The sequence below is a fragment of the Centrocercus urophasianus genome, unplaced genomic scaffold, assembly GCF_019232065.1.
Source record: "Centrocercus urophasianus isolate 14NV4802_14NV808 unplaced genomic scaffold, USGS_Curo_1.0 seq_43, whole genome shotgun sequence".
Taxonomy (NCBI): domain Eukaryota; kingdom Metazoa; phylum Chordata; class Aves; order Galliformes; family Phasianidae; genus Centrocercus; species Centrocercus urophasianus.
The window spans coordinates 2957669-3023923 of NW_024885011.1; the positions used below are offsets into that span (position 1 = coordinate 2957669).

At 52.4% G+C, this 66255-nt stretch overlaps 1 protein-coding gene across 4 annotated transcripts; it reads right to left on the reverse strand.

Moving 5' to 3' along the window:
• Nucleotides 1–14668: 14668 nt before the first annotated feature.
• Nucleotides 14669–60687, reverse strand: PTPRU (protein tyrosine phosphatase receptor type U). 4 transcript variants are annotated; one of them, XM_042833873.1, is made up of 30 exons: nucleotides 60615–60687; nucleotides 51291–51419; nucleotides 46314–46585; nucleotides 46070–46151; nucleotides 45528–45643; nucleotides 45250–45424; nucleotides 44510–44803; nucleotides 42286–42594; nucleotides 39171–39280; nucleotides 38658–38859; nucleotides 38196–38298; nucleotides 37828–38101; nucleotides 36339–36375; nucleotides 35483–35621; nucleotides 32597–32754; nucleotides 30795–30985; nucleotides 29540–29612; nucleotides 29234–29310; nucleotides 27806–27842; nucleotides 27502–27599; nucleotides 27293–27409; nucleotides 26404–26558; nucleotides 25191–25326; nucleotides 24740–24889; nucleotides 24442–24615; nucleotides 21970–22110; nucleotides 20138–20263; nucleotides 19343–19500; nucleotides 18211–18346; nucleotides 14669–17010 (listed from the first exon to the last, which is right to left on the reverse strand). In XM_042833873.1, exons 1-30 carry the CDS (start codon nucleotides 60685–60687, stop codon nucleotides 16948–16950), a joined length of 4305 nt encoding a protein of 1434 aa, XP_042689807.1. In that variant the 3' UTR covers nucleotides 14669–16947. The 4 variants fall into 4 exon arrangements, with proteins under 4 accessions (XP_042689807.1, XP_042689810.1, XP_042689809.1 ...); XM_042833876.1 differs by lacking the exon at nucleotides 60615–60687 and adding an exon at nucleotides 59450–59469; XM_042833875.1 differs by lacking the exon at nucleotides 60615–60687 and adding an exon at nucleotides 57443–57505.
• Between the last annotated feature and the right edge of the window lie 5568 nt (nucleotides 60688–66255).

The following is a 66255-nucleotide window of genomic DNA, read 5'->3' on the forward strand; positions in this document are numbered from 1 at the left end:
GTGGCATCGTGCCCACACTCAGAGGACCCAGCAGCATCTCTGAGGGCTTCCACACAAGAAGCTGAGGTGGTGGCCATTGCTGCTCATGTTCTCCCATTCCCAGACACACGTGCATAGATCCACAAACATCTATCTTAGGCCGCCCAGCAGCTTTTGTAACACAAGTCACATCGAGGATGTGAGTCCTGATTCACAGCAGCATAGATTGAAATGTGAGCCTGTGGTGTTTTCAGAAGAACAAATCCTTGTAAAGCAGAAGGGAACAAAATTCATTATCAGAATCAAGGGAAACGAGGAACATTTGTTCTCTTTTATGAAGGTCACTAAAAAAGGAAGCCCTACATGGGGTCCCTGAAAAGCCAGTAGTGTATGTAGTCAGCAGACAGAGGGCATCTTCTATTAATGAAGGCGCCTCACCAAAAACACAGGCATCATATAAATTATCAGATAATGAAATTCCAGTTAATTTGCTGCCTGGTCAGCCACAGCCCTCCTGCCATGCTCCTGAGCCCAGCCAATAACATTAAGAAAGAATTACCTTGCTACCAGGGCAGCTGGTGGAAAACCACATCCTGATCACTCTATTCAGAAAACAGTACCTTCTCCAGGACAAGGGGGTGGATGCTGCAGCCCCATGGCCCCCTGCATTGGATTGACTATGCAGGGACATGTTCCCAGATGATTCTTGCAGCCCTTACCTGTCAGCAGCTTTGCTACCAGGACCCCTTGATGGGATCCTTTTGCCCATGGGCATCTCACCTCACCCTCAGCTCCCTACTCTCTCCTGGGTTTGTCTCTCCTTAACAGGGCCCAGAAGAGCAGCCAGAGAACAAAGAGATGGCATCCACCCCCTTTGCTCAAGTGAGCCCTTGATCCCATAGGTAGAAAGAGACTTAAGAAGGGGAAGTTTGGGGGAACCTTCCCCTTCCAAATAGGCTGCAGTGGTTGAAAGACAAGGCTCAGGAAGAGGTCTTACATCTGCAACATGGAGTGGGTTTCAAGTACAAACTGCATTATAACTCCTTCCATTCCCTTTTTCCATCTGCTGCTCCAAACTATCAGAGCCTCAGAGCACCAAGTATTCAGCATGCGCCATGTAATTTTAAAGCCATTATGTAAGCTGCTCTCCCCTCCCCACCTCTCAATGTCTCCAATTGGTGTGTCAGAATGTAATTAGCTTTTGATGGGATGTTAAGATTTCTTGAGCTCCCGTGGAGAGGCAGCATGGGGAGAGGCGAGGCAGCGGATTGTGATTGTCACTCCCCACGTAAGTGCTCGAAGACCCTGGAAGACTCATTTACAAAAATGTAAAATAAATAAATAAATAAGCCTAAAAGCAGCAGACCCAGTAGGCTTCAGTTTAATTGAACTGAATTTGTGGGTTATTTATTTATTTTTACCTCCACTTGGTGAGAAATGAGAATTAACTCTCTCGTAGCCAACGAAGGAGTGCCACGCTGTGGCAACGGTCAGGGCTCTCCCGCACATCCAGTTGGAGAGGCTGGAAGCACTGAGCTGTTGGTTCCTGCCTTTCCAAGCAGTGCCTTGTTGTCAGCTTTGCTGCTACCACCAAATGCACGAGCATTCCTCCACCAGATTCATTACCGAGTCCTCCAGCAGCTCACCACAAACACACCAGCTCTCCTGCCAGGGCACCTGAGAAGCAGAAAGGTCAGAGCATGGCCAAGTGTGCTCCCAGAGCCCAAAGGTAACACTTGGAATCCAGACCCTTGGGTGTCTTGGGGCTTATAGACCCAACTTCAGATGCTTGCAATCAGTAATCACTTGTAATCACGGTGCTTTTACAAAAACAAGCTCCTTTTGGTGTCTTGTTGCCAGCCTCCCAGTGCCCCCCATGCCACAGTCCAGTGCTCCAATGGTCCTCGCAGGAAATACCACATTTTTCAGAACTTACTTCACACCCTTTCCCCAATAGCTGACCCACCTGGAAATACAGAATGAGGCAGGCAAATCCCCCAGAACAAGTTTTCCACCATCTGGCTGGGCCTGAACTTTCACAAGAGCATCTGCCCCAGCCAACAAGCAGTTACGTGCCTACAGATGGTGCTCATATCACCGAGCAGAATGTTTGTCTACACATTGACCCTGGCCCAAAGCCCACTGGAGTCATCAGATGCTTTTCATTAACTTCAGCAGGCTGTGGATGGCAGTTTGGTCAGTGTCCACTGGTGCAGACAGAGGCACTCAGATGAATCCTGCAGGATGCTCAAACGTGTGTGCCTCCAGGTCAGCCCATAGCAGCTTTCCCAAACACAAGCCCGCCACAAACTCCTTCCCAATGCACGTGGCAGGATATAAATACACCTCTGTCTCTGAATTAGGTGATGATGTGAAACACAGGCACATCCGAAACAATAATGAGCCATTCCCATCAAATGCCAATTCAACTGGATAATGGGTCATATTGATTGCTTCAAGGACCAGACCAATTTCACTTGTCCTTTTAATGATTATTATGACATTATCTATATTATTTCTGCTCAGAAAGATTAATTCTCCCTTCCCCACCCCAGTCACTCTGGAAGCGAGGCCATTCAAGTCTCCATTCTGAACATAAGCTGAGGAGACCTTTGCAAGGACTGGACTTAATTCACTTCTGAAGTGTTATCAGGCAGTTGGAGCTTTTTTCTCTAATACTGCCACTGGCATTAATGGAAAGAAAACAATAAATGTATCTGGTCACTAAGCAGTCAGCCTCCCCTTTCGTAGCTCTACTGCCATTTCTGTTTCCAGCCCAGACAGTAATGCATTCCATTTTAATTTTAGCAAATGCTTTCTTTACAATCAGAGACATTATTCATTTGTACTTGTTTGCATCTCCCTTAAAATTCAATATTTCATCTGGGGATGCAGGGTTATTGTCTACTTCTCAAAATAAAGCACATGTGGCACAAGGATATTTCAAATGATTTCCTCGAGTCTCTGCTTCCCAAGAGCAGTGATTGCCTTGCTGGCAGCTGGCCGAGAGGAGCCAGCCCCCATACCCTGCCACGGTGCAGCCATCTGCTGGGGCTCTATGGGGCTACTCTACAGACCCCTCAGTTTTGGGGCCCAAGGCTGCATCAGATCCCCAAAAAGCACCCACCGTTTTGCAGCTACCCGGAGAAAAGGCGATGCTGGATCCTCTCTGCTGTGCCTTTCCACGTGTGTGCTCTGAGCTCCGTGCAGCAGCACCTGTGCCAGCCCCTCTCACAGTATCTGTTCCTCTCAAGGCTGCCTTTGGGACCCAGGTATCTTTGAGGGTAATTGCCAGATGCTCCTACCTGAGCATCCCTCTGATCTCTGGCACTAAATCAGAACTGACAAGAGAAGTGGGTTGGATATATACATAGCAATTTTCTAATTTTCTGAGCAAATTTGGTTAAAGCTGCTGAACGAGAAAGCTTGAAACTTCAATAATAGAGCATCAGCCAGGCACGGGAATGACAAGAGCTCTGAACTCAAACAGGGGCCACTGGAAAGGCTGGAGGCAGTGTTTGTCCTCCCTTTGCTGCAAAGAAAGGCCTCCCAAACAGGATGGTGCAATGCAACAGAATTCCCACCAGACCTAAGGCTCCTGAAGCAGTCTGAGCTCACCCTCTGAGTGCCTTGAGTCAACAGAAGACAGGGGAAGGTTCTGTGTGCTGGAGACGGGGCCTCTCTGTGCATACACACGGTAATAATTACAGCCAAACGAGGAGCCCTTCTGGCAAACTGTGCTTGCAGAGGAGGATGGGAGGAGCCCTGAGCCAGCACCGAAGTTATTCTGAGAGGAATCAGAGCAAGAGCTTCGCTGTGATCTCCCGTAACAACAGAGCAGAACAAAAGGTTTTGTCTCTGCACAGAAGGGAGATGTCCCAGTTTGTGCAGACCTGGGACACGCTGCTCTGCCTCGGTCAGCAGGAGCCATTGGTGGAACAGGCTGAGGGATGGACGGGGGGTTCTTGGGGAATCAGCTGCCTTAGTGCATGGAGCAGGGGAGCTGCTGAAGAACAGGGCTCTGTCATAGCAGCAGCACCTGCCCAGAAGCAATCTGACCCTGCTTATCCACAGATTTATGGTGATATGCAATGCTTGGCTGTTTGCTCAAGCAGCCATCAGAGCCCCCAGCCCACACAGCACGTGTCTGCAGGCCAGGTTCACCCATGCTACGTGTCCACGGCTGCAGCACTGTCAGTTCCATTGGATCCCACTGTCAGCTTGGGAAAGATCTGGCAAAGCTCCCACTGTGCTCCCATGTCTTTATGGCTGTGAGTTTGCTTAACTCATTTCTGGTACCTTTCCAGGACAAATCATCATCTTAGTCATGGGTTTAGGGATCATTTAAAACGTTAGGATTTGTCACCTCCTTTCTTCCTCTCCTTGCTTTCTCCCAAGCCTGGTTCTCACACCCACAAATAGATTATTTCGGTTTCTGGCACCAGAAATTTCACTTTTATCACTTATCTTCAGACACAACAGAAGACGTAATGCAGTCGTTTAGCATTCAAAGATCTGGTAGCCAAAAAACTCATCACAAGCATCCTGGGAATGCAGTGCCTGGTGGGAGTCCCTCTGGAGCACATGTTGCAGAGCATCTCTTCCTGATCAATAAGAAAAGCCCTGCAATAGCAATCCATAAAACTAAACTGCACTAAGAAAGCCCCTAGACTCATCTTCCCATATCTAATTAATTAAATGCTACTAACTAGCCCTATGGTCCAGACCTTTTAGTTTCCATTACGAGCTTTTTTAATGGAGTTAGAAGGAAAATCGGCTCTCCCTTGGTGGGGATGGCATTAAATACTGGTCCCAAGGAAAGCAAGAGACTCAGTATCAAGAAAGCAAAAGGAATTGGAAAAAGAGGAAAGACCAAAAGAGCAGGTGAAGCCTGTATGGAGGAGAACATTTTCTGTGCCCTCACTGCCAGATAAACTTGATTTGAATTCCTGATTTGTTCAGAGCCTGACAAGAAGAGGCTAAGAGATGAGCTGCCTCTTAATCAAATCAGCTGGCTCTCCTCCAAGCCTGATGACACCAGGACATGAGAACTGTAGAGATAACAGAGGGCTCCTCAGGGTGTGGAGATGACGGCAGTATTTCCTTGCTGTCTTCAGAGCACACCGAGTGGCCACCATTTGTTCAGAGAGGTTGGTGCCTCCTGGCTTTCATCGCTGCATTCTGCTCTCACCTCCATCATCTCCTGCACACTGAGGTCCTTCAGTCTTGGCCTGGTCGTGAGGAGCAGGAGCTTGATTGCACTTTAAAATGTCCATTCCTCATTGCTTTCAAGTGCTCACAAGCTGCCCCCTAAGAATATTGATGGATTTTTCCAATCCTAAGCCTAGGCATCTCTGGAAAGTTACCCAAGCTCCATTTCACCACCTTTTTTCAGCTCAAAGCACTCTCCCCTACCCAAATTGGCCTTGCATCAGCTTTCTTGTTAATGCAGCTTTCACTGCCACTTCTCCAAAGAACACACTTACCTGCTCTATTAATCTCCGAGTGTTGCATTCACCTTCTGCAGGCAGCTGGTTAAAAATGGATCTGGTGGTGCTTCTATCGATTTCAGGTGCTATTAACACTCCTTGCTTTTCCTGGAAGTGGGTTTCACACTGCTGCTACTGAATCCCAGCATCCGCTGGGTCGGCACAGGGCTCTCCTTGTGCTGTGTGTGTGCTGCAGAAGCAGTTTTTTGCTCCAAGGAATGCAGTGGGGCAGAGAATGGGCTGGTGTGAGCATCACCATAGGCATCTGAGAAGCAGTTCTTACACTGCTGTCCCCAGAGCATCCCAGCATGGCAGTCACAGAAGCCTGAAGTCCTTTTATGTAAAGCAATAGGAGATGTGTTTGGAGGAGAGAGGGAGAGCAATTGGAAACTTGGAGATAGAAGCAGAGCTTCTCCCAGGTGCCACAGCCTGGGCAGAGGACCCTTAGGTGCTCATAGGTGCACAATGAACCCCACAGCCCCACACCCATCCCTGGGGTCAGAGCTGGGATCCAACCCGGCAGCTCTGCATGGATCTGGGTGCCCAGATGAAGGAGCTGTTCTTGCATGGCTTGAGAACGAGAGGCTGAGAGTGACTATACATTACAGCAGCAATAAACATCAGCCACTGAAAACAGCCTTCCATTTCTAACTGTTGATTTGCCACAAACATAAAGGCTGAATCCTACCAAGCCTAGTTAACTTGCAGGAAAGCTGACAGACCTCATCACTTTGGTTCTCTTTAAACACTGCAGCACCTGAGCATCCAGATCAGATCTCATTGCAGAGAAGCCCCTTGGTAGAAGTGGCTTACCCACAGGGTCAGGGCCAACAGCCCTACATCAGAGCAGCTCCAGGGCCAAAACTCCCTGTCTTCCATCAGGTGCACACCTATTTGCAGCACTTTTCCCCAGTATGTTTTTTCCTAGTGTTTATGTCCAACCTAGATGTAAGTGGCTGGAGTAATGCAGCTCCTACTGTTTCCCCTAGAAGATTATTCCATAATCTAGCAGACGTGGCCATTAACAGCTGGATAGGAAAGACAAACCCACAGCATTTCACATGACATCTCAATCTGTTGAGAACTCCAGGGGGAAAAGTTCAGCTGTACTCTTCCCCTAATCAGGGTGTTATTGGGGAACAATTAAGAACAAGTCAAGAGCAATTAGAGGTAATTAAGAGCTCTCAACAGGGAGGAGGTACTCAGGGGATGCTCGCAGAGCTGTCTGCCTGCGGGAAGGATATGGCTGAGTGCAGGATGGGGGCAATGCAGCCCAGGCTCTGCAGTGGGGCACCCACCAGCCCTGCAGGAACCTCCAGGCCCACTCTCTGTGATTATCATTGCTTTGTCTGCAAACAGATGCTTGCCATTGGACCAGCCTGAGCTGCTGCCATGAAGATGACTCCAGTGCAGTTAGAAAAAGGCAGCAAAACCAACACAACTACAACAAGTTCTTATTTGCAGAGCTGTTTCCAGGGACCCGTCTGCTCTGGGATCTGTGGGCACAGCCGAGGCTGTGATGGCTGCTGGAAGCTGCCTGCATGCAGTGCAGGGGGAAGCACTTCTCCTTGTGAGATGCACTCAGCAATCCCAGCTTCCCAAGAAGATAATTAAGTTCCACTCAACAGTGAGACTGCTACAATTTAAAGCACGTACGTGCACACACATAGAATGAATAAAGGTGTTTTCTTTCTTTTCCCTAATAAAAATAATTGGCTTTTAGTCACTGAAGGTGTTTCTCCCCTGTGAGCTCAGCCCACAATGCTGGGGCTGTCCTTCCTGTGGCAGAACCCCTTTGCAGAACCCAAGGGATGCATGTAAACACGCAGACCTCATCGTGCCACCCAAACACAAGGCGTGTGTTGTTTAACCACAGCAGAGCAATCTGCCTTTAGGAGCATGACACAAAACCAGAATGATTGGAACGATGTCCTTATGCTACCTCCATTTCTGCAACATATTTCATCTGCCCGTGGGAACAAATCCCCCAGTGTGCCAGCCCTGCTGCCGCCTGCACCGTGACAACAGAAGCACAGCAGCAACAACGGCAGTGCCCCAGGGATGCAGGGCTGTGCAGCACAGACCCATCCTTGGGCCCATCTCCATGCAGCCATACAGCTCCCAGAGCCCCATATGGCGTGCTGATGGCACCCACGGGGTGTGAGGGCTGATGGCACCCATTGGGTGCGAGGCCTGCTGGGTCCAAATCTGTCCCAAACCCCTTTGCCCTGCAGAGCCACTCTGCTCTTTGCAGCTGGGCATCTCAAAGAGGATGGGATCCAAACCCTGAACGTCGCATCTCCAAGCTATGGGCAAGGTTACTGTCTTGAACACTGAGGTTTTCACCTGCAGATCTCAAAGCATTCTGTAAAACACTTAACAGCTGTCCAACTGCAGCAGTAACATATCTCCAACACAGAGGCACCACAGGACCTACCCAGCAGCCAAAGCTGGGCTCTTCCTACTCAGCTGCAGGCCCAGCCCTGCAGTCCCACATGGAAACCAACCTAGGCATGTGAGCACCAAGACATCGCTAAGTTCCTAAGTGAGCCAGTAATTACATTTTTACTGTAGTTTAAAAGGCCTTTTGAGGCCTCACAGAGCAAACGTTTTCCCTTTTAATGACATCGTAAGAGATTAAGAGGGACCAGTCTCGCAGCAAACATTAAACAAAGGAGGTGGATTCCCTCGACAGCTCCAAACCCATCTCCACCACTCGGATGGGCACGGAGGCAATGGAAAAGCAGTGGCCACTGCTTTGTCCTCACCCTCAAACAGTTGCCAGGGAAGCAGAGCAGTGTCAAGAAAAGGGCTTTCGGTGTAGGGGTGGTGGTGGTGCTTCAGTTATTGCAGATGTTTTACTTGTTGCAAGATGTTGGCCAGGAGGAGCAAAAGGGAGAAACAGCAGGGGAAAGGAAATATTTATCAAGCTTCAAAAGAAGCAGATGGCTGCAATGGAAGGGAGAGTGCACATGGGGCAGGAGCAGGATTGGCCCTGAACCTGCAAAGGATTTCCACTCCATGGCAATGCTGAATCCCCAGGGTGTTCTATGCAAAGTGAGATGTTCCAGAGGCCTGGGGGTCACCTGCCAGACCATGCATCACCACTGCTTTGCTTCAGGGCATGCACCCAGCTGGGACCCATCTCTGTGTGCCCTGTCCCCACCCAGGATGTTGGTACAGCCCAGCACTGCAGCATCTCCAGCTGTCCCTGAGCCGCTGGGAGCAGCTTCTGTGCCTGGCAAGATGGAAAGCTGCCTAATTAGTGCCAGGAAAAGCAGCAGCAGCAGCAGGGGCCCAGGCAGCCCCTGCCAAGCAAACATGTTCAAATCAAACTGGAGCTTTCTCGCTCCAAAGTTTACAAGATGTTTCTTTCAAACCCTCATTAAACCCTTCTGTCAGCCCTGGCATTGCCCGGTCCCACACGGGGCTGAGAGATGCCACCGTGCTCAGGCACTGCTGCCTCCCAGATCAGGGGCTTCTCCTGGGAGTGCTAACCCATGATAAGACCAAGCTGGCCAGCTAACATGCTGTAATGCATGCAGAGAAGCAGTCCTCCTGCTGGAGCACTGCCCCATGGGCACTGCAGTGCCTTAAATCTGGACATTTCAGGCTCTGCATTGGGTCACTCCATCACTTGGGATGAATAGGCAGTAAAAACAGGGAGAAGGGCTGCAGCTCTGTTGGGGCTTTTCCTGCCTTCCTCCCACCACTCATCACCCCCCAATGCACAGAGCCCGTGCACAGCATGCAGCACACTGCACCTGCCCTCTTCCTCCCAGCAGTGCATGAGGATCCAAGGCAGCACAAGCCAGGGCGAAACTGAGCAGCTGGGGACACGTTGGTGGTGAAACACGGCCATGAGGGATCAGCATAGCTTGCAAAACCTGGAAATGCACCCCGAGCTCAGCCAAAGGGAGCTGGAGTTTCTAAGGGTATTTTTTGGGTGGAGAAAGGCCAAGGAAAAGCGATGGAAAATATCAAGTTTCAACACTCCTGCAGCGTTCTGTGCTTTGCCTTTTGATGTTACTTTTTATTTTTTTTTATTGAAAAATATTTTGTGGTCTGATTCAAAGCTTGCTCCTGCCTGAAAAGCCAATGTCAACACCGAGTGCTGCAAATGCCTCAAAGGGAAACATTTAGAACTACATAATGAAAAAGGTAAATAAAAAGAAGCTGCCTTCTCTTTTCCTTTTCCCTCCTGGTGATTTTCAGCATTTTTTTGCTCCTTCCCTCATGAAACAAAGTCACATTTTGGGTCTTAGATTTGAGCCCAGTGCAGCACCCAGGCCTGCTCTGCTCCAGGACAGCAACCCAGGATGAGACCTCAGCACATTTGCCTGTGAAACTTGTGCTGCTGCAGCAGTGTTCATCCCCATCCCCATCCCCAACCTGAAACTTTTCCTTGGCCAGCAGCGTTTTGCCCACCCCCTTGTACTGTCAATAGCATTGCACAGAACAAAGAAGCCCATAAAAGGCACAGCATTGGGCAAGGACAGGCTAGTTACCAACTGCAGCTTTGCATTTTGGCAACATATAGACTGGAGAAATCCAACCCAAGGTGATGCCAAGCAATGCATCTAGAGGACCGTGCACGTTTAAGACATTTGTGCCCCACTTCTGTGCATGCAGCTGCAGGGAAAGGGAGAACCCATGCATCCATGTGTGCACATGCACATCTCTGCACACTTTTGCTAACACCTGTGCATGTGCCTGTGCTTAAGGCTGGCTGGGATTGAGCCTGTTGATCTGTGTCTGTTTGTGTCTGCACTCTGTTGGTGCGGGCTGCCTTTCCCTCTGCATATGTCTCTGTGGCGATGTGCCTGATCACATAGGAAAACTCCTGTGGCTTTTTGGTGCCATTCCCAGACAGCTCTGACAGCAAAATGCACACATTGCACCGGGAAGTTATTAAACAGCAATGGAAGAGGAGGCAGGGTGCTGGGAAATGGTTGCTTTTCAACCTGCGTCTCATCGCCTTGGGGTTTAATGACGGTGTTTCCCACTTGGTTTTTCTGGCTTCTAAGCCAAGATGTACTGAAGTGACACTTTCCTCACTCAGGAACTCAGGAGCTGGGGTCGAACCCCTGTCAGTGCGTGAGTTGTGCCCAGCTCTCCATCACACCCATCTCCTCCAACCAGTCCCCCAGCCCAGCACCTGTACAAGTGGTTTTCCTGCTGGTTTTGAAGGGAAAGGAAAAAAAGGGAATCTTTCCTGGACCTGCACTAATAGCTCAGAAGAGTTGTCCCAGCAAGGGATGAGAGGCAGGCGGTGATCATGGAACACTGCAATGGTGCTCCAGGGCAGAAACTGGGATCTCTCCAGTAGATTAATGCCAGTTTAACGAGCAGAAGCCAACAGTCCCTCAGATCTCAACCATGCCAACACTGCCTGCCTTTCTGTAATGCTGGGGCATGCTAGGGCATGTGCCTGCATTCAAGACGAGGGATTTATTGTAAGAGCTGATGTTAGCACTGCAATACAGGCAGCAAACCTGCCCTCAACATGCAACCAAATTCCCTTTTCCTGGAAACTCTTTGTGTATGAGCACGCAGCCCACGGCCACGATTTCCTGCTCCCCCAGACCAAAGCCATAGGAGCCTCCAGCTCTCCCAGCCCCATTGCAGGCAGCAGATTCCTCCTTCCTGAAGGGCCTTGGCCCTTCCTGCCTAAACAAGATCTCAGGCGGTCGTGTGATTGCATCCCATAGTTTGCCTCTGTACCAAAGATCTCTGGGTTTCCCATCTGTAACTTATCAGAGCCCCTCTTTGGCTCATTCCTTTAACAAATCTTCCCCCATGCACCACACTGGGAGCAGCCCAGAGATAACAACAGCAGATATGGGCTGACCTACGGGATTCGTGGAGTGATCAAACTGTCAGATAACAGAATAAATCTTTCTCATGGGCTGAGGATTAAATCAGAGAGTGTTAGCTGCTGCAGCTCCTTATTTATTTCTGTTCTCTTAAATTGCATTTCCCTTCCCCCCACAAAGAGTGCTTGCTGCCTACAGCTGTAAATTACTGCAAACCTTTACAGTACGCTTAGACACTGACTCTCTTAACCTTGCAAACACCTCTTGTTTTCCATGACGGCCTCCAAAAGCTCTTGGGAAAGAGAAAGCAAAAAAAAAAAGAGGGATATGATATGATAGCAGGTGTGTATCATGATATCATGGCCTGGCCTGAAGATTACCATGGGCTGGGTGTGCAGCTCCTGGCTTTTGCAGTCAGCAGCCGTATGACCTTGGATGCAGCGCCTCACCCCTGCTTCAGCCCAGCCTTCCTCCATCCCCATGTCCTGCAGGCTCACAGGGCTGAGGATGCAAACAGGGCTGCGGGGAGCTGTGGTGCTGCTCTCAGACACGTGGCTGCCTCAAAAAGTAGCACTTCCCCATTGGCTTTGGTGGCATTGAGCAGCTCCTCTGAGATCTGGGTGGAAGAAAACCAGAACAGATACAGAGCACTGAGATTGTCCATAAAGCTCCATAACAGTGGATGGCAAAGTACCCAGAGATGGTTTGGCTGAATGAACAAAGGAACAAACCAATGAATGAATAAATGAAGAATGTGCTATTCAGGTGTAGCAGAAGTGCTGCGTCACAGCCTGAGCAGTGATGGAGCACCTGGTGGGAAGGCAGGGCCAACCCAGGTGTGAGCAACACAGCTGAGTGACCACAAGAGGTGGAGTCAGGATCCAGCCCTTCCCAGCCCTCATTTAAAGGCTGGCACTGGAAATAAGAGTATTTCACTGGAAATCCCTGCCTACCAGAGATCTTTTGAAGGTAAGAATTTTTTCTTCCTTTGTTTCTGCCTCCCCAGCTGCTCTGTTTGGGCTTGGCTTGATGAGTTACTTATCTCAGCCAGAAGAGTAGTCTGTCTTCATCACCTCTGAAAGAACTCCAGAAGATCCTAGACTTGATTACGTATCATAGTGATGCACTAGAAGAGACGATGGTCACTCCACCAGAAAAGAGTCCCATTCAGGAAGAGGAATACCCCATTCCTGAAGATGTCTGGTATACAGATGGGTTCAACAAGGGTAACCTGAGCAAGTGGAGAGCAGTGGCATACCATCCCACCACTGAAAGAATCTGGTTTGAAGAGGGGATGGTCAGAGTAGCCCATGTGCAGAACTGTGAGCCGTGTGGATGGTTGTAACCAAGGAACTCGGTGATGGTACCCTGAATGCCTGCACAGTTGGGCTGTGTACTGGGGCTCACTCTTTAGATCCTGTGCTGGGCCATCCAGGAATGGATTATCCACGCATTGACCTTGTAGCAGCAACCTGCAGGCTTGCAGTAGAGTATAGCATCCTAAATTGCAGGGATGACTGCATCGTGCTGCTGACCTTGCTTCAGCCCCGTGTGCCTCTGCAGGACTGCTTCAGGGTGTCATCTTCCAAAGTCCCTGCTAATTTCAGGTGCATTCATCTCTGGCTGTCCCTTAGGAGGCCCAGAGTTCTGATATGGTTGAGTGCTCCTCTCGCAAACCTGGCAGCCTCCCCAACCAGCTGAGCCCTGAGCAAGCCCTGCTTTGCTAAGCATTGTGCAGAGCAGCGAAGGACAGCAGGGGTGTCATCCCTAAGGGGACAGTGAGATGCCAGCACAGGCCCTGTGCTGCAGAGCACACCCTGAGCCCTTTCCCTGCAATGCTGTGTGTTTGCTTTCAGCCCAGTTCTGTCTCTGCCTCCATCTGAAACTCCAAACTTCCTAAGCAGGATTTTCATGCCTAACCATTTGTATTTGATAGCCGTGCTGAATTACTGCTTTATAAATAGCGAGAGCTTTATCTTGACTCTAACCAGCAACCTCAACTTAAAGCTAAATGCATAATTTACTGCAAATTAAACTTAATGGGACTAGAATAATTATGTTGACTTTTGGAAGTACTTAAGGATAAATACATGATTAGATATTTTTGCACACCGCGAGGAAATATTTATTTCGAAATACGAGTTCTTCCCATTGAGCCTTCTGATGGCACATTTAGAGGTGACACCATTGGCATATAGATTACAGTACCATTAAAGCAACTTAAATCACCAGCACTGGGGGCGTGTTGGTCCCTGCTCCCCATCCCTCCACAGCCCCATTCCAAAAAATGAATATCAGCATCACTGCTAACTCCTATCTTCTCCCCTGAGGATCTGTTTCATTTTTTTTAAATAGAAATGGCTCAATTTGAGATTATTATTATTATTATTATTATTTGTCCTACGAGTCAAAATGTAGAGATATTTCAACAGATCTCATAGAATCTTCATCAGCAGCTCGTGCAGTAACAGCAGGCATGATTGCAACGTGCTCCTGCATTTTGCTTGTGGCTAAACCTCCAGTTTCCCCAAGCTGAGCAAAGCATCTTCCTCCTTCTCTGGGCTCTGTCTCCCACAACCCCCGGAGGTGCAAAGTAGGACACAGGGCACTGTTCCTGGTTGCTGATAGACACTGGGGGCATGCAGTCAAGGACAGATCCCCCCCCCGGGCCAGGGGGACACACAATCCTTACCAGCAGTGCTTCCAGGTTTCATTTTGCATCAGCCCCCTTTTTATTATTTATTGATCAAATCTAATTACTGCATCCTTCATGAACCTTAATTAAAGATGAAAAACAGTCCTGACAAGTCAATTAGATTTTTTTTTTCTTTTTTTTTTTTTTTTTTTTTTCTTTCCCCCTTGGTCTCCATTAAATTCAGACTCAAGTGTTACTGGAAGCATTTAATATCACAATACATTAAACCAAAGGCTGCTCTGTAATAGATAAATCACCCAGGACAATGCAGAAGCTTTCTTTTCCAGAAAGGTTTCCTTCCAACAGGTGTTCAGCTGGGAAAGGCCCTGGAAGTCCCTCCTTGCTTTTGTGCACCTTTCCCAGCCTTGACTCCATTCCAGCTGGGGCTCTGTGGAGCAGTGCTGATGCTCCATGCCAGGAAGGCTCTGCTGTCCCAGCACCTGGCCTTGTATCTGGTCCCCAGAAACATCCTTGCACAAACCAAGGTATGACTATACCTCTTTTTTTTGTTTGTTTTTTCCTCTTCTCCCCACTGAATCATATGATGATTTGGGGTAGAAGAGACCTTTATCATCTAGTTCTCCCCTCCCCTTGCCCCCTTCCCAGCTATAGGGCAGGGACGCCTCCCTCTGCACCAGGTTCCTCAAAGTCCCATCCCAATGCCAGCATGAGAAAGCCAGAGGCCATCACAAATTTGGAACATTTATTTATGCAACTGATTTTCTTAAAAGGAAAGAAAGCCAAAAATAATAATAATTAAAAAATAATAATAATAATAATCCAAACCAAAGAAACAGTCAGCAACAGCTGGATGTGTGTGGTACAACCCACATCAAACATGTCCCTCCTGTGCCCCCCCTGGGTCCTTCATGTCCCCTCCATGGAGACACTATAAAGGGAAAAAATAAAAGCACCACTCGAACCTGTAATACCAATAAACATTATCCATCTTAAGAGCAGTATTTATATTTATATATATATATATATATTTCTTTATATATATTCCTATATACAGGCTGCCCTCGCCTCTTGTCACGTAAGCATCTCAGTAGGGGCTGGAGATGCGTTCATTTCTACAGCATTTTGATTCCAAAGTCTGTCCTAAAAACCCAGAGACATCCAGCAAGGAAATATTAAAAAGAAAACAAACAAACAAACCCTAAGGTCTGAAACACATCAGCAATTCCTCCATTCTCTGCTCTCTCTCCCCAGGACTAAATGGGGTTTTGAACTTTTTTTTCCTTTCCACTACTTTTTGTTTTTTTTCTGGCCAAACTTCATCTGCAAGCAGCAATCCCATACAGCACCTGCATTCCCTGGGCAGCATGGACATGGTGCTGGAGAGAAGGGGATGCTGACCAACCCCACACAGCAGCTGCAATGAAAGCACCAGCATCACCCAAAGCACTTGTGTTACCAACCCCCAACTGGAGCAATGAGACTGCGTGGTCACAAGGCAACAGTGGCACACAGCAAGGATGGAAACAAAGGGGGATGTGTTGCATAGCCCTTGGATAAAGTGTTGTTAAGCTGTGCAAGTTACTCAGCAAGGACGTGGGTGAGCCAAGTATTCAGGCAAATTCTCTCCAAAGGGAGAGATTTATCTTGTGGCCTTTCACCTTCCACCCTTGGAGAGCAGCTGGAAGTTTCTCAGGGGTTTGCTCATCCTTGGAGAAGCCACTTTGGCTCCGAAATCTTCATGCTGCAGACTGGTGCAACCAAACAGCATCTGCTGGGCTTTGGATCATGATGCAGGTATGAAGGCAGCAAGGGTGGAAAGGTTCTGCTGCCCGGGGCAGATGGCAATGAAAGATGTGGATCCCACGTGCAATTTCCAGCATGAGGATGCTGGTTCTCATCTGTTTTCCTCTACTTCACCAAAAAATGACTGACAAAGGGTTGCACTCAGCCTCCGAGATAAGCAGCATCCCCAACTCCTGAAGACAAACCTGCATCCCTTCACTGTGCATTTATGGAGCTGTTTGGAGAGAGAAAGCCCTCACCACAGCTTGCTCCCATTGCCTGATGACAACCTGGCTTTTCCAGATAAAACAGCAAACACTGCACCTGATGTCTGCCTGCAACAGGATGAAAGCAGAAGGCATTAGATGCCTTCAAACATCAGCCCTGTGATTTTGCCTTTAGGGTCCAGGCTTCTGGGTGGGCATCAGGAATATGTGACCAGCTCTTAGAGCCCCCCAGGAAGGAATAATTACTATGGATGGAGAAAACTGCATGGAGACAGACATGCCATAGGGGAAACATCACTGCTGCAGCTTGGAAAGGACATAGAGAGAGCTCTGGGCTGGTCCCCATCAGGGACATCACACATCCCCTGCCTCCCATCCCAGGGTCCCCCTCTGCCCAGGGCTGAATGCATGAAGGACACAATTCACAGAAACACAACAGTGGAAACCAAGCTTGTGTTAAGTAGACAAATCCATGAGCTTCCTTCAGGGGCTTTGCTCCAGTGCAAAGAGAGTCCCCACGCAGGGCAAAACACACTGGAACCACTGGGGCTCCTTGAAGAGCAGCTTCATCTCCAAATACGATTTTTAAAAGATCTTCTTTCCCAAGTATTTCTCCAGCCAAAACAGGCTTGCATCCTTCCGTCCTCTCCTTTCCTTGGGGTCTTCTCCAGCTGTTCCAGATGTGTCTGAGCAGGCCCAGGCAGTGCTGAAGGGCCACTTCCTGTGCTCACCAACTCCACATCACAGCAGGGATGGGACGAGGTGAGATGCAGCATCGACCCATTGGCCATGCACTTGGAGCAGTGGGAGGGAAGGCGGAGAGCAGGGGATGGAGAACAGGCAGCACCTCCCCAGGTCCTTTTGTTGCTCCTGATTTGTGTCCTTTTGTGGTCCTTTGCTGTTTCCCCCTCCTCTCCTTCAGCACTGACACAAGTGCAGAAATGTGAGTTTGGCACAAACCCTAAGCAAACCTCTGCCTTTGCCCTCCTGGCGAGGTGCTATCTGGTCTCCAGGGACTCCAAGTATTCCAGTGCTATGTCGTAGCAGAAGTGATACTGCTCCTGTATGGGGGTAGAGGAGAGAGTTAAGATCCCAGCATTGACATCATAGCAAAAATTGCTGTTTGAGCTCATAAGCTTTGTCCATCCTTGTCCTCATTTACGTGAGCTGCTCTTGTGCCTTCCCATTTTCGTGCAATTTATAGCACACAGAACTGTAGGGTAGCACAGACATCAGAAGTGCCCCTCCCAGTGAGATGTTGCTCTTTCAAGCATCCAATGAGCAAAACAGCCAGAAGGTGGAAAATCACCACAAGGCCAGGTTTCAGATGCTCTTGGATGGGAGCATCCTGGGTGCAAGGGAAGACTGAGCCTGGAGGAAAGGGAGGGAGCTCACCTCCCCAAATCCACAGCAGCAGCACAGATAGGGCAGACTGAATCACCAGCACAAAAATCCCATTATCCCCAGGTGGGAGCGGGAAGAGGGGCTTCAAAGTAGGGAGGCTTGGGCAGCTTAGACTAAAAGCACATAATGCTTTAGGATTAAGAAAAGAGATTGTTTCAATTTATCATAATATAAAAATAAACCCCACAGGCACACAGAGGGGGAAGATGCACAGGCTGGATCCAGAGGGAACTGTTCCGCTCCGGCTGCTCTCTGCAGGCCTGCACTCATACACAGGGGGAGGATCTGGCCTCCAGTGGCTTCAGGAGATTGGGATTCCCAGAATAGCTGTTTCAGGTTCATTTGAGCCTGGAGAATGCTTGTGTCCTGATGTGAAATGTTGCCTTTTTAATACCTCGGTAATTTAGCCCAATGGGCCTGGTGGCTTCATGCTTGTCACATCATCTTTCCATTATCTGCACCCCCCCGGTACCCTCCCTCACCTTCCCCTTCAATTTAATTCCTAATGAAAGGGTTTAGAGGGGGATGTGATTTGAGGGGGCTGTGATTTGCGTTTGTCAACTTAGAGATTTCATAATCCAAGCGGGGTAAACATTTCCAGCTGGCTTACTTCTGAACCACCGCCAGGCACCAGCCCAGCACTGGAGATGTGGGGTCAGACGTGCTGCTCCTGCCCCAACCCTGCCATCAGGGACCCAGAATAGGGCACAAGATTTCTGCCCGCAGCTGCCCCAAAAGAAACAGCGTTTTGGGGTACATGCATCCTCCAGAACCCCTTTTGCTGTTGGAGACTTGCAGGAAGGTGGATGCAAAGGGAGAAGCAGTTAACACGGATGCTGGTAGTGCCTGCTGCTTACCAAGGTCTCCACCATATTTGGCTTGTAGTTGCGGAGGGTCTTGGCAGCATAGAAGATATCTGCCATGTTGTGACACTTGATCATCTCCAGGATCATGGTGGAGGCACAGTAGGTGCCACTCCGACCACCCCCATTCCTGGTGGAAGAAGCACATGGTGAGGTCCAAAGATGGCCTTCAAGCATCTTCATGCACCATTCAGTTCCCCCCCAGTCTCTCTCCATCCCCTCCTTCCCAGTACAGAATCCCAACAGACTGGGTGATATGGATGATTCCCACATGGTGACAGGAGCTGTGATCCTGCGCTCTGGTCCTTGCAATAGCCAGGTAAGAGCAACAAAATGCCTTTTTGGTCCAGCAGGGCTGGGGCTCAGACACCTGAGCTCTGTTCTTAATCACAGACCAATTTCCTGAGTGACCCTGGAGAGGCCATCTTGTCCCACTGTGACCCTCTTGCTATCCACAGGGTGACCCAGCCCTGTCCCCCCAGGTTGAGCACTGTGGGTAGCACTGGCTGGAGGTGCTGGCCTCATTTTTCCAGCACTGCAACAAAACCATTCATCCAGGAGTGAAACCATCCGTCACATCCACGTCTGATCCCTGACAGTGATGGGGACTGGGGAGAGGATGAGCGAACATGACGCTGGTGTTTTATAAAGCATGTTTTCAAATTACCCTCCGGCTAATGAAGATGGGCAAAGCCATAATTAATTTTTGATTAAAGGCTCTCCTGCTGTCTCTACTGATCTGTGAACGTGCTGGGTCCCATCTGAGGAGAGCACGTGTATGGGAGAAGGGGATGAGGAGTGCACGTGCCTGGTGAGCAGCCAGCAGTGGGAGATGCAGAGCTCCTCACACCCCCCTCTGCAGCTTGTGACATGCAGGGGACATGAGGACAGGGCTGGGACCAGGGTGAACATCATGGATGCTGCTTGCTGTTGGTGGGGGGACACACCTCATGGAAGAGCTGTGACATAGTGAGTGCTTCACCCCAAACTTGTGTTTTGGAAGAGGCAGCCCCATCTGGGCACAAAATCAGCATGGGATGGGATTTTCAGAAGAATTTCTGTGGGTAAATGAGCTGGTGGCATCTTCCCCAACATCAGAGCCCACAGCCCTCCAGCTGACACTCACAGGCAGTGCACCACAGTCCTGCCATCACCACTCTCCTTCTGCCACCTCTCCACTTGGGCCAGGAGGTGCAGGAAGGACTTCTTGGAGTCTGGGGTGTCTCGGTACGCCGACCACCGCAGGTACTGGAAGTGCCGGACCATCAGGTGCCCCTCCTGCAGCTAGAAAAGCAAACATCATCAGCATTAAGCCATGGGAGCCTTCTTTTGCCTCTGCTGGAGGTTTCATGGAGGGCAAGCCGTGTTTGCCACGTATTAACTGTAGAGCAAAAGGGGAAAAAAACTTTTCCTAATGCAACGAGATGGATGGTTGAGCCCTCTCCCTGACAGCTCACCCCAACCTAATGGACCCACCACTCCAGGCAGCTCCATCAATGTGGTTTATCCTAACCAGCAGCACCTCAAGCTGTCTGAATCTCACAAAACCTGGCAGCAGAGCCCCCAGCTTCTCCAGGGCTCCTCCATCAAATCCTTATCCTGCATGCAGAGGACCTCAGGGGTGTGATTGTTGTGTCTGCTGGAAGCCAGGAGGTTCACAAGGAGCTGCTGCCCACAGAGGGGTGGAGTGTTGGCACCATGCCTTAATAGCCCAGTAAGCTGGTTAGTGGGGAAACCCAAATCTGGTTAGCAGGCTGCGAGAGGAGGATTACATCCATGGAGCTGAATGGGAACAGACTCCAGCCTGGCAGATGTGTGGGGGGGTTCATGTTCAGAAATATTCAGGGCATCAGGAGGTAGAACAGGAGAAAACTCCTCTGGCACCCAACGAGGAGAGCCCCAAAACCAGAGAGAGCCTCACCCGGGTGATGTTCTGCACTCGGAAGAGACGGGACACGATGTCCTCATCTGCTGCTCCTGACACGTACTCCACCTCCATGGGGCCATAGTGCTGGAGCCCAGGCTCAGGCCAGTACTGAAGGCAGGGCTGCAGGGAGAACAGGCACAGTGTAGCTTTAGCCATCACATGGCACGACAGTGGCCCTCAACCCATGGCCAGGACCATCCCAAAGTCACACTACCATCAGCTGGCAACAAGGAAGGGCTGTAGAGCAGCTCCTGCTCCCTCCCACGTCCTGCAGGGCACTGATGGATGGCTCTGGCCAAGGGTCACGGATGCAATTGTTTTCACACCATGACAGCTGGGAAACCAGCAGCGATACAAAATATATGATGTTTGTCACCACACTTTAACAGAACATTTAGCATTTCAGGCCATCTAACGGCCTGGGCCTAACTGCATGGCAAATGTGTTTGAGAAATAATTGGTTATTAATAGGGGCTATAAATCTCCAAGATCTCTAAGCCTTCTAGACTCAGAGCTATAATTTGGATATTAAAACTTCCTTCGGCAAGACACAGTTCAAGTGAGGGATATACCCTCTAAGTCACCTTTCAAAGCTGCCTGCTGTAAAGGCTGATTTATTAGCTGTTGGTCCTAAACTGGTAAACATTTAAGATCCAGCTAAATATCGTTACACGCAGACATCCCTGAAGAATAGATGCCTAGAGAGAGAGACAGGGCTGAATAATGAAGAAATATGGCACAGTCCTGGCTAGGATGGTGCTGTGGGATAGCAGCTGTCCTGCCACGCTGCAGGGGACAGGCAGCTCCTGCTGGGCATTTCTGAACTGGGAATGAAAGAACAGGTGGGGAGAAAGAAATGAAATGTTGGATGTTTTTTCCCCACTGCTGTTGTGGTCCCTTACAGCTGGGCTCAGCTGACAGCTGATGCTTTTGCTGCGTGTTTATGGTGCAGAGACAGCACCATGTGAGCTGTGTGTGTCCAGCTCTTGGATCCACACAACACAGGACCGGTGCTCCATTGATGGCATCCTTGTGACAAATGGTATAACTGCCATTCGGGGTCGTTTACATTGTGTATCTGGTCTCACCTTGTAAAATTAGCCAGCTAATGAAGTCTTCTCCGGCAGCCATTATGTGTCTATAATGCTAATTTTATGTAAAAATCCACTAAGTTTCCTCATTGAATTAACATTACAGACCCAGAGTGGACTTTTACATCTGCTGTGGATGTGGCACAGCTGCACCTCCCCAGTCCCCTTGGCAGAGGGCTTCTGTCCCTTCTCTACAGGTGACAGCAGACATCTCTCTTCTAGCTCAGCAGATCTGGACATCCCATCACACAACAAACCTGCAGGACACCCACTCTGTAGCAGGCTGATTTATAAAGCAGCATTCACAAACCACCAGTCTTTTGGAAGACAAGCACTGGACAGCTTGGCACCGAAACGCTGCCAGGGCAAAGCACTGAAGGGGCTGACTAAGCACAATGAAACCAGCAACTTGCTCACTGCAGGTGAGGGATGGAAGGATGCACCTCACTAGCAAAGTATGTTCCTGGTGGTGTAGCCTTCCATGAAGAACAAGGGAAACCCCGTTTTGAGCTAAACTTAACCAAAAACTCTGTGTGAACCAGCAAAATGCCCCGTGCCTCAGTTTCCCCTTTCTAAAAAGAGAATAAAAATCAGCTCTTTATCCCCCAAACTTTCCTTTGTCCTGTTAAACTACATCTCCTTTGAGCATTTGCAAAGATTACGGTTCTATGACGCAATGCCAACCCAACGTCAAGGCAGCACAGAGCTGCATGCAGGGCTGTTGGCAGCACTCACCCAGGCAGAGTTGGACTGGTTCAGCTGGTTGAGCATAACGATGGAAGTGCAGCCATAGTCATACACCAACCTCCAGAAGTCAGTGGTGGTGTTCTGCAGTGGGTGCAGGGTGACAATGAAGGCAGCACTCTTGGTGTAGCTCTGCAAGGAGGAAGAGCAGAATGGTTAAGGACACTGTGGCAGCATTAAAGCCATTGCTGTCACACCCTGAAAAACCAGTGCAACCAGTGCTGAGGGCCAGCAATGCCATCTTCTCTATGCTTGAGCAGCACTGGTATCCCTGGCATGGCTTCAGTGTGGGTGCTGGGAGATCCATGTTCAGGGAAAGCAAGTCTGGGTTGTCTCTGCCTGCCGTGGGGATGGTTCTCACAGGGAGAGGTGCTTCATATACATAACTAGGAAAGGGAAATCACTTTGGATCCGTGAACGAGTGCAGCTGGACTGCCCCAGACATGAGCAAAAGTGCCACTGCATCAGCCATAGCATTGTTGGTCCCATGTCCTCAGCACCTCTGGGTACCCCAAGCAGCAGAAACAGTAAGCAGCTTTCTTTTTGGAAAGGAAAGGAAACCAGAATGAAAGACCTCTAGAGAATAAGAGACTGCTTCAGCTCTCTGCTTAAAATATAACCCCCTCAAATTAAGGAGGGAGGGAGGGAAAGAGAAGAAGAGAAAAGTTTGGAGGTCTCCAAGATGGAAGCTGGGATCTCTGCCTCTCCATCACACCCAGCAGAAACCCAGAAAAACTCCTACTGTAAAACAGGAGCAGCACAGCTGAGCTTTGGCCCCTCAGCCATCCCAGCACCAGCCTGCCAAAGGTCTGCGAGCCCAGGGCTGGGCATCAATCACTTTCACATTAACACACTGCAGCTCAAACCTCCTCGGAAGCACAAACAGAGCCATGCACACCCTGTGCTGGTGAACTAGTGCAGCTCAGCTAACAGCGAGTCCTTCAGCTGCTGCCTTCTCACCCAGCTCATGGAAATGCCCTCACCGTGCATCACATCCAATTTCTCTCTGCCCTTTGAGCTCCACAGTGAGTGGATTGCATCCTTGCCATGCACATCTCCAGCACCAGTGTCAATGTCAATGGCTCTGCCAGTGGCACCGCAATGCTCAGCATGGACCGATGTGATCTGACAGACGGGTGGACTTACTGAGCAAACCACTTTGGCACTAAAAGAAAATGAGATTTTTTTTTTTTTTTTTTTAAAGAGGCAAATGGGTTTTATCCCTTTCAGCGAGAATTTCATCCAAAGGGCTTTTTGTGTCTGTATAAAAATGTCTGTTCTCTGACCCTGGCTATCCCCATAGCAGAGATTGAGGAAGGGAGGCTCAGTGATGTATAAACACAGAATTGATATGCAGACCCCAAGCAAGATGAAAATAAAGCTGCCTCTGTGCTATAGTCACAGCCTCCATCTGCTGCTCCCGAGCCATCAGCAGCCACCTCCAGTGTAGAAACTGCTTCTGCTGCAGGCAAATGCAAGTACAAGGTCTGTATGAAGACACAGGGAGATATATCACCCAAGAGGGGGGAATAACACAGGGCTGAGCCAGGAGGTGCTGGTGCTCAGGCGCTGGGGGAGGCAGGCAGGCTGGCTGCAGCACACAGAGCTGTAGGGCTCAGCCCAAGCACCCACCTTGCCCAAAGGAAAGTGGTTTTGGTGACAAATGACCCATCACTCACACCCTGAGCCTCTCTGCTCTGCTTTGCAATCATCGGCAGACAGCAAATTGCTTTTCCATGATGGGTGGCCTTTCTGATTGCACCAGGGGACGCACGGTGGCTTTGGGACCACCTGGAAGCCCCTCAAGATTGCAGCAGAATGGACAGGAAGCACGCACCATGGGATGCTGGCTGCACTCAGGGATGCTTAGCACTAACAACTCCCTCCTTTTTCTGTGCTTCAGCTTCACTACAAAAATAAGACCATGCCCTAACCTTCCTTTGTGAAAGATGAAAAGCCCTTCTGAGATGAACAAGATGTCACTGCACAAAGATGGGGTGAGGGACCCTGCTATGGAGGTCCCTGCCCTCCCTCTGCAGGCTGGGGCCGACATGTACCGACATCTTTGTGCATTTGTACAAAATGAGGCTGTGAATTCATGCTGAGCAAGGTTTGTCATGAAAAGCCACCCCTCAGCTTACAACAACCCCATGAGCATGCCCACTCCTGTACTGAAATGGGGCTCAGGCTGTGTTTTGTACGCCGCATGGGTGCTGGCTGCTCTGCAGGATAGGCAGCAAATGCCAAAACTGCACCAGGCTTCCCCACATCCCCTTTGCAAGCCCAGATCCCTCACACCCAAGGGTCAGCAGCCCAAGCAACTCAGCATTTCCACCCAGAAGGACACTGAGGCTCACCCCATCCCCGCCTCCAAGCCTGCACACCACCCAAGGATGTTCACAGCATGGCACGAGAACCCTAAACCCAAGCCAGCCCCTTCCTTCTCCACAGAGCAACACGTACATCAGTTAAGGCCGCGTTGATGTAGTTGTTGCTGTCCCCATCCACAGAGATGAGGAAGGGAAGGCATCGGTCCGGCGGCAGGACGTCCATGCTGCGGTTCCTCTCCCTGTTGCGGGGCAGGAGGGCGATGCTGCACTCTTCCACATCCAAGTGGGGAGTCACCGAGTTCAAGGTCTGTGGGCACACAGTCTCCTCTTAGCTCCCTCCTCCTTGCTGGAGCCAAACCCCAAATCCCCTCTTGGCTCAGCTGGGAGAATGGAGGGGGGGGGGGGGGTGTGTTGGTTCTGGGGTCACTCACCTGGAACTCCTCCCGCAGCTGTGAGGAATTGCTCTGCGGCTCAATCCTCACCATCTCCTTGTAGGTGGGCTTGAACTCGCTGGCAGGGATGCTGGTTTCACCACACAGGCAGGCTTCCAGGATGGCATCGTGGATGAAGACGTACTGCTCCTGTGGGGAAAGGAAGAGGCTGAGCTGGGCATCATGCACAGGAGGTTCCCCTTCTCCCATCACCCAACCCCTTCTCTGCAAGATGAATTTGTGTAAAGCCAGAGCAGCTTGCAGGGAGCAAAACACCCTCAAGTTCTTCTGATACAGCTCTGCCAGCTCAAAGCAAACCACCCTCCAAAGGCTGAAAAGCAATGAGATGGGTGCTGGCTTTCTATGAGATACGACCTCAGGTTGGGCTGGAAATGCTTTACAGCCTTACTTGGCTCTGGCATCAGCAGAAGGATGCACCAACCCTACTCACCTCTGTCTGTATCATGTTGATCCTCCGTGAGCACAGTGTCTTCACACAGTTGTAGATGTCCACAACACCCTCACACTCGGCCATGTCCAACATGACATCCAGAACGATGTAGCAGCCAGTTCTCCCCGTGCCAGCACTGGGGAAGAGAAAAACAAAGCTAATGTACACCCAGACCATACGGCACCACACAAAGCCCCAGGCACCAGCGAGGTCTGCACAGGGCTGGAGGATGGCACACACCTCCGTACACAGCCCTCAGCCTGGTTTTTCCTGCATCCACCCCATCCATCCGCATCCACATGTTGCTGTGCAGGGGAGGGGAGGAGCTCACAGCAAAGGGTAATGAGTGCTTGAGCACAGCTGCAATCGATGCTCTTTGCAATAAACACCTGAGTGCCAACAGTTCCCTCCCAAAGGATGCTCAGCACCAAAGCCTGATGCACGGCTGAGCAGAACACTATGCCTGCAGCCAGACCAGGCAGCAGCCCAAATCCTGACACTTTCCCACATGCAGCCAAACTGTGACAGAGGTTGAGCCCTCTGAGCCCCCCAGCACAGAGCTGCCCCCCTGCTCCTTTCCCACAAAGTCTTCTGCAGTGAAATCCTAATTTCTGGGGCTGATGAATCATTCGTCGTGATTATCAGTGATTACAGACTACAGGAGCTAATCACACTCGCTGTTGCCAGTGAATGAATACTGATGAGGCAATTGACAGGGAGAAATCAAATAAAAAAATCCCTCCCGTTCATCAGATCTTCCTTGTTTGCCCAGCAGAGGAAGAGCCATTAACCTGTCACACGGGGACGCCTGCACGAGGATGGAAAAAAATCACAGCTCTGCTCTGCTTTCCCTCAGCTGAACCAGGGACACCCTGCAGGGATGGGGAACAGCATCCAGCTCTGCTCCTCCCCTTTGAGCAAACGCAGTATTTCAATACAGCCATCACCAGTGGCCACGCCAGCCATCCTCCCATGCCACCGCCAACCCACAGCCCTGGGGATGACAGCTCGACCCTGACAACAAACCCCATCTCCGTCCCTGCCTCAGCTCTTCCTTTCAATTACCCATCTCCATTTTTCCCTGCTAAATATTTCAGGGTAACTCCGAGCTTTTCAAAGGCTGAGCACTCACCTGTAACTCACGTCTTGCTGCCGCACGCATAACCCAACACCCCCAAAACCCACCCCGGATGGGGATGGTCCTCATGCCCACCTGCAGTGGATGACGATGGGGCCGGCATCGGGTGGTGTGGATGCCTTCACACGGCGGATGAAGGCCAGCAGCCCCGTGGCGTGATAGGGGACACCGTGCTCAGGCCAGGATGTGAAGTGGAACTGCTTCACCTCGTGCCGGGCTGAGTAACCTCGCTGCAAGGGAGGGCAATACAGCACGTGGGCATGGGGCAGACAGACTGATGTGGCAATTGCAATGGGGAGGATGCGTCACGAAGAGCCCCGGAGCTTCTCAGCTACCTTGTGAAAAGCCTTGGGGTTAAAGACCTACAGAAGGGATGCTACCGAGAACAGCAAGGAGGGCAAAATCCTGCCCTGACTCCTGGCCATCCCATTTCCTTAGGAATCAAACATTTCCCCAGCCTCATTGTGATGAGTCACTTGAGGAGCCCTATGGCTCTCTGCTCCTCGGATACAAGAGGGTTAAAAACGAGCAGAGAAGGCAGCAGCCCCGAGGCACCCTGGATCTGTTCCACAAGCATCTTTGCTACCTGCCTCCTAACCAGACAGTGATTTCACATTCCTGCACATTAAGAGGTGAATTGCATTGGCTCCATCCCCAGGTACCATGCTGGAAACTAACTGCCACATTACCCACATTGCAGCCTGGAGGGGAAAAAGCACACTTATCCTCCTTTGCAATTACACAGTGCTCACCCTGAGCCACATGCATGAGCTGAGGGCAGAGCCAGGACCAGGCTTGCAACAGAAAGTGCCAAGGGAGGACACAATTGGGGGTGGCTCCTCCAAAAGGTGGAGAAAACCCCACGCTGGGGTAAATAAGCAGGGTATTGGTAAATACCAACAAGGAATGGTTAAAAATGCTCAAGGTTTCTCTTTGCATGGGCTGGTGTGGGCAGGGAGCGTACCCTCTCGAGAGCAAAGGTCCGCACGGCGTACTCTGCCAGCATCTCTGACTTCACCAAGGTGATCTTGATGTCCCCATACATCTCCGAGTCATCCGGCCAATATTTGGAGCATTTCACCTGCAAGAAAGGGACGGGGTGGATTTTTGGCTCCTGCAGAGCATGTTGCAGAGCCAGAGCCTGGAGGCAAACAGAGCAAAGGAGACCCTTACCCGGCCCACTTCCACCAGCTTGGTTATCATCACGATGCTGGAACAGTGCTCCTGCCACACCATGCGCCAGAAGTCGTACACCATCTCCTGCTTGGGACCTGTGGACATAAGGAAAATGTGGTACTCTGGCTTATGGTGCCTGCACTGGGACTGCTGACCAAGTCTGCTTTGCTACTGCCCCATATGTCCCCAGATTAGACTGTTTCTCCCTTTTCTCGCAAAGACAAGACCAAATAACCCAGGGACAAAATCTGGCTGCTGAAATCACTGCTTGCAGAGAGCAAAGAGAGAGGGGACAACTCACCTTGGGTGGCGATGAAGTGGTTGGACCTGTGGTAACCCTGCAAGAGAAGCAGAGGTGTCAGACCCAATGGACAGGACATGGGGCACTCAAACACTGCCCAACAAAACCCTTCCTGGCCAGCAGTAGCAGGTGCTCAGATCAGCTGTGCCACCAGCACGATGCTGCTGCAGCATTCCTTGCTAGCCTGGATCACATCCTATGACTCAGCAAAGGGTGTGACACCCCCCCAACCCAAGTCTGCATCTGTTTGCAGACCAGCACCTCCAAAACACCCCAAACTGAGGTGTGGCCACACTGTAACAAGAACCCAACGAATAATACACATCCCAGCTTGCAGCAGCCACATGGCATGGGGTGATGGCCCCACTCCCCTCCTGCATCCCATAGCAGTGCGAGCATCACTGGCTCTCAACACAGACACGTCAGCCCAAGCAGCAGAGCATTTCCCAGTGCCACAGGGACCCATGGGCACCAGGTGTCCCATTCCTGCCAGCAGCCTTGGCCATTGTTCCCATATATCACACACATGGAGGTGACAGTGGCAGAAGCTGGAGACCTCACCTCTCTCCCTGTCCCCAATCTTTCCATGTGTTTTACCAAGCCTGCCTCTCACAGGTGCAATTTTACACCTTCATGTGGAGCAACGGCCCCACGGCCAGGAGCAGAGGAGCAGGGAACCATCTACTTACTTCTCGGTTAATCCGAATCTGAACGATCCCATTCGGACACAGGTTTGAGAGAGAAAGATCAGAGACAGAGACATTAGTGAGGCAGAGCTCGAGAGGCAGGACAGAGCCACAGGGCAGGAAGGACACACAGGGACAAGCAGGGGGACACTGCTCGGGCACAGGGAGCCCATCACAGTGGTATCAGACCCCTCTTGCTGGACAACGTTCTCTAAGCAGCAGGGTCACCATCCTGGCCCAGATCTGGAAGCAGCACCTGCAACTTCCAAGGAGCCTGAAGAGCCCCTGTCTTCTCCCTCACTTTGCCTTTACCGGAGCCCAAAGTCTCAAGTCTCCCCTGGTCTTGGCATTGCTGGAGGGGGACAGGGGACACCAGAGCCAAGCTCTGCTCAGATTCGTGCACTGCTGGGACCAGGGGTGCCCCGTCAGCACAGTGCAAACCCCCAGCCCGTCCCCATGTTCCTCCTCCACCTCTGCATCCTCTGACTACAGAGGACAGCAATCCTGGAGCCATGCAGAAAGCATGGAGAAGGGAATGAGAAAGCAGAGACAGACAGAAGCTGAGGATGAAAGACAGATACAGCAGCAGGGGACAGCAACAGAAACAAGCACAAATTGCTGATGGACATAAAGCAGGAGGGCTCTTCAGGGACATGTGGTGTGGTCTTCCTGAGCTCCCTCCAGGGTATACAGACCCTGATGCCCTCAGAAAGCTCAGCCCCACAGATCTGTCCCTGCTTACATCAATGTAGTTGGCGTTGATGTAATCCGAGTTGGGATCACCCAGCAGAGGATGGAGCTTCACACGGTGGCGGTCATCTGGAAGGCAAGAGGAAAAGGTGCTGTTTCCTCCAGTGCTGTAGCCCAATGGGAGCTCCCAGGCCCCGACCCCTGCTACGCAAGAAGCTTTCTGCTGCCCCTTACCAGCCAAACCCCATCTGTTTATTCCTTGCCATGGACCAGACACAATAAAGCAAAATAAAACCCAGCCCTCTGGAAGGCTGAAAACACTGTTCAGGGTGTCCAAGCCTTTGCTACATGCACTTACATGTCGACACATGATCCTGCCTCCCTTTGGTCTTGTCTTTCTTCTTTGAAGCATCCCAGCCTTCAAAGAAGCTCTGCAAAGAGAGACAGCTGTCACAGCCTGAGGACAGGGCTCTGGGAACAGCCCTACCTCCAAAACCCTCCCAGGGATCAGGGCAGAGACGTCGATTCCACAGCAGTTCTGCCAGCTCTACACTTCTGTTGCATCCACAGAATGCTCTATTTTCCAGCAAATTACATATTGCTTGTTTTTTTTCTAGTTTGTTTTTTCTCTTTTTTTTCTTTTTTTTTTTTAAATTTCCCCAGATCCTTCTCTCCCCAGCACGGAACAGGTTTGCATGTAATAACAGTAACATTCATAGATTGGCGTAAGAGGAGGAAAGTGGAAGGAAATTACATGTTTTCTCCCCTCCCATAATATCTGAGTGCTTTCAAATGACTAGGTTCCAAGAACATACAGCAGCTTTTCAAGGAGCACTAATGATTATAGCCAGCCCTGGTTTGTCCAATACATAAAAAAAAGGGGGAAAAAAAAGCTCCTGCACTTGAAACAACATTAAACAGTAATTTCACTGGGAAATTTCAATCGCTAGAACTGTGGGACACCAAGAAGCTGAGAAATCAGCATGGCCACGTGCATTGCAGCAGAGCTGTGAAGAATTCCGCGCTCCAAGGACTGCAGCCCAATGGGATGGGATGGGCATGATGCAAGTGGTGACCCTCAGGGTGATGTCCCTCCCCTGGTGGAGCAGGGATGGTCCCTCCTGCTGCCTCTGCATGGCCTTGGGAGCTGCCAGCTTGCAGAGAAATTGCTCATCCTCAGTCTGTGTCCATGCTTACTGCAGGGAGAGTCGATGGGAGAGGGAAGAAGTGGCAAGAGAAGTGACACCGCTTGGCATTTGCCCAGGAGGACCTGAGCAAGGAAAAGCACCTCCAGCACCAGCAGAAGATGCTGGGTGACCTACTGCAGGGCTGGCAGAGCTGCCTCAGCTCACCTTGCTTTTCAGCTGCTGATTAAATAGAGAGCAGCCAGAAACCCAATCAAGACTCAGCCAGAAAAAGCAGGAACACCTCCTGTGCTGACACCTAAAGACTTGGGGAGCTCAGAGAGCTGTGATCTCCAGCTCCTTCCTTCCAGAGCATTGTAGCTCCAGGTCATCCTCTTGTACAAGGGTCCTGTACACCACCACGCCACACCTCGGGGTCCTCATCCACACTACCACGTACCTTCAAAACACAGCACACAACGCTCTCACCTCGTACTCCTGCTTGAAGCCATAGCCTTCTGCTGTCTTCATCTGGTTGATGTGTTGGAGGAGGTCGGCCACGCGCACAGCAGGGTGCAGCTGCCCTGTGTGATATGGGGACCCTTTGCGGCCACACTGGCGGCGAGGAGAGCCCCCCAGCAGGCTGCTGGACTCATTGACCACACTGCTGCGCTGGTCACCTGCAAACCAGGAGGGACACAGGAGATAATCAGGGTCTGAGGCATTGCTCCCATCAGCCCCTCACACCCACAAAGCGAGGACAATGAAGTTCTCCAGTTCTCTGCCCCAACACTGGTCTCTCTCAGGGTGACAAAGTTTGCTCCAGACCCCACCACACTCTCTGCAGCTGTTCTTGCAGCCTGAAGCTGGCAAGGGCCATTACAGTCTCTTAGGACCTCAGCACACCTCTCAGAACCACAGCACACCTCTTAGAAACCAGTGGGCAAGATCTTAAGAGGGCTCACTGCTTATTCTCATTGATTCAAGCACTTACCTCCCATCCAGACCAGTATAAGCTACATGCATAAATATTCACTTAAAGACCTGACTCGAAGAACTGCATTGCCAAAGTCCCCAGCCTATCCTAAAGGTTAATTTTCCTCACTGCTGGATACGATCCTCTTATTTCTAGCACTGACACAAATGGACTTTGCTGAGGGTTAATGCACGAGCTTATGCAGTGTTTTACCCAGATTATGCCAGTGTCATATAATTATTGGCACAGCTCCCCCATGCTCACCCCACAGGGCTGCTGCATGGCCAGCACACATGATCCTGAAATTTGGGTTTGCACGAGAACTGATGCTCCTCATTGCTGCCAAGAGAGACGGCTGCTGCAGATCTCACGGTGCCAGCGAGCAGCTCTGCTGTGACAGTGCAGCCCTGGATGTAGTTTCCCTAACAACACCTCTAAAAACCACCCATGCTGGCTTGCTCAGAGCTGCCAGGTTTTTTTGTTTTTTTTTTTGGCGGGGGGGGTCTGCTCAAATGCAAGGATCAGCCACTCACTTTTGCTGGCTCCTCACGCAGCCTACACAGAGCCCTTCTCCATCAAGCTTAATAGGAAAAGAACTGTGGGTGTTGCAGTGTGCCAGCAGCTCCATGCAGGCTGGGATCTGCACGGTCACACACTGAGGACCCTTTATGAGATGCAGTCCTGGCTTTGCTTAAATGCAAGAAAACTGAGGCAAGGGCCAGCAGAGGGACAGGGAGCAGCACACAGCAGAGCAGAACAGCAGCCCGAGCCCAGGAGGGAGCAGGATCCAGCTCTACAGCTGGATCTCCCAAAAGAAACACAGCATGGCTGGCTATTCTAGCTCCAAGATGGAGAAAAATCTCAGTACAAACCAGCCTGGCTATGAGTGTTTCGAGGAGCCCCAGTAGGACAGTAACTGAAAAATAATACACTTATACAGATGTATTAAAAGGAGGAAAAGTTTGCCCTCTGGGCTTCTACTGTCTGCGAGACAATGCCAGGAATCATATTAATCCAGCATCGGTGGAGAAGAGCTGTGTGTAAAGCAGCATCTTGGAGTTACTGTAACAGATGTTATTAGCATATGTTTGAAACCGAGGCACTGAACGAGTTATTTTACAACTAAATCAGTGCCGAGTCGCGTACTCCAGTGGGTGTTCAGTTATCAGTCTCCCTCTGATATGAAGGCTGGGGCTCTTCAAGCCTCCAAACCCCACAGCTGTGCACAGCTGTGGTCAGAGCCAAAGAGCTGAGCGGGGCACGTTGCTGCTCTGACACTCACAGTCATGGGAACACTGCAGCTCCCTGTCCTTACCACGGTTGCTGTAGTTGTGGGTGTCCATGAAGGACAGCCCCAGCCTCTCATCCTCTTGCAGTGTGCTCTGGTCCGTGAAGCTCCTGTCGATGGCACTCATCATGTGTGTCTTCTCATGGCGGTAATTAATTGTTGCTTTGGTCATGTTGACAGGTTTGCTGCAGGGAAATGCAAAGGGGAAAAGAATAAGGCTGAACCGAGCATCACGGCCAGACCCCAAACCAGCTCCTCAAGCTTTGGTTTATTTGGGGCTGCAGGACAGCTTATTTCCCCTGGTGCTTTGGTATTCTGGTGCCCCAAATCCAGCTGCAGCCTCTTTGGCTTGGGAGAGATGCTCCTCTGCATGGAGCATCTTCTGCAGGCTCAGCTGTGCATCCTCATTGCCCACTTCTGGGGGCAGAACCAGCAGGAGACCTGAGCCCACACCACCCGAGGGACCTCACACTGGTGAGGAAAGGACACTGCAGGATGCTGCCAAAACCCTGAATTCGAGCAGGAGCACAGCCATGCTGGGTATCTGACCCTTTCTGCTTATACTGCCTTCCATCCTAACGAGCTCAAAAGCATTATTTTCCCAAGCCAAAGAGGCCCTTAAGATGTACTTGACAAAGAAAAGGACTTGTTAGAGTGGAGAGCAGCAGAGCAAGGAGGGCAGGAGGGAAGGAGGAGAGAGAGAATGACAATTACTTACGGGTAATAGGAGTAAGAATAGTAGTTCCTCCTGGCAAGCATGCAAACAAAGAGAATGGCACAAATTGCACAAGCAGCTTTTCTTTGATGGAGAAAGTGGGGCTCTAGGGCAGCGTGCAGGGAAGGAGAGCACAGAATAGGCAGGCACCCGCACACCACGAGCACCTCAGAAGGTTCCCCTTCCTCTCAGCCCTCCTCCCCCAAGAGCCATCCTCATTCTGCACTGCCTCAAATCATACATACTCCATACATACCAGGAGAGCAGGTAATGGGCTGCACATGCCCTAACACAGTGAGTTATGGCTGGGGAGCTCTGAGCTGTCATACAAAGCACCAGGGACTTCAGCCCAACTCCGTGCTCAGAAAAACCAAGCACATCAGACAGAACCCTGGCTGCACCCACAGCAGTCCAGGCATCCTGGCAGCAGAGCCCAAGCACCAGCTCTTGTGGCAGCCATGGTCAGAGAGTTGCCCAGGGGATATTTCACGTTTCATGAGACTGAACAGTGAACGTGCTGAGAATTTGGGCCATCCCCAGGGAGGTGGTGTTGCTTCCCCCATCAGGGAACATGGGGCCAGGGTCGCCTACGCCGGCTGTCACCATTCATTACAGACGAGTGGATTCTGGGGGCACATTTCCATTCCACCACATCAGCATTTCCCAACAGCAAAACGCTCCAGAGGAGATTGATGAGCTAATCCCAGCTTCCAACAGCTCCGTGTTTGTATCCTCAAACACTGGGTCTAATTTGTGGCCCCTTCTGCCAGTTCACGCTGGGACACCACAGCAAAGGGCAACGGAAACGCAGCAGTTTTCTCTCTGCTGGCCCAACAGCACCACTCACGAGAACCAAAGGGCTTCAAATCCATCAGCACTACGAGTGTTTGCTCCATCCAGACGATGCCCAGCACCACATGCACAGGGTGGCAAGGAGCCACGGGCCAACCCTGCACACCTCTGCAGTGTGTGCTGCAGTGATGACGGGACACCACAGCCCTACTTTCAAGCTGGCACAAGCCAGCAAGAATCCTTCAAAGCAAACAGAGTCATAAAGAGATCTGCAGATTTGCACGGGCTGTGGTTGTTTCGCTCCCCCTGGCCATTAGCATACTTTCCTCCCATCGCTCCCAAGCTCATTTAATTGCTGCCCTTTTTTCCCCTGCCGTGCCAGCCCTGCTTTTAATGCCCCCCACGGCTCAGTGCTGCCTTGGGCCCCCTGAAGTAAAAGGCCACTTTCCAGGGTGCTGCGCTTCAGCAAAAAAGCAGTGGCTGCATCCCCAGAGCTCCTGGGGCTGTGTGTCCCAGAAAGCCCTCATCCTCCTCCCTCCCATCCTGCTGAGCTTCCCCAACAACAGCTGCATGGCCACAGTCCCATCCCAGATCACAAAGCACAGGGACACCCCCATGGGAGGGGAGTTTGGGGTCCCCAGTGGGTGAGTGTTGGGAAAGCTCCCCTCCAGAACACAAATGAATCGGAATGTTTCATTTAGAGCCAGAAAAGCTGGAGGGGCTCAGCATGTTACTGCTCATGTTTTACTTTAAAAAAGAGTATTTCTGCATTAAAATGAGTCTGGGCAGAGCGGGGATGCTGAGCATCCATATCTTGTGCAGGCACCTGCATCTCCTTGCCAGGGGGATGGGGCTGCTCCCATTGTCCTTGAGCAGAGGGACAGGGATGGGGACAGTGAGGCTCAGCACTGCCCCAACATCCCCCATGCAGCAGCATTTCAGTCCATACAAAACTAACAGAGCTGCACAAAGCTGTAACAGACCAGAAAACACGGAGGAGAGTGATTACGGACTGAAGCTGCAGGGTCTCCAGGGTGAAGGAGCGTCCCAGGACTTTGCACCTTGGTTCCCAGGGTCACCTCCTGCTGTGCCCTTCTCACTGCAGCTGCATGGATTTATTCCATGCCTTCAACCCAAGCAATGCCCCAGATGCTCAACATCTCCCTGCTACCCAGCCAGACTGAATGCCAGCCCCTCCTCAGGCTATCTGACAGGTATAGGTTGGATGTGACAGAGGAAGCAAGTGAAGAAATCTCACCAATCCCAACTACTGACATTAGTTTGGCTGGGAGGAAGATCTGAAGCCCACCCAGTGCAGCAGTGGGGCTCCCAGTCACCTCCAGATAGCACTGCATCCACTGGTTACAGCAGGGAGGATGGGCAGATGGAAGTGCAGGTCTCCTTACCCTTTCCGAATGACAACGATGATGGCTCCCAGCAGGATAATGAGGACGACGAGCCCACCAGCACAGATTCCCAGGATCAGCCCCATCTCCTCTGAGTGCTGAGACACCTCCAGAGGCCGTTTGCTCTCTTTGCAGGCAGCTGCCAGGGGAAAGCATGAGAGGCTCAATGCTCAGCTTCCTCGTGTAACCCCCAGCCAGGGCTGGGCACCTTCCTCTTCCTTGGATGTAAAACCAAGTGGCAATGTCAGGTGGGAAAAAAAAGGGAGGGAAGAGAAAGAAGTGCTCCTTTGGGCACCAGGATGGATGCATGTGCTCCGTGACAATGTTCAGACCGTGGGCAGACATGCTTTGCTGCACCCTGCATGTGGAATGAATGCATGTGGAAATCAAATCACAGAATATCCTGAGCTGGAAGGGACTCGCAAATATCACTGCATCCAGTTATGTGAATTCTATGTAATGCGTTGTGCTGTCTCCTTTACGTGCAGAGGATGCAAAGGATGCTGTAACAGCAGAGCCCAACAACGCCCAGGTCTCTTCCCTGTAATTTTTCCCCACCATATGCTCTGCATGTTTTATCCCATCTGAGTCCCATGAAGGGACTTTATTCTGCACAGCCTGGAGATCCACAGTGCCTTAAGCACATCCCTCTGTCTCCCAATCCCTGGGGCACAATCAGCCCCATCCTACAACAGCCACTACAATACATCAGAGCAAAATTCTAGCAAGAGGAAAAGCTAAATACATAAGAAATCCCCAATCTCAGAGCAGCACTCTGGGTCCATAGCCTCAGCAGAAGAAATCTAGCTGGGATAGCTGCAGTGAGCAAGGAGCTCAGCAGGAGCAGGGAGCTTACCTTTGCGGGCAATGCGGATGCAGTTGAGCCGGGTTTCCTGCAGAGGAAAAAGATGGGGAGTCAGAGGCTGGCTGGATGCAAGCCTGGCTTGCTTTTGCCCTCAAACTGAATCAGTTTCCAATTGATTTACGTTGAAGCACCCACTGCTGAATTATCCGTCCCCAGCATCTCCTATACCAATGTCCTTTGGTTTAACCAGGGCAACAAAACTCAGCGGCGTGCAAAGGGAAGATCCTGAGCGAGCTCTTGGAGGATCTGCACATCACCAGTGAGCTAAAGATTGTAGCCAAAGCATCCTAGGTCATTCAGCAAAGTCTTCACATTCCATCCCTGGTGCTCTGCACGTTCTGCTAATGTTACCATGATGGCTTCAAGCTCAGCTGTCCAATAATCTCAGCATTTGAGCTGTGAATTCAGCTAAAATATTCCATCTTTTGATGTGTTTGATTTCTGGCAGAAAAGAAATCCACTGTTTTTGCAGTTCTCCTCTCTAAGCTTCCTCCAGCACATCAGGACACCAGCACTGGAGCACCATGGGCTCCATCCACGCAGCCCAACCAAAATCTGTCCATGCAAAGTGCCCGGGGCAGCTGGCACAATGCTGCAATCCCAGAGAGTTCCAGGTCTGGCTTCTCCTGCTTTGTGGTCCAGCTGGCCCGAGAACCATGGCAAACCCAAGCTGGGATGCAGCTTTCTCTCAGTGTCTGACAGCAGCCAGGGCAAACCCATTGGCTCCCAGCAGGAAGGCTGTAAAGCACCAGTTATCATCCAGCAGTGCCCAAGTGAGCCAGAGCCGAGATGCAGCAGCCTGTCTCAGCTCTAATTACAACCCAGCGAGGTGTGAAAGATCCCAATGGAGAAGGATTCAAAATTCACATCCCTCCCTGCAAAAAAGCGAGCTGCCAGCCAGTGCGTGGATCTGTGCAGGAGCTGAGATGAGGATGCTGCCATGGTCCTGTTGCTTTGTGTTTGGCAGCTTCTGCCCCAGCTGGAAAGGGGTCTGCTGGAGCACGTGAGGATGGTAAAGGTATCCTGAGGGTCCTTGGAGGAAATCAGCCCGAACAGAGGGCAGAGCTTAGGACAGATGGATCCAGGTGTTGGTGCCAGAAAGCCAAGGAACTGGTGGCCCAGGAATATGTTGACAACTCTTCGCTCCCAAATCCCTTCTTGTCTGAGGGTTCTGTTCCACAGCAGCAGGAGCTGAGGTTGGACCCCTCCAGCCTCAGCAGCCAGGCCCAGGCAGGGGACACATATGTCCCAGGGGCGCCCAGCCTGTGGGGAGGATGGAAAGCACCCAGCTGTGCTCCCAACACGTCCCCGTGGCCCTGGGTGACAGCCCCTAAATAGGACAGTGTGAGCTCCAAGGGTGAGCAGCCAGAAGGACCTAAAGCAAGCCCCACTTCCCAGCACCCCTAGGATGCCATGCAGCTGGTGGCAAAGTAGATATACCAGCATCCCCAAGGAGACCCAGAGACATACAGGTACTCACCCCTCTGAGGTTGCTCATGGCCTGGAAATAGATGAGATAGGCCTTCTTGGGCTCCAGTGGCGGGTTCCAGTAGCCACTGTAGGTCTGGTTGTCCCCTACAGTGAACGGCTTGGCTTCAGTGAGGCTGCTAGCAGGCAGCTCAGCCCCAAAATAGTGCACAGAGCCACGAGACATGGCATCATCAAACGTCAGTGGCACCGGGAAGCACTCCTGCCCACCCAGCTCCCGCTTGATCCTCTTGGGCCGATCTTCCTCCACGATGACCTGGTAGGTACTGGGTGGGTGGAAGGTGCAAGATACAGGTTAACTTTGCAAGGATGGCCTTGCCCTTCCCACCGTGCTCTCAGCCCCTTGCAGTCCTCATTTACCTGATGGGAGCCCCCCGGCCCTGTGCTGGCCGCAGCAGCACCGTGATCGTGCTCTCTGACTCGCCCAGTGGTGATGGCATATCCCCATAGTCGAAGGTAGGAGCTGCAAAGAGAGCACGGAGGACTGAGCAGCAGCCCTTGTGTGTGCAGGGCTGCCTGCATGGGGGAAGCTGAGGCATGTGCAAAACTCTCTCTTCAGCAAGCACTGTGTTTTGGAGAGGACCTGGGGTTGCAGTGAGGGATTCAATGCCACAAGTCCAGCAGGCAGCACAGGATGCAACCCTGGCAGGATCCAAATGCTCCAGCCTTAAGATGGGCCCTTTGTGCTTGGAGACAGCATCTCACCCAACCCCTGACATGGCACTAGCATCACCCTGAGGACAGAAGCACCCTCAAAGCAAGGAAGGGAATCCATCGCACCTGCGCAGAGAAGCTCTCAGAGCCAGATTCCACAGCACTTACCAGATATGTTGGTGGTGATCTCAGTGAGTGCTGTCTGGCCAAAGCCCTTGCCTGTGCGGGCACGAACTGAGAAGAGGTAGGTGGTGCCAGGGTGCAGGTTGGAGAAGACATGGTAAGTCTCATTGCGCAGCTTGGAGACGGTGCGTCGCGGGCCGGGCACGTTGACTGCTGGGTCAGAGGATTCAATGCTTTGGTAGCTGATCTGGAGGGACAGAGTAGAGCATCATGAGTGAGCAGAAACACAGGGAATGTCACAGAATAGAAGAGAATATCCCAAAGTCGGAAGGGACCCACGCGGATTATTGATGCCTGTGCTTGTTGTGTTTTGGGGTAAACGGCAAAGTGTTTGGAAAAGCTGCTGCTGGAAAGCAGTCCTGGCACTGAAAGCAGGGCTACCCAGGAGAGAAACCCTGCAGTCAGAAGGATTTCAGTGCGCTGGATCAATGCTCCCTTCCTCCCTGCAGCACTCTGATAATTCTGTGGGTACCAGAGTTGCCAAGGCTCAGGATGTACCTCGTACTGCGTGATGAGGCCATTGGGCTCCACCGGTTCCTCCCACTTCAGAAAGATCATATCCTCCAGAGGGGTGAATGTGAGTGACTCAGAGGCGATGCCACCAGGCACTGGGAAAGGAAAAGGGTTAGGATGAGTCCCCCTGGGCTTTGCTGTGAGTGCTGGCACTGCCCCCACAATGCAGCCTTCCCCCCCCCCCCAGCAGAAGTGCTCACAGTACCCCAGCTCTCCACACTAGCTAACACCACCACCAGTAACAACTACAAATAATAGCAGCTGAAGGTGTCAGGATTGATATTCACTTATTTTTCTTTATCTTTTATCATCCTTCCCCCACCCCCAACCCAAGGGGGTTGTTAAGGAGGGCAGAATAGGCAATTGTTCAGCCAAGACCATTATTCCCAAGCAGCAGCATCTGCTGCAAGCTTTAGTGCCCAAAAAAAAAAAAAAAAAAAAAAAAAAAAAAAAATCACACCCCTCATTTCAGGAGCAATTAAACCCACTTAAACCAGAAAACCAGCATAGTGCACGTGGGACCAGGATGCTGGAGGCACAGTGGGAACCATCATTAGCAGTTATTACCTTGGGAACAGCCCTCAGGTGGGACACAATCCAGGCAAGATCTCACCGATAGCATCACATTCAGCACAGCTTTGCTGAGCTCTGCTATTTGGGTCCAAGTAGGTGGAGCCAGGCAACCTCACATGGGCCTCTTCCACCCAGATGCCAGCTCTTCCCATCTTCCCTTTATTTTATTTTATTTTTTTTGCAGCTTTTGTTCAGATCTAATTATACAGCCAAGGGAGAGGGATTGCCTTCTGCACACTTCCCACCGTGCAAATACACAATTTCCACTTGATTCACAAGTTAATCTAATCAGAAGCATCATGTCCTACAGGTGTACACGAGACACTTATTAAATTCCTGGGAATCTTTAGGGCAGGAATGCGTGCACCTATAAAACCATATTTCTTCTGCAAAACAAAGGCAGGGTGCTCACCTGTGGGTACAAAACACTCCATGGCCACGTGGGCAGATCCCAGCAGTGTGCAAAGCCCTCTGCCACACACATATACCTGTATTTGCACGTATTTACTCTGGCTTGCAGCCAGCAGGGGCAAGAGCCGTCTCCCCGCAGCACCAACACATTGCTCTGCTGCTGCAGAGGGGAGGGAAGAAAGGAAAGCCAGGAAAGCACCAGCCCAAAAATGGAGCCCTGCAGAACTGTACCACAGATTACATCCATCTGCTTCCTTGGTCAACGAGGTGTGTGACCTTGCCATAAAAGAAGCTTAAGTTCATTAATTAACCAGGACCTTCCTCTCATGAACCCACGTTGGCTGTGACCAATGCTGTGCTGCCTTCCAGATGTTTCTCAGTAACTCCCACAATAATTTTCTCCATAATTTTGCCAGGCACTGAAGTGAGCCTGACAGGCCTGTAATTACCTAGAGAAGCCCCAGTGATGCACAAACAGACAATGCAAACAAAGCACAAAAGATTCAAACAAAACACAATCAAAGGTTCTATTATTGAGTCTTTGCCATCTCCTCTTAATTGCACGTGGGGCTGCTTGTCAACCAGTCCTGGTAGCTCAGATCATCCTCATCAAGTGCAGAGGGGGGAAAGATTTCAGCCTGTCCCTATCAGGTCTGGTTGCTTGAAAAGCAGCAGGGAACACCTCAGTGCCATGGAGATGGAGAGCATAAGGTGGGAATGTCCCCATCACACAGTGAGGTGACTGCAGAGCCCCCAGCTCAGCCACGGCACCCACTGCTGCTCTTCTGCAAGCTTTCAGAGACACTACATTGCCCTGGCCATGGCAGTGCAGGAGCTGCAGCAGCTGAGCTTCACACCCTGTCATTAGCTAATTTAGATAAACTGAGTATCTAATGTAGCTAAATTGAATAGGGTTAGCTGGGCCAAACCCACTCATAACATTTGCAGTGCATCTATGAACCCAAAGATATGTTGATTCCTCCTGGGATGGAAAGTGCTCACTGTACCATGTTCAGTCCAAGGGGGGGAGCAGCCAGCCCTGCTTAATCAATGTATAGTGAGGAGCATCTGGAGTGATTACAGTATAGCAAAAAAACATCTGGAGCTACTGTATTAATATACAATAAGAAAGCAGCTGCAGCAGTCACAGCACAGTGAAAACAGCTGAAGCAATTAGAGATTAAAAAAAAAGGCATCAGGAGCACTGAGCTGGTTGCCCATGGCTGAGCAGGCTCAGGTCTAAGGACACAGCATGCTGATAGGATGCATGAAGTGATCACTGTGGTTTTAGTATTTAGAGATTGAAGTGGGACCAAAGAGCCAGACCAGGTTTGCTTGAAGGGTATGCACCTTTTCTTGGTGCCTGGGTAGGGTACTGGGTCTCAGAAAGCAGGGGAAGACAAATAGTTTGGCTGTGTGCAACTCAAATGCAAAGTTAATGGGAGAAAAGCAAAGGGAAGCTGAGCAAAGCTGTGCTGGGAATGCGCTGACCTCCAGTTCACAGCACTCACCAAGAAACCCAGCAAAGCCAACTCAATCAGCCTGAGCTCTGCAGATGAAAGGAGTCACCTAAGTGCAAAGCATTAATTGCTTTGATCACTGTTGCTATTGCTGCTAGGTTTTAATTCCACAGTATAGGACGAATGAAGGCTCCCCATGTGGGCATGAGTTGAGATCACTGGAACAGGCTGCCCAGGGAGGTGGTGGAGTCTCCTTCTCTGGAGATGCTCAAGACCTGCCTGGATGCCCACCTGTGTGACCTGCTGTAGGGAACCTGCTTTGGCAGGGGGGTTGGACATGATGATCTCTGGAGGTCACAGAAGCATAGAATCATAGAATCACCAAGGTTGGAAAAGACCTAAAAGATCACCCAGTCCAACCGTTCACCTGTTCCCAGTAGCTCCTACTAAACCACGTCCCTCAACACAACATCCAGCCTTTCCTTGAACACCCCCAACCCCTACAATTCTGTGATTCTGTGAGATGGGCATCACTGCACGGGGCACAGCTGAAATCCTACAGGACGGGGACGTCTCTGGGTAGACACACCGCCCCATCACGATCCAACCAACCCACAGCATTCCTCCCAAACCCTTCACGTGTGGGTTATCCCTACCGTCCTCATCCGTCTGGAACGTCACCTCCTTGCCCTCCTTACGGCCCTCGGGGTTGGAGAGGATGAGCTTGACGTGGATGTTCCTGTAGGGCAGCAGGTTTTTGATGGTGTAGCGGTTGGCGTTGCGCTCCATCTTGGCACACTCACGGAAGGTCTGGTTGAGGCCACTGCCCACCAGGTAGCGATAGCACAGCGAGACGCTGTACGTGTGGCAGCGGGTCAGGTTGTAGCCCAGAGGCTCCCATTGCAATGTCAGCTGCCTGGATTGGATCTCGGAGAAAGCCAGGCCTTTGGGGGCCCGCATGGGCTCTGCCAGGGAGAGACAGAATCAAAATACATTGCTGTAAGTGTTTAAGCTAAAGCAGCTTTGATTGCACGGAGGGGAAGACTTCATAGAGTGCAAGTACGGCAGGCCTGCACAGCAACCCTGAGCTCTAAACAGGCTTGCTGCCCCATGTTGCCCAGATTGTGGAGTCTCCTCCTTGGAATTCTCCAATGTGAGCTGGATGTGGTCCTGGGCAGCCCTGCTGGACTTGGTGCGCCAGATGGACCCTTCCCACCTCACCATCCTGTGACTTCCAAGGCCACCAGCACTACTTCTGCTCCTCCTCACCCATGAATGGGACACTGGGAGCACAGCAGTGTGCAGCAGTGTGCCTCCCAACACTGCAACTGAGGTGGCAGCCCTCAGCTGTCCATCAAGCTGATGGCAAACTCTCAATAGGACAGAGTGAGTAAAAAAAAATTAATTATCATTTGCATAAATAGGAGGAGCCAAGCTCCCTTGCCAATAGTATGCATATGAGTGGTCTGTGTTACCTCCAGTTAATTCCTTTCAGGACCTAAAGGGTGAGGAAAGGATGATGAGAGTGAATTTTTGAGGTCCTGGCCCATCCTAGAACAGATCCTCAGGGAGAATCCATGCTGCAAATTTCCATGGGATTTGTGCCAAGGAAGACTTGGGCAACTCAGGGCTGCAGAAGGTATTTGCAACTTCACTGGATGCTCCAGATGCCCTCCTCAAAGGATGTCCTCACTGCCTGCACTCCCAGTCTGAGTCCCTTCTATGCCTGGTTCAAGGACTCAGCTTTGGTACCACCATTAGCAGAATGAAGATTCTCACCCTCATCACCATCAGCAACCAACCCATCACCTTCTTCACCCATCAAGAACCCATCTCCTTATTCCAGCGCATTTAAATGATCAGTAGGGAACAGACAGCCCAGCATCCCCAGGCCAACAAACACAGATACGAATAGCAATTCAGCAAGAGCTCAGCTAACGAGGATGTCTGCAGGCACCAACATCACTGAATATTTCCATGCAATTAGTGCCAGTGCCAAGCCACCCGTGCTCACAGTTGCTAACACAGCTGCACGGACACAGGCACAGTGTCAAACACGGGTGACAGCACTGGGCATCTCCTATTGCTCCAGGGCAGGATGCATTTATCCTTTAAGTGGATTCTTCCAGGGTCCTTTTGGATCAGATTCTGCAAAGCCCACTGCCACCATGGACTGGTCCAGAGATGCAGCAGAATGATGGCTGACACATCCAGGAGGATATGGAAATGCAGCTGCTTCTCTGCTAGAAGAACAACAGTTGCTTAATCCCACCATGTGCTAGGTTGGGAGTGAAATCCATGCTTGTATCCCACTGGAAGAGCACTGGAAGCCTAGACTGGAGGTGGAGACGGTTGGAAATCGAACACAGAGCGGCTCTGATCAGCTTGGAGGTAATCATGAAACCCAGTCTTACTTGCAGCACCTGTAAGAATTAACTGGGAGAAATACTCCTTCCAGCCCCAGGCTGCTGCACCCTGCTAAGGGTTTGCACCTCCAGATCTGCTTCTCTACCAATGTCAGAAGCCAGGCCCCCAGGGTCACGGACACGGCCAGAGCTGCAATGCTCCAGCCCAGAACGTCCCAGCCCTGCAGCTGTTCCTGCTCCACTCCTGCCATGCATTGGTGTGACACCACAGGGACAACGTGCATAGGGGTGGCAGGTCCCAGCTTGCTGCTGTCACCAGCACGATGACAATGCAGGGACAAAGCCATCCCTGTGTTCCAGTGGCTGCTTTCAAGCTCATAAGGAAGGATGCTGCTGGCATAGCACTCTCAAAGGAGCGCCCACAAGGACAGGCACCACAGCCCCTCCATCAAGAGCAGTCAGGCTTGGCTGGTTAAAAACAATAAAATAAGCTCCCAGAAAGGAGCCAACCCACCTGCACACTTGGTGCGGCTGATGAGGGGGGGTCCCGGTTTGCCTGTGCCCCCTTCACCAGGACGTGTCAGCAGGACACTGATCTCATACTCTGTGTCAGGATCCAGGTGCCAGAGTTTGTAGGTCTGCATGTTGACAGCGTGCACCTCTGACCACGGCCCCGAGGTCATGCGGTATTCTATCTCCTTGCGCACGATGGGGCCGTCGCCGATGATGGAGTTGGTGTTGAGCTGGATGATGAGGTAAGTGGAGCCAGCCCGCAGCAGCTGGGGGGGTGCGATGGGTGTTGGAGGCTCTGGAAGAGAGAGGAGAAGCAGCTGGAGCATCTCACCCCATCCCAAAGCTGCAGCATGCATGCCCAGAGGACAAGCAAAACTGATAAGGGAATGACACCGGAGTATTCAACACAAACCAGACATTAATTGTCAGCCCGTGCTGCATGCCACGCATCTCTCTAACAGCCCCTGGAAGCATCAAGGTTCCATATGACCAAATCTGATTATTTGTAGAAGATGCATTGCCTGGCATTCACTAAGGTGCCACAAAGTTTCATCAGAATGAATTCCCTTCAACTGCAAGCAAGAATCAATGAACTAAGGCCAGTGGGAAAGATAGTGTCCCAGTTTTATGTTGAGCCACTGCATGCTGACTTGTTTGCAGCGAGTGAATGCAATCTCAGTGCCCTGACGGAATCAGGAGCGAGAAGGAGCACAGTGCATAGAGATGACAGTGGGCACCCACCTTTCACAATGAGCTCAGCAAAATTGGAGACCCCAGAGCCACGGCTGGACTGGGTGACACAGCGATACAGGTCCTGCTCGCCCTTGGACACCTCGTCCAGCTGGAAGGTGGCCAGGAAGCGCCGGTGACTGATGTGCTTCACGGAGGCAGCGGGGACCACTTCGCCACTCTGCCTCTGCCCAGTGGGGAGAGAAAAGCATGAGGAGGGCTCAGTGTGGCACTCGGAGCCACCAAACGTGGCCCTCGAGGACCAAATCCTTGCCACGCACAGATCTCACCTGCATGAGGAAGCGCTCTGCCTCGGCAGCCTTGCCAGCAGCCACACACTGGAAGGTGGCATTTTGCCCCGCGTTCACCTCCACGTCACCCAGGCGGGAGAAGTGAGGGGCTTTTGCTGTCATAGAACAAAAGAAGTATTAAGGAGACTCTCGTCTGTCTTGTATCTTATGCCCCAAAACTTGCCCAGTTGGAGCCAAGCTCGCAGCTGGCAACTTCCTTCAAGTAAAGGATGGGCTCGAGTCCCACCTGCACATCCCAGCCCTGGATCCCTCCCAAGAAGCCCACAGAGATGCCCCTAGGGTAGGACCTCCATCCCTGCAGAAGCCTGCATTTCACCAAGGCCCTTTGACAACCGAAGCAATGCAGGAGCTGCCGGTGATGGAGGTAAGGCTGCCCAACGAGATGGGACCTCCAGCACCCTGGTGACAACAGGACACTCAGGTGCCACAAGGCTGCACCCGAGCGCTGTCAGTCCCTAGGAGCATCCCAGCCCAGCAGCACCCACCACACAGCAGCAACCCCAGCTTCCACCTGCACTCACAGCACGGATAATTCAAGAGCAGGATGTCATCCAAGCCCAGGTAGCCCCGGCGCTCGCTGGAGATCACCGCCTCGAAGAGGACCTGTGGCACCGAACAGAGGGGTCAGGCGCGGCGGAGCGGTCCCCTAACCCGGGACCGAGCCTTTGGAGCTGGCCCCATCTCCTGAGCAAAGGGATTTTAAGGCACATTTATAGCAGGTGACACGGGGTCTGTAAGGGATGGGGGGATCCGGGGAGGACTCACCTGGTACTCACTGGGCCAGAACAAGCTGACAGCCAGCTCAGCCTGGTGCCACTGGCGGCCGTGGGAGCCTGAGGCATTCCAGACCGCGCTGCCCACCGGGCCCCCCATCACCCGCACGTAGGCACTGAGGGTGCCAGGGCTGTGGCCATCGCGGCTGTACATGAAGTAGCTGAACTGCAGGCAGTGCGTGTCGTTCTCGCTCAGCGCCTGGAAGAGCAGGTGGGCCCGCTGACCGGCGGCGTGCTGCGAGGCGTTCACCATCAGATAGGAGCCTGAGGGAAAGGGAGAGGAGGGAGAGCGTGCAACTGTGCCTGGACTCAGCCCTGGGTTGGGGACACGAAGATGATCAGGGGGCTGCAGCAGCTCCCCTATGAAGACAGGCTGAGGGAGCTGGGCTTGTTCAGCCTGGAGATAACAAGGCTGCAGGGTGACCTCATTGCAGCCTGCAGTACCTAAAGGGAGCCTAAAACAGGAGGGGAATCAACTCTTGGAAAGGGGGATAATAGCAGGACAGGGGGAAATGGTTTGAATTAAGGGAGGGCAGATTGAGGCTGGATGTCAGGGGGAAGTTCTTTGCTATGAGAGCGGTGAGGTGCTGGAACAGCTGCCCAGAGAGGCTGTGATGCCCCGTCCACCCCTGGAGGTGTTCAAGGCTGGGTTGGATGGGGCCCTGGGCAGCCTGGGCTGCTATGAAATGTGGAGGTTGGTGGCCCTGCCTGTGGCAGGGGGTTGGAGCTTCATCATCCTTGAAGCCCCTTCCAATCCTGGCCATTCTGTGATTCTGTGATGAGGGAAGGCTGAGGCAGACTGTCCCCCTGTGACACCAAACCCCACTGCACGTGCCTCCAAGCCCTTAATGGCTTCAATGCAGACCCTGCAGCTTCCCATTAATGCCCACAGCTCCAGCGGTGAGCCCCCACCCTGACCCGACCTATTTAATTCTCATTTCCTTCGTATCATTGAGCACGCAGTTGTTGCTGATTTTAAACTGTGCTCAGCAGGCTTTCGTAGGGATAAAAGTGCCTACCAGCATAATGGGCCCACTGGGATGCCCACATCCTGCTGTCCCCATCCCCAGAGCCTTCGGTCCCCCACCAGCAGGCACTGCTGCAACCCAAAGCCACCAGCGGTGCCGATGCTCATCCATAAGGACTGAACACCCAAAGGGGACCCAAAATGCATCACCCACCCTGTAGGCTGCACAGCAAAACCCTGCCATGGAGGAGCAGAGTCCTGCAGCCATTGGGGTCCCACGGCCAGCTCTGCCTCTAACCCACTCCAGCAAAGACAAAATCATTCATATTCCATCCATTTTAATAACTGCACATGCTGTAACTAACAAAGCCAGGCCATTTATCCAAGTCAACCATTGTTTTCCTGACAGCAGCCCCTTAATAATTAATAGTTCTCATCGCTGTTTAATTTACATGAATCCACGCACTGTCCTCCCACCAAGCAGCTCTTGGGCACCCAGTGAGCCTAGCAAAGGCACGGGGACGTCCATGTGCCTGGGAGCTGCACTCATGGCTGCTCCCACCTGCACCTGGGGAAAGGCAGCGCTGCACCACAGCACCTCCTCCATTGCATCCCTAGGGATGGGAACCAGTGAACAAAAGGGGAAAGAAATGAAATCACCAAAAAAAAAAAAAACAAAAAACCTAAAATTTGGGCTGTATCCACAGGTCTGCATTGCCACTCCGCATCTGAGCCCTTCCAGGCAGACGTTCAGGGTGAAATAAACTTATTTTCCTCAGATAACACAGCTGTATTTCACAGAGAGAGAGGAAGCCAGCGTGTGGCTATTCCTTCTGTAGCTGTCATGGTGCTTTTTGTTTTTTTTCTTTTCCTTTTTCTCCCATCAAAATTATTGCCAAAATCCCACACCAACCCACGGGACGCCTCTGAAAGCAACTTCAGCCCACCTGACCTTTCAGGCTCCCATCAGGACACGGTGCCCTTCCTCCTGCCCACAAATAAAACCAGAGGATGTGAGAAATAAGGAGGCTGAGACTAAAATTAGACCCCCAAGGAGTTATTTGAACGACTGAGCTGTGTCTGATGGGACTGCTGCTGCAGCATCATGGCCAAACGCGGAGCCCTGGCTGGCAGCTCCTCCTTGCTCTGGCAATAGGCTGGATGGGTGCAACATCCCTCAGGCTTTCTTGCAGGTATTTTTCCAAATTTCGGCATGTTTCTGGCTGTTTTTCAATACAGCCCATTTCTCAAGGCAGCACAGCCCCATCTGGGTGCCCCCAGGAGCAGCAGTGGGGCAATGCCAGCACGCAGGGACTGCAGCACTCGGTCCCAGTGCACCGTGCAGCCCCACAGGGCTTGCAATTAAACATTATCCTAATTGCTTCAAGCAGAGCCAGAACCCAGGAGGCAGAGAGGCTGCATCCCTGCCCTGCAGCATCCCAGAGCCACGGGGCCGGGCAGCCAGAGTGCAGTGCTGTACCACAGCTGTGTTTTCTGAGCCCTGTCCATACGCTGGCAGTACAGCAAAACCCACTCCAAAAAGCACAATGGGAATTATTCCCAAGCCTCACATGAAACGGGCATCTTCAGCAGTCACAGGAAGGGGACACGACCCACCAGGATGCCTGCAGCCCCCCAGGAAACCTTTCCTCCCCAGCAGCACTGAGTCCATTAGAGCAGAGAGTTTGATCGATGCTGTGCTTCGTTTGGTAAATCCTTTCTCTGCTGTTCAATCCAATGTAAGGTCAGCTTTAATTGACACACCAGCCCTGCGGGCTGTCACCTCGCCTTGTCACCAGGAGTAATGAGCCATCCCCTCCAGGACAGGCAGCCCCTCTGCCTGGGAGGACACGGGCAATGTAATTTAATTCAGTTTTCAGGTGCGTTTCCAGGGAGAAGCCCAACTGCTCTGCAGAGACGCAGAAGAGTCTTAAAAGCGCTAAATAACATCTCGAATGAAAACAGAAATAAGTTTCTGGCTGTGTTCCCAATGGGAAAAACAGCACATCGGTAGGTTAAAGTTGTCAGCAAGGAGAATCTGAGGTCTGAGCTGCAAAATCCACTCTGCTTCTGAAGTCTGTGTATGGCAAGCCCTGGACCTGTCCCTGCAGTCCTTCTGCAAGGTCTCCAGCCTTGCTTCCCCATCTGAGGACATGAACCCTCCCTCAGATCCCAACCAGGTGCTTTGGGAGCACCAGCAGCAGTCCAGCCCTTCTCCCCCCCCCCCCCCCCAACTTCACATCTCATTCAGTTTTTATCCCAGGAAACCACAAAGAGGGGATAAAAATGGAAAGCTACAAAGAGGCAGCAAAGCAGCACACGAGGTGAGCAGCAGCACCCAGCTCCTGCCCTGAGCATCTCCCCAGAGAGCCCCAGCACCAACCCCACCATCACATGGGGGCTCAGAGGTGCCACATCTGGGAGCCAAAATCAAGGCCAGTTTTCTGAGCCCCAGTGCTCAGCGTGTGATTTATAGAAGAGACAAGCAGGGAAGCAGCTGCTCCACAGAGGGATCTTTTTAGTATCACTGAGTTTGGAAGGAAAACTTTTCAATGCTTTGCAATGCAAACCTAGCAAAAGAAGCTGTTCACGAAGCAGTGCTCCGTCCTGCACCTGCTCCATCCAACAGATCCCAACATCACTCCAGCAATCCCAGCCCATCTTCAGCCCAAGTGTGGCTGCAGCCCAGAAACAAGCTGAAAAAGCAAAACTGCAACGTGGGAGAGCCCCATCCGTCTTCTTTATGGGAAAGAGGGAGACGAGTCAAGATGGAAAGAGAGGGAAAAACAAACACAGCAAGAAAACAAAAAGAAAGAGGGGAAAAAAAGGTAGAGGCGGGTGGCCTGCAGCCAGCATCCGCTCCAATAAATCCTGTGCTCTTGAAGCTGGCTGATCTCCAAGAAAAACTCATTTTAATCCAAGACCACGAGACTCCTTTGTGAAGTGCTCCCCGGAGGGATCCTGGAGCTGTGCAATGATGTTTCTGCTGGTGGGGCACCTTGGGGAGCCCCCTGGAAGGAGCTGAGCACCCTGCAAGTGCCACCCACCCACTGCTCGCTGACCCGTGCTGGGGCTGGGACCCCCTCACTGCACATCCATGGGCTGCACCATGCCATGCTGCAGGCTCCAGCCACCTGCAAGCCCCCTGGCTTCAAACTGGTATGCTTCGTTGCTGCTTTTAAATTGCAGCTGAAAACTGAGCAGAAACTCCAATTACAGGTTTGAGGCTCTGACATCAACCCCCAGCATCCCCTCCCCAGCTCCGCTTCCCGCTTCACTGCCCCCAGGTCAAAGCCCCATCAAGGAACAAATTAGGTTAGCTCAGTTTAAAGCAATTATCTCCATTATCTGTAATTATTCCTGTGGCAGAAGACTGCTTTGGGTGCCCAGGATGTGCCAATCCCCCTTTACCCCCAAATGTCACCCAGGGCACTGCCCAGGGAGGGGGCTTACAGCAGTCCCCCCATCCCAGCCATCAGAGCAAGGATCCAGACCCACAAAGTAACAACGAGCGGCTTGAAAGTGATGTGAAAAAGACAAAAGAGAAGAGAAAAATCTCCCTCTGCATTTTTTTCTCTCACAGCTCCTGAGACGTCAGGGCTGCCTGCAGCTCACAGCCACGAGCATCTGCCCATATCACAAGAGCCAGAAGCACACTGCTCCCTTTCCCATGACTCCTGGAGATGGGGATTTCTCACTAGCCATCAAATACAGCAGAAAGAGCAGAGGTGCCTTTAAGGAGGGATTTTGGGTACCATCCTTGCACTGCTGCAAGGAAAGTCCAGACTGGGGGCACGCCTCCCTGCAGCACAGCCTCAAGTCCTGTGTCCCCAAACTGTGACATCCCCAGGGCCACATTAAGGACCAACACAGCTCATCACACCTTGCCGTGGGGCACAGCAGCATCCCACCGACCACGAGATGGAGGGTGAATCAAGTCAACCCAGGGCCAATTCCCATCCCAGGCATGTGACCAGCTGTGGGTTTGGGGTTGGGACTCACCGTGGGGCAGGTCGGCCGTCAGGTGTGGCATCATGTAGCTGCGGACCAACTCCCACCCGAAGTCATCATCCTCACCCTGGCTGTACTCACACTGGTTCAGATCGTCGTCCTCCTCGAAGGTGCAGCCCGCTGCGGACAGACAGACACACAAATCAGCCCCGGAAAGCAGCTGCTCTGTCCCCAGAAGCCCAGCTGGGATGGATGCTGTCGCACCCTACACAATATTGAGGTGCACCCAGCCATCCCCCCACTCCCAGCTCCCACTCCTGCAAGCGCAGGAGCAAAGCTGCCCCGTGCCTCTCCCCCTCCACTGCCATGCAGTGAGATGAGCTGCCAGGCCTCGGCCCCAGGGAGGTCGCAGCTGACTCAATGACCTCAGAGGTCTTTTCAACTTAAACGAATCCATGATCCGACTCGAGCTGCAGATCTGCACACTGCTGCCACAACAGTGCCAAGCCTCAGACAAGACTTCCAGCAGCAACAACAGCAACTGCACTGCTGGACTCCGAGCTGCAGGCTGTCACCTCTGAGCACCTTCAGTTGTTTCTTTCCCTTTGCAAAGAGCAAAGCTGAAAGCTGCACCAAAGCATTTGTGGTCTGTAGGGCTCCAAATCCATCCCTTCTCCACCCTTCCATCCATCCATCCATCCATCCATCCATCCATCCATCCATCCATCCACCCATCCATCCTCCCCCAGGAAAATGAGATCTGGGGAGCTGTTGCAGGCTGCCTCATTAACACTGCCCCAATGTTTTACTAAAATCACTGATTACAAGGAAAGGCCTCCAGGGGGGAATTAAGCCCCTGGGCTGGTGAGGGCAAGCACGTTAGGAAAGCCGTGAGCAAACAGGAGGAGAAAGGCAAATGTCCCCTAATGGGTCAGTGGGAAAGCAGAACACAGGTCAGGGTGACACTTGTGGGTTTTTTGTATTTTAATCCCAAATTAAACCTCCCAGTGCTGGGTTATGTGGGCTTGAAGGGCAGGGACCTCACAGATCTCCAAAGAGCACCAAAACAGCCAGCTTACCAAACCCACTACTGCAAGACATGCACAAAATCATTCTTCCCAACACTTAAGATATATGAGAACAGAATTGAGCTTTTCTCTCCCTTTACACTCAGTGTTTAAAGCACTGGGGAGCACTCCAGCCTCAGCATCGAGCTTTCTTTCCTCCCCAGAACAACAAGAATGGGAAACTTCTTTTAGAAGGACTAAAAGCAAATCTTCTCCCATTCAGAGCACCAAGGAACGGAGCCTGCCTGCTTTCTCAGAGCCTCTCACTAAAAGGATCATTTGTGCTGTGCCAGCGGTGCGTGGCAGTGCTGTGTGTGGATGCACTCCCAGCTCCTTCCCATCGCAGCATCTCCGGATCTGACAGCACCCACCACCTGGCTCAGCTCCCCAATGGGAAGGAGAAGTGATCAATTTTTCCCTCGAAGGAAAGGAAAAAAGTGCAAAAGTGTTGGAAATTTCTAAGTGATTTTGGTGGAGAAAAAAAAAACAAGAGCACATTTTCCATCTGAAGTCTGTTGAGTGGGTATTTGGAAAGGGAGAAATTTGTTTGTGGGGATGATTTATTCCATCCCAGAGAGCCACAGGGCTCTGGGAGGCACGTGGAGCTGGCTGAGCCTTGTGTCCCAATGAAGGATCCCCCATCTCTGCTCCCACAGAGCATCCTCACCGCTCTGCCTGCACAGCCCCTTCTCCACACTGCATGGCATCACCTGAGCTCCCAGACCCCCACATCCCAGTGGCCAACCCAGTGTCCTCCTGCAGCTGTGAAAGCAAGGTACAGACAGAGTCAGATACCTTCACGCCACTCCCCAAAAACTGAGGGTTTATCAACATGCCCTGTGGATGTTCCATCCCTGGAGGTGTTCAAGGCCAGGTTGGATGGGGCCCTGGGCAGCCTGGTCTGGTATTGAATGTGGAGGTTGGTGGCTCTGCCTGTGGCAGGAAGGTTGGAGATTCGTGATCCTTGAGGTCCCTTCCAACCCAGGCCATTCTGTGATTCATGCTTGCAAGCAAGGCAAGGCTTCCCTGCAACCTAAAATCCCCACCTGCAAGCACCAGGATGGCTTTTATCCACCCAAAGGATGCTGGCAGCAGCTCGTGCTCCACAGGAGCTGCTCAGGGTCCCAGATGCTTCCTAAAAACTTACAAACGGAAACACAGAGCCCCCGCAGCAGCCCCTGCCTTGGTTCAGTGCCAGGGAAGGAGCAGCTCCAAGAGCTGGAGGAGGTGAGAAGCAAGCAGCAAGAGCAGATTAAAATATCAGCGTGGGCACGACTGCCTGGTGCCAACAGCTCTGAGCATCCCAGATGATGCTGGAGCAGCCCAAATTAGCTGACAGCCCCCGAAACCCAGGGGATGGAGAGGGAAGAGACGACAGATCCATGCAGAGGAAGGAGGGAAAGAGAACACGGAGCAGCAGGCATGCCTGCCCACCTCTTCCATGCATGGAGGCGGTGCTCCTCTCGCCTTGATGTTAATTATGTCCTTTGCTGCTTAACACTGTGGGACACGCTCCAGGGGTTTCTCCTTGTTGTTATGGAGCATCCCAGGGATGTGTGGATGGGGACCCAACACGGCGCCCCATAGCAATGCTGCATCGACCTCAAAGAGAGGCTTTAGAAACAGGGCTGTGCCCCAAATGCAGGCTGCCCCAAGCTCTGGTTAATGCAATAGCCAACATCTCTCCCCTGTACACCTGGGTAAGATGGTCTCGGTTCTGCCCTTAGATGCAAGGCAATGACACTGTGAGTCTGGAACCCCCCTACACCCCCATGGCCCTCTGCCAGCCCAAGCTGGCACCGGGTTCCCTCCAGCCACAGCAGCGATGGGACACGCAGCAGGATGGGGCAGCAGAGTAGCAGGGACACCCAGGAGCACACAGGGATGCTGCACATTCCCTGGCCACAAGCACACAGCGCTGCACAGCTCCCAGCCCAACAGCAGCACCCGGCTGTGCTGTTTCCAGGCTCTGCTGGAAGGAAGCTCCCACGTGCAAGCAGCAGACGCGGGGGATTGGGAACTGCAACCTGCAAGCTCACTCTGCTCCCTGCAGCAGCTCAGCCCATGCGCTGCAGCATCCCTCCTCCCGACCCCACTGGTGCACAACGCCCCACACTGCAGCACCTCTGCTCCAATGCTGCCCCAGCCCCAAATCCCCCCCAGCTGGAATCTCTGCAGCTTAAAAGCCCCTTGAGTTCAGCGAAAGGGAGATGAGCACTTGGGACACGAACACAACAGCCACACGTGCATCACACGCATCAGATTTTGCCACAATCCCAATCCCCGCTTCTCTTCATCGCCCATTTTGGCAAAATAGAAATGTCTTAAAAAGAAAAAGAAAAAAAGGACTCATTTCCTGGACCCGATCAAAGCTGGTTAGAAGGATATGGAAAGCAGCGACATTAAGATTCTTGCCAGTAGTTTGTTTTGCTTCTCCAAATCATTTTAAATATTGCGTTTAATAGAAAAATAATTTGCTCAGCTGTAAGGAACGTCAATTTGCAACTTGAAGCCTTGTACATTAGCCAAAGAAGCTAATGTGTAAACATTAGCAGCTCCAACAACGCATGGGGCTTAGCCAATGCAATTCCAGGGAGAGAATAGCCAGATATTAAGACAGAGGATTTGCATAATAAGTCACTTACGCCTGATAACCCCAGTGCCTGGCACAGGGCTGGGAGAACAACATCCATCCACCAGCAGCTGCAGACGTCACCCATCTGGGGTGCTGCAGACCCTCCTGATGGCTCCCACCTGCAAAGCCCTCACTGCTGGGACCCAAAACGGTGCTGAGGTGCTGCAGCACTCCCAGGTCCCATAGGAAATAGGGCAGGAATGCAATGTAGTGCAGGGAGAAGGCAACGTGTATGGGGCTGGTTTGTGGGCTGATGAGCTGCAATACGGGCACTGCCATAACGAACCATCACTTAATGAACAAAGTCAGGGCTGCCTCTTCTGCACTAAAGGAAGAAAAACAAAGGCAGGCTTTTGGAAACCCACGGTCCTGGAGTTATCGATTGCTCACAGTGCAATTAAGCCTCAGGGCTGACAGCTCTGCTCCTCCTGCACTTTGGGGGGGGGTGAGAAGGGGGGGAAATGGCTAAAAAAAACAGGTGATCTGGCCTTTCCTGCCCCCCGTTACCAATGGATGCCTGCAGGGAGGGCTCCCAGCTCCATGTGCATCCTGACAGCCACGCAGAGCAGGAGCAGTCCCACTGCAAAGCACAGGCTGGCAGCTCCAGGTGTTGCTGTGATCACACTGTAAATCCGGAGCCACCAGAGCCCTCCGCTGCCTTTCCCAACAGCTTATTTATTGCTTTTAATACCTCCCTCCTTTTGCTCGCAGCGCTGTCTACAGAGCCGGGTTTGCTCTGCAAATGGTCCGTGTCATTTGTCAAAGAACTGAATTCCTCTTTTCTCCTGAACACGCAGGGGCTCTGGGAAGGGCTGTGTGTGCCAAGCAGTCTGCGCAGCGCCCTGCTCTGCTCCCAAATGCACAGCAGCCAGTTGCTCAAATACAGCAGGGACTCAGCAACACTTGCCAAGATCGAGCCTTGCACAGAGCCCCAGCTCTGACCCAAGCCCTGCATTTTGCTGCAGGCAGGCAGACGAGAGGCAGAACTGAGCCACAGCAGCGCTGGGTGCATCCTGGCCATCACACAGCTTCGCCCTTCTCCTTTCTCTTCAATCTGTTGCAGCTTCTGCCACGCAGAGGATTGGCCACGTAGGGACCTCATCAAGGCTGGGGATGCAGACACCGGGCAGCAGAAGTGGATTCACCCAGTGAGTGATGCTCATAAAACCAGAAATTCTCCAGCACTGAGATGTGCTGCTTCACTTTGAGATTGTTAAACACAGGAGCGAAGCGGGACTGCTGTCAGCTGGGAAACAAAATCAATGGAATGTTATCACACAGCAAGGGGAAGCAGAAGGCGGCTGTTAGGCTGAAAATAAGACCCCAAAGAAGTGAACAGCACAGGGAGAGCTCTTGGGAAAAGCCCCTTCTGTCCCTGCACAGGAGCATAGGGATCAGTGGCCCTGCAACCCAATCCGCCTGGCTGCAACTGGGTGAACTAAACCTGGGCATTATGCAGAGAGCATTCATTCAGGGCCACTGAGGGATCTCTGCTTGCTGCTGATGGGTGCAGCCCTACATGGCACCCAGTGGACCAACCCAGGACATGGCAAATGCTTCACATTTGGTGCTGAGCCCCTCAGGCACCACCACTTACGCATCTCATTTTGTGCCAAGCAAAGTCTTTGGAGGTTCTCAGCGAGCCAAAAGCTCTGCCGGAGCCACATAAAGGCCCATGAGGAATATGGGATACCCTATGACCACAGACACCAGCCCTATACAGATGGCTGTATCCCAGAGCATCCCCAACTGTGCAGTCCCAGGGCACTTCCAGATCCACCCAAGCAAGGAAACTCTGCTTGTCTGCAATCCGTTCATCCACCATGTGATGCTCCACCTCCTTCAGTGCATGGGGCTCCAGCAGCAACAGGAAGACCCCAGGCAGCCCCCAAAGGCCCCTCACTGGGAAGCAGCAGCTGAGTCTCAGCATTCCATCCCTGCAGTGCCATCATCCCTGTGATGCCATCACCCCCACGGTGCCCCAGCTGCAGCGATGGGATGCGGGCAGGCAAAGCACTGGGCTGGAGCAGTTCGTGCTCCCATCTGTACTGATTGGGATCACTGCAGTGGATGGCTGTGGCACAGGGACACACGTGAGGCTCAGGCAGCCCGGGGGCTCCGTGCCATTGCTTCTGTCAAACCAGCAGCACTGCAGGGACAGCAGCCTTGTTACCACGATCAGGTCACCACAGTCCCCTCGTGCTGTCGAGGCTCAAACAGCAGCTCAAGCCACTGCCCTCATTAAGTTAATGATGTCCCACCAGAGCTCACACACACAGAGGGGCCCGGGCAATCAGCTCAGCTTGCTGGGGTCTCCCAGCCCAAAGGGTGAAGCTTGCACTGCCGCAGCCACCCCACGACAGGCAATTCCCTGCTCTTTTTCAAGCTACATCACAAAGCGCAGATTCAGAGCATCGCTCCGGCCTCAACATTTACACCCTCCATCTACAGCACCGCACTGCTCCGTGCTGCTCTGGGCTCCACGCCGGTTCCCCACGCACCGGGACTTCGCTGCTGCAGCGGCCGCTGTCCCCGCTCCCTCTGGCGGCCGCGCACGGCGCAGCGCCCGGAGCGCCGGGGATGTCCGCAGTTCAGCTTTGGGATCCGATGTCCGCTCCTCAGCTTTAGGATCGGGCAGCTGGGGAACGGCTCGGAAACACGCAGCCATCGAGCTTTGCTGGGAATTAAAACCCGACGTCCCTGCGCTCGTTCCAGGACTTGAGAGAAGCCGGGTTGCTGTTAGGAACGGGGCAAAGCCAAAGAGCAGTCGGTGCTCAGCACCCCACGGTGCACAGCAGGAACGGTGCGGGGAGCTGCCAGCATCCAGCGGGTCTGTGCGCCTCCAACACCAGCCCCGTGGGTGAGAACGGGGCTGAGCTTTACAGCAGTGTTGGACTTTGGATCCGTGCACCAGGAAACAGCTCTGCAAACACCAGCGCCCTTGGAGCAACAACGGGGAAGGGCCTCTGGTGACTGCCAGCCCTCACCCTCCTCCTCCTGCCCACAGCCGCCCTTCGGCCCCGTGTCCCCAGGATGCCCCGCAGCTGCACCAATGCCCAGCACCTCCATGACCCTCATCTGGATGCGTCCCAGCACTGAAACCAACAGCAGCTCTGCCAGGCAGCGGCGGAGCGGAGCTCCAAGAGGCCATCTGCAGCGGAAAGAGAGTCTGTCTCCAGGATGGGTTTATTTGAAGGCTGCCAAGAAGGAGGAGATCAGCCCCGGGGGGGGGGGGGAAGCGTTGGGAATCCTCCTCACCCTGGAGAGAAGAGCCTCAGGTTCCCCACTATCACTGCTTTGGGACTGGGCGAGTGCCACAGCATGGGGCAAATGCTCCAGGGGACGATGCTGCAGGGACAGAAACGGTGCTCAGGGGCAGCTGCAGAGCAAAGCCTCCAGCTGCCTTTGGGAGAGGAGGAGGAGAAGGGTTGAGAATGTGACATTTAATCACACAGCAACGAAAGGTTCCCAGACACGTCTAATAAGACAATTATAGTGCATGTTAATAATAGATTATTAAAAAGCTTATTTATGGAGGTTTAAGCAGGCAGATGGCGGGGCTGTGTTGATAAGGCTCTCCCCAGCCCTGCTCCGAGCATGCGGAAGGGATTTACCTGCTCCTGCTGCTTAACCCCTTCGTGGCTACCAGCAGCAAGGCTGCAAACAGCTGGGAGGGGACCTTTAAGGGGTGCCACTAGCAGGCAGAGGGAGCAGAGCCCAGGGGGGAGTGGTTCTCAAGGGCTCTGGGAACTGTGCTGAAAAATGGCTGTGAGCAAAGCAAGCTCCTTCCTGGTGCTAAATAGGGGAAAACATTCAATTTGGAGGAAAAACACTGTCCCCATGGGATGGCAGTGGGGGGGGCTGCTGCTGCCCAGGCAAGGATCAGAACCTCTGATTTCCAGGGCTTGGATCCTGCTGGCTACGAGCAGGGAATGCTCCTCAGGAAGCTGAGATTTGGAAGGTTTGCCTTAGTTTGGATAAGGGAAAAAATGCTCAGCGCGGGCCAGGAGGTGACTCACCAGGACGGGGGGCAGGTCCAGCACTGCCTGCAGCCCAGGAAAACAACCAGGGAGAGCAGCACCGGAGCAAAAGCAAAGCACACACAGAGGGGACTGAAATAAGAGCACCGAGCTCTGACATCCCCCAGCTCTGCTTCACCTCCACAGGCAGCAAAACCCTCCGTGCCCCAGTGCTGCTGGGGAGAGGGGAATATGGAGAGATGGAAACAGGGGGTATGGGAGGAGGGTGCTGCATTCCAAGGACAGCATTGTGAGCTTTTGGGGACCCTGCGAGGGGTCTGCATCATGACCTGCCACTGCAGCACCAAGCAAGGCATAAAAAGCAAAGAAACGCAGATGGAACAGCAGCCAAGGGAAAGATTCCTCACAGCGTAACAAGAAAAGGCAGGAGGGCAAAAAATAAACGCATCCCAGCTGCCAGCAGCACAGCCCCGACCCAGGCCAGCCCCCGGGGTCCCGACCCAGAGCAGGGATGCGAAGCTCCATCACCTCCATTATCTCGTGATGAGGACGCGGCCGTTACAGAGCGACGCGGCCGCATTTGTTCCGCTCCCCGACCCCAAACCCGACAAAGGGAACGCGGCCGCTTCCATTCACTCGGCGCAGACAATGCGGGGTCAGAGGAGAGGCCAAACCAATCCCCCCTCTCCCCCCCCCCCAGCCCAGCCCACCCCAATGCCACTGTCCTGAGGCCGCCGCGAAGCCCCACACTCCGGGAGTGTGGGAACCTCTCCTAAAGGAATGATCCAAAGCCAAATATTTTAATGCCGTTGAGTGCTCGGGATGCTGCTGGAAGAGCCTCCAGTAGGGACGAGCAGCGCATCCCCCGGAGCACCTCCGAATCGAAGCCTTGAAGAGGTGGAAATGAGCAGCTCGGCACCCTCTACAGCCCCACACACCAAGGAGCCGAGCAGCAGGTGCCCGCTGCCCTGCAGCACCTGACAGCAAGGCGATGCGCCCCCGGAGCCCCCGTTGCGAGCAGCGCAATGCCGACAGCTCAGCCACGGCGTGATCGGAACGAACCGCTGAAGTTCGTGCGCTCCGGAGAGGAGAGCGGAGCATCCCGATGGCACAGGGTGCGCGTCCCAGAGTGGAGGAGACGCTGAGATTAACGATGGGATGGATGGAATAACGGCCCCATATGGGATGGGGGGAGGCACACAGAGCCCCGCGCGTTACGGACCCGAACCGCAGCATCCTCGGTCCGTCGGAAGGGCACCGCGTGGGGCAGCGGGGCTGAGCCCGAATTCGGTTGGGGCGGCACCTCCAGCCCCAAACCCTGCTAAAAACGGGGGAAAACACAACGACCCCCCAAACCACCCAGAGCGCAGCGCTTCAGACACGAATCGCCTCCACGGCGAGCCGCCACCGGAGCGCGGAACCCCCCGGAGCTGCGGGCACAGCCCCATCCCGAGTGGAGCAGCGCAGCTCCGTGCCTCAGTTTCCCCGCAGAGCCGCTCAGCCCCGCACCACACGCGGTCACAGCGAACGAACACCGCAGAACGCCGCGACGCAGCCAGACCCGGAACGGTTCCCCGTCCCCGCCCCGTGCCTCAGTTTCCCCGTACTACCCAAAAACCCACCGCCCTCCCCAAACTCCAAGCGAGGGGTAACCACGCACCGGACCCCCACCCACCCCGCACCGACCGCTCACCGGAGGGCGTCTCGGTGTCCAACGCGCAAACCCGCAAAGCGAGGGCGAGCAGCAGCGCCCGGGCGCTGCGCATGGTGCGAAGGCGGCGGCGGGGCGGAGGGGCCGGGGGCGGCCGCCGACACCACCGCCACCGCCGCCTCCTGCGGGCCCCCCGGATCCGGCGCAGCGGGGCCCGCGCGTCCGCCCCGCTCCTCAAATAGCGGCGGCCCCGCGCCGCCGTGACGTCAGCGCCGCCGGCCCCGCCGCCTCCACCGCCGCCACCGCCGCGGGCAGCGAGAGAGGGCGGGGAGAGGGCGGGGAGAGGGCGCCCCCTGGCGGCCGTACGGCGAGTAGGCAGCGCGGTGCCGCCCCCGCTGGGGGGGGGGGAGGGTTGCGGGGTGAGCGGTTGTGAGGGGCTGAAGGCGGTTCTGAGGGCTCGCGGTTGCAGCAGGGGTGTAGGGGGGTGTAAGGTTGGGGGTGCGTGATGACAGCGGGTTGGTAGGTGGGGGAAGTTGCAAGCTTGTGGTTGCAAGGGGTGATTGGTCTGGGGGGGTGCAGGTGGGGGTGGGCGTGATTGCGTGATGGATGGAGGTTCTGGGGGTGCGTGGTGGGGTGCGCGGCTCGAGGGGGTGCACGCTTGTGCAGCGGTGATGAAAGGCTGTAGGAGGAATCCCTGGGTGCTGTTGCTTGGGGTGATTGGTTGATGGGGAGTGCAAGATTGGGGGATGCTTGGTTGCATCTTGGGGTTGCATGGCTGCTGAGGGGTGTGCAGTTGCAGGATGTTGACAGGGAATGCTCAGCACGGCTGCATGGGAGCAGTAGTGGCAATGGTGGGGTGGCACCCCGCAGTGCCACCATCCCTGGGATCAGACAGGTGGTGATGGAAGGAGAGAGGTGCAGCAAGAGCAGGGAAGGGGGGAAAAAAAAGCATCCAAAGGGCAGAAAAAAATCTGCACAGGGCCCATAGGGACGTGGCAGTGTCAGGGGATGAAAGGGCTCTTGTTCATCTGCACCCTCTGCAGCAGGAAAATGTTTACTCAAAGGCTGGGGGGGCGAGTTCTGTCATCCAGCTCAGCTCTTCCCTCTGCGTGCTCTGTGCTGCTGTTGCACCCCCAGTCCCTTTGTTTTATCCTTACGGGGTAAAATCCAACCAGGCAGAAGCACTGCACCCTCCCAGCACAGCGCAGCCTATTTGTCATTAACCAGCAAAATCAAAGCTAAATCCCTCCATTCTGCACCGCTGAGGTCTGCAGCTGGCACGTGGCTCTGTGCATCCCTGGATTCACCCCAGTGCCAGCCTGGCGCCAGCTGCAGGTCTGTGCACAGAGCAGGATGCACCAGCCTGCACCACCAAGCTGCAGCCAGGTCCGTTCAGGGGCCTTCATCCATGCAGCGAAGAGGAGGAGAAGGAGTTGGGTGCTGTCTGTACATGGTTTTCCTGCCATGGAGCAGCATATGCTCTGGGAGCATGGCAGTGCCCTTGGGACAGCTGTGTCCTCATGATACAGCTGAGCCCTGGGTTTGGTCCCTGGGACCACATCCCCTTCCCATCCCCACCCCACCTCCTGCTGCCATCACAGCCCCCAGCGCCTGCAGGAGCAATCGAGCTAAAATGAAGTAATCACTCTTCAAGTGCAGTCATTTGCAGAAAAAACGCAGGCCTCTCCGTGATTGCAAATGGTCTCTGCTGAAACCCTCATTCCCATTCCAAGGATAAATGTTTGCAGCTCCAGTGTGACGGCAGCCTGCAACACAGCCCTCGTGTCCTCACTGCGTCTCTGGATTCCACTGGATCGGGGACAAAAAGAAGGGGTTTGGGGCTTTTGAGCCTCCTGGGAGCCAGCAGTGCTTTGGGGAGGATGCTTTCCTCTCGCTCATAAAAGGACAAAGTGATGGAGCAGGGCTGGCCCGTAACCCCCCAGCACCCATGGGATGGTGGGCTGCAGGAGCTGCCCTGCACTGAGTGGGACTCCAACCCCCAAAACTCTCCTTTCTGGCTTATTTCAGAGCACCACACTTTCTCCCTTTTTCCTGTGAGGACACAACCTGGCTGTGCACCCCCAGCACTGTGCAGCCATCCCACACCCCACTTTTTTACCTTCTGCTTTTGTCCCTCTATCTCTCCCACGCCGCCCTCTCTCCCTCTCCCCCCTTCCCTTTGCTTCCCTCTTCTTTTTTCTATTTCTCTCCCTATTACACCACCATCCAGTCCCTTACCTCTAATAAGTCCCCGCTATTTTCTCAAATCACCGCCTTTTCCTAATGCCCCAAATCCTTCTCTTTCTTAGCAGACAAAACAGCTGATCTCATCCCGCCCAGCGGTCAGGCCGGATGTAATGGGGCTATTAGATGAGTTATCACTGCCTGAAAGGATGAAATAACTCTGTGCCTTCACCCAAATAAACCAGCAGAGCCACTCGTGGTCCTGTGCATGGCAGAGAAGGAGCAAGAGCTCCCGGAGGAAAGAGCTGTGAAGATGCTGCAGGATGTTACACGGTGTGATGTGGTGTTAGAGCATAGAGTTGTGCTGTGTCACTTCAGACTCAGCTCCTCTGCCCTGGGGTTTCCCAGTGGGGAAATGGGAAGAGCTCAAAAACTATTCCAGAGAGCATCACCCACCAGGCTGCAGTGCTCGACGCAGGGCCACAGCTGCAATCCCAAGCGTGTGGATTCGCCCCTTTCTGATTTCAGCAGTAAAATGGTTTTGATAAGAAAAGAATGAAGGCACAACAACCCGGTGAATCTGCCCCCAGAACACAGCGTTGTCTCCTCCAACACTGACTTTTTTCCTTAAAAGAAAGCAAGGTGGGAAATGAATCAGCCCATGTGCTTTGGGACCCTGATGGCAACCAAGGCAACAAGAGCCATTCTGGGTTTGGGAGCGCTCAGCTTTCCCACTGTCACCTCTGGATGCTGCCAGGCCCCTACTCTGAGCAGAGGATGGAGCCGTGCTTTGTCCAGCATTCCTGATTACTTCTTCCTTTGGGGATGACACCGCTTTTCCAGTTGGTTTTCTTTCACTGGATTTGATTCTGGGTGCTGCCTGCCCTCCTCGCAGCTCCGCTTTGCTGCTCTTCCAAACTCCATCACAGAAAGGATGCGCTCGGCAGTTTGCAACACAAAGAGCTCGTCGGGCATTTGGGCTGAGCAGGGCTGAGCTGATGCACCAGCAGAGCCCCAGGAACAATGGATTCCCATCGCAGACAGCATTGCTTGTGCTCACAGTGCTGCAGCATTGGGAGAGCGTCGGCTCTGCTGTGGTCAGAGGCAGAATTGGGGACGTGGGGACCTGGGGCAGAGGAGGGAGGAAGAAAGTTTGGAAGAAACCTTAAAAGAAGCAGAAAAGGTGCTGATTTGATTCATTTCTGAGCGTTCTTCTAAACTATTTCAAGAGCTTTCCTCTGCCCAGAGGAGTCTCTGCTTTTATGGAATGCATACGTTACATGTATGCAAGGATATCAGAGCACGTGCATGCACGAGTGTGTTCAGGTATTTCTCTCCCTGCAAAAGGACCACGATGGCATTTTGGGTCCCCACTGCTCACAGCACAGCTGGATCCTTTGTCTGCTCCTTCCCTTATTGATGGCTCCAGCAAAGCCTCCTTTTTCATCTCATTGGCAGAGGATCAGAACTCATCAATCCTCAGTTAGCTGCTGAGCGCTCTGTTTCTTTTATTATTTTCTTTTATTATTATTATCTCAGAATGAAACAATTCAAAGGGAATAGGAGGAAAAAAAAAGTAATAATGCAGGCTGTTCTGGAGGCACAAGGCTCAGCCATTGGCGTGTGTACAGAAATTAATCCTGGGCAGCCACGTGCTGGCAGCTGCTGCTGTGTGGAGCGTTGGGCACAAGGGGGGCTTTAGGTGGAGGATTCAGAAGGGGTTATGGAATGGTCCAGCACTGCCAGAGGGGTTAAATGAGGGATCCAGGGCTAAGCTAAGGATTATAGAAGTGGTGCTTTAAGCTCAATACATTTTGTGTTTTCGGGTTCAGGTATGTCTGATCAAAAGGCAGTTGACCAGTTTGCCACCTTCTGCCTGGAATGGCTCAGCAGGTGATTCCCTGCATCTGTGTCCCTTTATGTTTCAGGCACAAAATCACAGCCAGTGTCACCCAGGTGCCACTGAGCTTTCATGAGCAGACCTGGGGCTGTGGGCCAAGCACCCCCCAGATGTGCACAGCCAAACCCAGCCCTCATTTTGCTTTCCAGCCATGAACACGAGTGACCAACCCGAATCAGCCGATGGGTGAGACAAACCTTTGCTCATTGGTTTTAAGCAGGAAAAGGGGAGCTGGGAGCATCGCTGAGCTCCTGGCAGAGCCATGCCTGTGCCACCACCTCGGCCCCATCCTCATCCCAAACCCCTGTCATGCAAATTTCTGTGCTCCTCTCCCAAAAAAAAAAAAAAATAAAATAAATGCAATTCCGGGAGATGAAGCAGCCATTAATCACCAGGAAATTGTGCTTGTTACAGGAGAAACATTAACAAAATAATCATAAATAGTCTGCCAGCCCTGATTTGCAAACACATACATTTTGAACCTTATGGAAAGGCGTCTCATTTTGCTCCAGTAATTAGCTATTAACCCTTTGCCACACAGCGTGGGCACCCGAGCTTCATGCTGTGCAGGCTCACCCACATTGCTGCATCTTAAACGTGGCTGCATCCATACTTTCAGGATGCAGCTGTGCTCGGGCTCCCACCAGATGTGGGGAAAAGAGTTTGTGCTGAGGAAATGGAATCCTATGAGCTGGGGAAAGGAAATGGGCTTTGGAACCCACAAAGCTGAGCCTGGCTCCACCTGTGCCAGCACTGCTGTGTATCTCTTAATGTTACGAGTGCTGTCGGTGCTCTGCAGCACTTGGGCAGCAGTTGGCAGAGCAGAAACCTTCCTCTCCCCTCCAAACTTCACCCAGAATAGCAGCAAGGCAGAAAAGTCCCCATCTGCTGCCTCACAGAGGCTCCTTCTCACCACCAAGGCTTTCCCTTCCTTCTGAACCCTCCCCCAGTCATGCAATTCACAACCCCAAAATGTTATTTTTCCTTTTTATTATTATTAAAACAACCTTGGAACACGATGCCAGTTGACTCTGGCCTTTCACTTCAGCTTTCCCGCTGAGCTGCCCTTGATTTTCAGTTCTTTTTTTCATAAGAGGAACTTATATTTACGAGAAGAATTTATTTGTAAAAGCCACTGTTAGTTCTGCAGTGACAAGATGAGCAGCGCACGCAGCATCTTCACTTCCCTTTTTCTTTACCCCCCAATGTAATCAGCTTTAATTGGAAAAATAAATGAGATCTCTCCTTCAAGACAATTATACCGAACATTGCATTAAATTACTATTAGGATTTTTTTTTCTTAACACTGGTTCAGGCGTCGTCTGTTGTTTTAAATAACCGTGCAATGAGCATCTTGCTGTTCATTGTGTGTGGCAGGAGCATGGGGGCTTTGGGCTGGGGATGGGACAGGCAAAAGGGGAAGGGTTGCTGGGGATAAAATGCATCAGTGCACAAACAGGCAGGGCCAAAGGGTGCTATGGCGTGGTGTGGCATGATATGGTATGGTGAGGTGTGCCATGGCATGGTAAGGCATGGCATGGCATGGCATGGTGTGAAATGGGATGGGATGGGATGGGATGGGATGGGATGGGATGGGAT

Coding starts and splice junctions, on each gene's coding strand:
- PTPRU (XM_042833873.1), bottom strand. CDS start 60,687: ATGCGCAGCGCCCGGGCGCTGCTGCTCGCCCTCGCTTTGCGGGTTTGC. Junction 32,755..35,482: donor ATCGTTGTCATTCGGAAAGG/GTAAGGAGACCT, acceptor ATTTCCCTGCAG/CAAACCTGTCAACATGACCA. Junction 29,311..29,539: donor GCAGGATCATGTGTCGACAT/GTAAGTGCATGT, acceptor CTTGCCTTCCAG/ATGACCGCCACCGTGTGAAG.